General features: G+C 35.9%; 2 protein-coding genes across 2 annotated transcripts; both read left to right on the top strand.

Annotated features, from left to right (window-relative positions):
* Positions 1-46,511: 46,511 nt before the first annotated feature.
* Positions 46,512-58,659, top strand: ufm1 (ubiquitin-fold modifier 1). Its single transcript, NM_212627.1, is given in 6 exon segments — positions 46,512-46,544; positions 46,633-46,689; positions 50,627-50,684; positions 52,710-52,749; positions 54,061-54,093; positions 56,991-58,659. Coding segments are annotated over 6 exon segments (273 nt in total). The 5' UTR covers positions 46,512-46,542; the 3' UTR covers positions 57,074-58,659.
* On the top strand, positions 47,385-48,010 carry LOC798685 (large ribosomal subunit protein uL6-like). Its single transcript, XM_073914792.1, is given in 3 exon segments — positions 47,385-47,548; positions 47,550-47,659; positions 47,661-48,010. Coding segments are annotated over 3 exon segments (576 nt in total). The 5' UTR covers positions 47,385-47,395; the 3' UTR covers positions 47,974-48,010.
* Positions 58,660-72,089: the final 13,430 nt, after the last annotated feature.

Raw genomic sequence — 72,089 nt, forward strand, 5'->3', positions numbered from 1 at the left:
TCTCGAATACAAACGGAGTGTCCTTCGTGAGTTTCCTTCGAAGGGTGGCAGGGTGCACTCTTATGGATAGGGTGAGGAGCTCTGAAGTCTCTCCTAAGACTGCTGCCCCTGTGACCCTGCTCCAGAAAAGCAGCAGAAAATGAATAAATGTTTATATTCATAATGACAAGCCATGTTTTGATGTACAAGCATAAAAATACACTCATTAAAAGGTGAATTATTAGATAAAAGATAAATATTCCTTTTATTAATTTATTTATAAATATTTGTATTGATTTAGGCGACGCGGTGGCGCAGTAGGTAGTACTGTCGCCTCACAGCAAGAAGGTCGCTGGTTCGAGCCTTGGCTGAGTCAGTTGGCATTTCTGTGTGGAGTTTGCATGTTCTGCCGGTGCTCAGTTTTCCCCCACAGTCCAAAGACATGCAGTTCAGGCGAATTGGGTAGGCTAAATTGTCCATAGTGTATGAGTGTGTATGGATGCTTCCCAGAGATGGGTTGCAGCTAGAAGGGCATCCACAGCTTAAAACATATGCTGGATAAGTTGGCGGTCCATTCTGCTGTGGTGACCAGATTAATAAAGAAACCAAGCAGAAAAGAAAATGAATGAATGAATGAATGAAAGAATGAATGAATGAATGAATTGGTTTATTTTTTGCAGACTCATTTTTTTAGTATTCTTTCCTTCAAATGTTTGAATGAAATGTTTAATCAGGAAATCACTGAGCCCCATAAATTCCTGACAAAACATTAATCAGCTGAAAAGGTCATGCTATTATGAATTATTAGTGTTGTGATAACTCAGAGTGACTTTCCATATTAAACCAGAGCAGCTATACAATATTTACAAAATCTGCTATTTAACAGTATACCATATTTATTTATGCTTTCTAATGGCATTATTAGATCTTGATCTCTACTCTGACAATATTTGATGTTTAAACAAAGTGACTTTATTGCCATTTCTAACAGTCTACTCTAAAACAATACTTTGCACGCACAAAGGCATGATTTTTGATTATTATTAATGCTAATGCTGTTTAGACATGTCTGTGTGTCCTGAAATTCGCTAAAGTGGCACATCTGTGATTTTGTTTTGATTTTGTGATCGCTGAAACGCATTTTAATCATAATGACTCACAGCATGTCATCTTTCAGGTGTACAGACATTTATTTGCCATCCTTGGCTGCTTATGATTACTGATTTGCATATTGATCGAACATGCAAGAAAATAGGGCAAAATCTCTCTCTAAAAGCTGCTTATCTTACCCAGTTGCAGCCAATCAACATATCCGTTCCAAATCCAGTTTTTTTTAAATACATTTTAAGAAGAACGAAAACATCAAACAGAAAATAGTTCACATTTTTCACCTGTATGGAAAAGTTGGTTTTGCTGCCATGTCCTTGTGCATGTTATGTTTGACGTGAAGATTACAGACTGAACAGGCTTATGGGAACAGACGTGCAGATGGTTGAATTCACATGTTTAAATCAATTAAACCACGAAGGGTGAAAGATGTAGACGTATATGTTTGTAGATGTGTTCATGTTTGCAAGAGTTTCAGCTGAAATAAGCACTAGAGGCATTGAAACGCCAACAACTTTTATTCCTTAAAGAGATAGTTCACCCAGAAATGAAAGTGTACTCACTATTTTCTCACTCTCAAGTGTTTCCAAACCTTTTTTTCCTCTCTGTTCAGCAAAAATACGCTTTTTTGAAGAAAACTGAAACCTGTAGCCATTGACTTTTATAGTAAGAAATAAAAATACTGTGGTTCACAAAATATATTCTTTTGCATTTAACCGAAGAAAAAAAAAAAACTCAAAAAGGTTTAAAAGTAAAGGGTTAATAAATGATGATAGAATGAGAATTTTTGGTTGGAATATCATTTTAAGACCCAAAATATGGTTGCAATGCAAATTATCCTCAGGGCTTAGTTGTTATCTCCTCCAAACACTTTTATTTTAGAGCATGACTTTGTAAAATAATTTATATTCTATGACAACATCTCTGATTTTTCTGACCAATTCAACTTGTTTGTTAGCTAATAAGATGAGCTCCATGTTGTTTTTTAAAGGGGTTGAGTTATTCCCCACATGTAAAGAACCTATATGAGGATATATTTGCTTATTTAAAACCTATATGCAGTATATGATACATATGCAATATATATCCATGCAATATATGATACATACAGTTGAAGTCAAAATTATTAGCCCCCTTTGAATTTTTTTTTTCTTTTTAAAATATTTTCCAAATTATGATTAACAGGGCAATAACATTTTCACAGTCTGTCTTTTTAAACACCATTTTAAGGACAAAATTATTAGCCCCTTTTTTAAGCAAATTTATTTATTTTTTGTCTACAGAACAAACCGTCGTTACACAATAGCTTGCCAAATTACTCTAATCTGCCTAGTTAGCCTAATTAACCTAGTTAAGCCTTTAAGTGTTACTTTAAGCTGTATAGAAGTGTCTTGAAAAAATATCTAGTCAAATATTGTTTACTGGCATCATGGCAAAGATAAAATAAATCAGTAGACTAGAAATGAGTTAATAAAACTATTATGTTTAGAAATGTGCTGAAAAAAAATCCTCTCTCCGTTAAACAGAATTGGAGAAAAAAATAAACAGGGGGTCTAATAATTCTGACTTCAACTGTATATGCACATATATACACTCATATATGCATATATATGCCACATATGGGCAAAATTGAGGTGCATATACGGGCCAGGTCTCCTGTATTGCTTCTTTATATACACATACAGTATAAGTCCTACATACAATTGCAAACATATACATACATAATGTGGCTCATGAATGTGCAACTGAAAATGAGAAAAAAGACATTGCAATGTTTGGTTTTCATGTCATTTTTATTAGAATTAGCTGACTATCTGTTATGAAGGGATTTGTTTTATGGACTACAACGAGATGTGATGAGGCTTTAAATTAAATAGTATAACTGATTAATAATACTTGACACAATTTTAAAACTTACGCAAAATATGAAAGATGCGACATAATAAACTGTTTTGCATTTTTAAAATGACTTTTTAATGTGGAGTTTTTGAAAGAAAAACACATTAAAAAGTCATCTTATTATATATAATTATTTATTGTTATATATTAGTATTTAAATAGATCAGATAACATCATTTGCTGAATCATTACTATAAATTTCACAGTGTTTTATAAAATGTTTCATAATTTGATCACCAGCATACCTCTGTAGTTTACATCTCCACTTTGAAGTTTAGTTTAATCAGCAAAATTTGAGCTGAGCCATTACACATTTTAAATGCACGAAGGTGAGTCAACGATGACAGAATTTGTATGTTCTGAGAAATCTCTAAAAGCACTGAATACATCATGGTCCGTCAGCAGAATGTGTGTATGGATTTTTTCTAGAAGACAAACAGGCTGAAGGAAATCACTGCTTCCCTGGCTGGAAGCCCTGATGAGCATGAGTGTGTCTTTCTCTCTTAGATTAGCACAGTTCACTTCATGTTAACAAATCTGCTGTAGCTCTACATGGGTAAAGTCTGGGAGACACAAATAATTGGCTTTGATCGCCATTGTCTTCGCTGAGCCAAATGGCTTATTTGTTCCCTGTTGTTTCAGGTCACTGCAGCCAATAGAACCAATCAAGGGTACACAAATGATTGTGTAATCCAATTGTAAATACATTTAATCAATTAAATCCTACATATTGGCACCATCTCTGTTTGTCCAGATAAGGCTGGTTTGTGCCCTGCATTGTCGAATTGATGGACCAAAACCGAGATAATCAGATAAAATGGTGATTAATTGTCACCTGGACAGCTTTTTCCCCCCATTGTGCATAATAAAAAAAAAAAAAACAGATGTGGAATATTGCACAAAAAATGTTGCATTCATTTGTATTTCTGTGGTACTGTGTCATTTATTCTTTAAAAGAAAAACAGCATGATCGTTTATTATAATTAACCACGCATATGAGCAAAATAAATGAAAGTTATTTGAGGTGTTTTTAAAAATGAGCCATACTGGAGCACCATTCAGATGCTCTTCACGTTCTGCCTTTTATCTGTTCTGAACAATCAGCACAGCAGATCCACACAGTTTATCAGGGTCAACTTTACCTCAGTGATTATAAGTAGAATAAATATTCATTCTTTTATATTTAAAATGTTATTTTTGACAATAGGAATTTTGCTACTTTTCACCTTCAATGAGTAGAAGGTTTTCTCTCTCTTTTTATCTCTTTAATATATATAAGTACATACTATTTTATATAAACTAGTGTTTTGGTTTTGCTAAATAAATTTGCTAAATATTTCAAATAGTTTTTATAGGTTTTATAGTCAAATAGTTTTTCAAATAGTTTTTATTTACTTTTTACTTTACTTTTTTTATTAAAATAAAATTTGGTAAAATTGTTTTAGCATATTTTCAAGTTTTAAGTTGAAACCCAGCAGGGACACAACGTCATATGATGTAGGTATCTGGTTATATTTTGGATTTGACATCAGAGAGCATAAACCAATGTCAGTTTAACGTCAAATGACATCCTAAATAGACATCCATACAACATAGTTTTAGGTTGTGGAATTAACCAACCAAAGTCCAACGTTTTCTTAACATCATAATGTGACGTCCATAGAACGTTACAGTCTAGCATCAGTAGACATTGATCTTTGGTTGGTTTAAATTTGTGGCATTAACTAACAAAAATCCAACGTCATTTTAAAGTCATAATGTGACATTCATCCAACGTCAAATTCTAACATTAGTAAACATTGAACTTAGGCTGGTTTTAGGTTGTGGAATTAAATAACCAAAGTCCAACGTCATCTAAACGTCATAATATGATGTCCATACAAAGTCAAAGTCTAACATCAGAAGACATTGATCTTTGGTTGATTTAAATTTGTGGCGTTAACTAACCAAAATTTCACATCATATTAAAGTCATAATGTGACGTTCATACATTGTCAAATTCTTACATCAGTAGACATTGATCTTAGGCTGGTTTTAGGTTGTGGAATTAAATAACCAAAGTCCAACGTCATCTAAACGTCATAATGTGACGTCAATACAACGTCAAAATCTAACATCAGTAGACATTGATCTTTGGTTGGTTTAAATTTGTGACATTAACTAACTAAAATCCAACATCATATTCAAGAGTTCACACCTAGCTGTTAATCAATGAAGCTTAATTGGCATGCTGTCCTGGGAGAGGGCCCTGAGCTTGTAGTATCCTTGAACCCGTTGCTTCATCCTGTTAAAAGGGTGAGAGGGGAGTTCGAGCTCATGCAGGTCTTGAGAACTCCCCTGTTTGTCGCCGTGTGAGAAGTGTAAACTAAGGTTGTCTTGGGTGATGATTTGGTATAGTAGATTGGCTATGGTGTAAGTTTTTGGACGGTGAGAGGAAACCGGGGAACCCAGAGGAAACACACGTGAACACGGGGAGAACATGGAAATTCTGCACAGAACCGCCAACCGGCTTGATAGGAGGTTGGACTAGTGGTGTTCTTGCTGTGAGGCAACAGTGCTAGCCACTGGGCCACCATGTCGCCCTATCAGAAAAAAAGTGAGGGAAGTAGGGGTGGAAAGGGGGAAAACTTTAAGACGAACATAACTGTAGTGTAAAAACTCTGGTTATTTATAATGCTTCCGTAATCATTTAATAGGGCAGATTACGGCGCTAATGAGGTGCCAGCCGTGTTGATCATAAGCACGTGATCCTCTCGAAATTAGTTTATAAATAAACCACACTTTAATGTCATAATGCGACATCCATACAATGTCAAAGTCTAACATCAGTAACGTTGAACTATGGTTGGTTTTAGGTTGTGGCATTACCTAACCAAAATCCACTGACGTCTGTCTGATGTTGGGTTCTGACGTCAACCAGATTTTCATTTCCAACCAAAATCTAATGTCCTGATGACGTTGGGGTACAATGTCAATCTGACATCATATTGACGTCCTGAGCCTGCAGGGAAAGCTGTAGCATTATAGTATTTATTCAAATTTTGCAAAATTTGCTGTTGATAGTTCACCCCAAAATACAAAATAACATTTATTTATGATATTTTTATATACAGCGCATTTAAAAAATCAACCAAAGAAGTGCTGTACATAGGTGTAGTAAAAAAAGGAAAAAGTAAACAAGACTATCAGATTAATCAGTAAAAGAAATAATAGAACCAGCAATCAAGGAGGATTAAAAGCAAGAGAAAATAGTTGGGTCTTTTAAGCTGACTTAAACACAGAAATAGAGAGGAGGTAGTCTTTGTATACAAATAATAGGTTTTTAAATCAATTCTATATTTAATGGAAATGAAAATGTATTCACTGTTTGCACATTTTAAAGTGGGTCAGGCCTTTTACGAGTTTTCTCTTATTGCTGAACACAAAAGAAGATACTGTATTATGAAAAAGGCTGGAAATGGGAATCCATTGGCATCCATGGTAGGGAAAAATGGCTACAAGTTTTCAACATTTTTCAAATTATCTTCTTCTGTGTCCACCAGAAAAGAAATTCAAACAAGTTTAGAACAAGCGAAGGGTGAGTAAACTCATATATACAGTATGTTATATAACTTATATTACAAACTTATAGAATTAAATATTAAACTTATTGTAACAGAGGTTCTTTGGGTGGGAAGAAGAAGACAGGGTCGGCGTTGAGGTAAGTAACAGACTTTTTATTTTTGTAAGTAAATGCAACAGACGGTTTCCACTGTGTGGTCGTCGGGCAGCTCTCTCTCCCGACTGTTCCTCCCGTTCTCCTTAAGACGGGTGTCTCTCCGGCCCAATCACTATAAACAGGTGTTGCTTATTATTTCTGATTGGCCTGCTGATTAGCCGCCGGGCTCTGAGCATGCTCTCCCCCTTTATTGGGTGTTTGACTATGCTTACCTCTCCACACTTATATTTCACGTATTTATCGCTAACTTATAGAAAAAGTCTGAAAACAGCTTTTAGTTCAGGATTTTGGAAGATCACTCAGTCTATGGGCCCTATCATACAGCCGGCGCAATGTGGCGCAAGGCGCGACGCAATAGTTGTTTGCTAGTTTCAACTTGGCGCAAGGGTCGTTTTGAGGCGTTTCGCCATGCTGTTTAAATAGCAAATGCATTTGCGCTCATATGTGCGCCCATAGGCGTTCTGGTCTAAAAAGAAAGGCGTTCTGAGGCGCGTTACTATTTTGAGAAACTACAATAGATTTTTCAATAGACCAAAACAAACCCGGTCTAAAGTCCAGCGCAGAGTTGCGCCTCGCTTACACACTTTAATTCACACAAGATGTAGAGCAATACGCAAATATCTTTAAATATGAAAAAAAAAATTTAAATATTAGGATATGTATAGGATATAATAAGAATATATATAGGATATGAATATAAAGGATTAAAATATTACAAAACATATTATTTTCTAGCCTACATAAATATAAAAAACCACTGCCTTCATGTTTTTCAGTTCATTCTTAACAATTTGCTTTTGAATAATGTTATTATTATCAGCAGTATTATTTATTATATCCATATTTATATTTGTTTTATTAAAAACAAGCTTAGATTTGCCCACCTGCAGGTTTTAGACCATATGGGTCACAGCATGTGTTTTAGTTTATAACTCAGGTTTTTGAACACACTTCATTATTATTGTTCATTTATTAGTTTGCTGGAAATTAGAACTGAATTTAGAAATAGTTTTGAAACAAATATTTGCGCTTTACAAACGAAATTAATTATTTATAGGCTAATTGATGTCTGTGCAGGTTTCCCTATCCACGAGAGCGAAAGTGAAAGAAGATCATTTATCTCTCATTCTCGTGCTGTAGATGCTCTGTTTAACTGTTTTCTTGCTAGTGAAATGCTCAGTTTTTTCACTTACACTTACTTCATGTAAATAGCAAATGTGCCATGGCGCGACGCAACTGGCTCTTAAAGGGAATGGGAGATTAGACTCTGATTGGTTTATTCTCAAAACACACCTATAACTCCTTAGGAAAATAAACTCAGCCCAGTTAGACCATGCACCACGGCGCAAAGCGGATTTTCCCATCCTTAAAATAGCAAAAGTGGATACTGACACACCCTTAATGCGTTTGCGCTCTGCGCTTTCTGCTTTGCGCATGGACCGTCAAAATAGAGCCCTATGACTCTTAATCTCCTGCGAAGCAAAATGTAAAATAGCAATGTTTCCTTTTCTAACTCCACCTGTTGTTCTGTAGCACATACTTTATAGTAGAGTGACTTACATACATCTTCAGTGAAGTGAGTGATGTTGTTCAGAGTGCCTGTTTAATTAGAGAGAAAGTACAAGGTATGAATACCTAAATAAGAAACTCCAACCGCTACACTGAACTTCCGATTAAATAATTTTTTTAATTGACCGTTTTAAGTAGACTAATTATCAGCAATTATGGTTCATTTTTTGCCTGATGAAGGTCTAAAGCGGAGCGTGTACTTGTTCAGCAATTTAAATCTGTGGCAGAACACTTACAATAGAAGATTAGTAATAGCAAAATGATTGCGTTAACTCTTTATTTTAGAATAGACGTGATTGAAGTACAACGTGCACCTTTTGTGCTTGCATTTTTTATGTCTTTGAAAGCACAAGCACTTCAGTTGAGATTTGACAGGTACATTTACGTGTTTAGGGCTAAATGGTACACTGTTCTTTTCAAAGGGAATGTGACAGTTGTCAGCATTTTTAAACATCATCAATGGTGAGAATTGCCAGTCCATAAAAGAGACCCATTTTTCCAAATGACTGCCATACGCTCTCGTTTTTCCCCTGTAAACACTGTGAGGTTTTTCATTGTGCTTAACAAAGAGTTTGCAATTTATTCTTTTTAAAATTCTGAGTAGAATTTTCCCATGAGACACAATTATACATAAACAGAAATACAATGTACCAGGTTCAGTTGTTTAATTACCAATGTTTGAAATTTGGACGGTTGATTCATGTTGTACAGTGAGGGGACATGTAGGAAGCTTAAATGAGTTAGTGGATGTGGGGCAAACAGACTGGCTGGCTTAGGAAAACGAGAAGTCAGTGGGAGATGTAGGAGGGCAGGGCAGATGGTGTAGTAACATTAACTGTTCACTGAGACCCTCTCCACATACTGAAAGAAACTAGTTCAAGGACCCTTCATGGGCAGGTGAGTCTGGTTTTGTAGCAGAGGCAATCTGCACTTAAACCATTAAATTATGCAGGGCTATGAACAGGAAAAACAAAGGTCTTACAAACAATCAAAGGATCTAAAAGCACTGCACTTCTGTTACAAACAAATGGCAGAAAAAACAACCAAAACAGAACATACATGTGACAATATTATGCAAGTAATGGAAGTACATCTTCAAATAGACTGTGCAAATGATTCAGTAATTAATTCATTCAGTTGTTTTAAATGAACCAGTGTGTTTAAATTGACTAAGCAAATGAATGATTCTTTTTCTTTGGTTTACTCCTGGTTTACTCCTTCCGTTCTTTGTACGTGGATTACTCATTTGAGACTTGTTGTCATAGCAACAGTTCTGGTAGCTCAAGCCTGCGTAAGAGCAGGTTCATTTCAAATAAACAGGATTAGATTGGATCAGTTCAAGCAAAGATAATACTGAAAGTATGTACCAAATGCTGATAATTTCTTACAGTAGTTATTTATACTTGGGAAAATAGTAAATAAATAAATATATATATATATATATATATATATATATATATATATATATATATATATATATATATATATATATATATATATATATATATAAAAATACATATTGATAAAAAATTATGCAATCTGTACTCCGAAATAAAAGTAAAGGACCGCCACCAAGTGGTTTAAAGAGAAAATGTTTAGATGCAAAAAAGCATAATAATTTGTGCAGTCAAGCACGTGTTTTGACCGGTAATATGCCGGTGATTGACACCTTTACCGATATCAAAATGTTTTTTTTGATGCAAAATTAATTTATACAGTTATTCTTTACCGAGGCTACTATAATAAAGAAAGTTTTCTCTAAATGTAGAACTAAATTCATTGATATGCATTGAAATACATGATGTATATTCTTGACATTTGAAAATGTAAAGCCTGCAGCTCACAACAAATATGGAAAGATATTGCGTGTCATATTTAACAAACTGTTTACTGCTAATTTGATGTAATTTTGCTCACATGGATCATTGAATAATAATCAGATGATGTCATTGCGCTAGATGAGCCAGCTCATCAAGTTCTTTCTAGGTATACTAGAAACTTCTGTTGAAGTAAGCTGGAGCTATACTGCGTAGGACACCAGGGTTCCGTTCTTCGTACCTCGCTTAAATTATCTAAGATTATTTGGCAGATCCCGGATCTTTTAATCTTGATAACTGATCTCTCGCTAATTTGGTTCTTCAAACGAGTTCGCGAATCAGATTAGAATGTCTGGATGAACTGATCTGAGATCTCTACGTGTGTTGTGAAGGACAGATCTATCGATCCTCGAAATCATGATCAGCAATGCAACGATTGGCTGACGGCACAGCAGCGTAATGACATCATCTGATTAATATTCAATTATCCATGTGAGCATAATTACATCAAATTAGCAGTAAACGGCTTGACATGCAATAACCTTCCACATTTGTTGTGAGCTGCAGGCTTTCCACGTTCATGTGTCAAGTGTATTCATCATGTATTTAAATGCAAATCAGTGTATTTAGTTCTACATTTAGAAAATATTTTCTTTATTATAGTAACCGTTTTTTAATCGGTGTAAAGAATAACTGGTTGTTTACAAAAGCATTTTCATATTGGTAAAGGCGTCTGCAACTTTTGTGAAGCATCAAATCACCGGCATATTAACTATCAAAACATGTTTATGACTGCATAAATGTATTATTGCTTTAAAAAAAAGTCACATATTCTGCATTTCTATTATACACAATTTGTACTAAAGCGATCTAAAAAGTTCATATCAATAAGTTTTCTCTTTGCACCACCAGGTGGCAGTCTTTGTACTTTCATTTCGAGGGTGCAGATTGCATACGTTTTATTAATATGTATAACTTAATTTATTTTATTAATGACTATAACTTTATATATATATATATATATATATATATATATATATATATATATATATATATATATATATATATATATAGTTTAAAAGTGTATATAACAACTACTGTAAGAAAATATCAGAATTCAGAACATACTTTCTGCATTATCTTTGCTTGAACTAAGCCGATCTAATCCTGTTTATATGACTTGAACCTGCTCCCGATCAGGTTTAAGCTAGCAGAACTGTTGCTATGACAACAACTCTCGGATCAGCTTTGAAGAACGAAACGATCCTAGATAGTGTCAAATCGTCAACATCCAAATCCAGCTAACCGAGTAATCCACGTACGAAGAACAGACCCCAGCCCTCCAGCATTGAATTTGGGCACCCCTGAGATACAAACACAAACACAACAAAAATTGGCGTAACATTATTTCAAGCAAAATCAGACCAAAGCAATTAGCATTTTGATTTAACATTTATCAGTGCCGATTACTTTAAATGGTGAGTGTGCCTCTGAGGCTCCGCCTGCTTTAACTCAGAAATCTCCTGTCACGGTTGGTGTTAGGGAAAAGGAGCGAGGACTTGAGTGCTGAGTAAAGGGGTATTTATTGATAGTAAAAATAAAATAAACAGCAAAATAAACTACCCCAAGGGGAAAACACTAATAAAAGAAATAATCAATCAAAACAAACAAGGCAGGCTGGCAGGGAACAGGGCTGGGGGCTGTTCCAGAAAGCAGGTTATGTGACATACCCGGGTAAGTTTGAGAGTAAGTAGGTGGATAGCCTCAACTTTGGTTCCAAAATCGGAGGTAACTTCTGGGTATGTTAAGTAGCCATAGCAACTTACTCTCTGAAGATAACCTGCTCCGGAGCAGGTTATGTTCAGAGAGTAAGTTGCTATGTTTTAGAGTTTGTCTGTTTTAGAGAGTTTACTGAGCATTGCGTGCTCTTTTGATGAGAATATGTATGGATGTGGACACACAGATACAAGTTTTTTCGTTGTGAGAGGGTTAAGTGCATAGTTTTTTTCTTAACCAAATTCATAATGTTAATGTATTTAACAAACCTTTTTGAAATCAAATTTGACAAACCGCGGGTCTGCGCTTATCATAAAAAACAGTCAGTGCAGCTCTTTGTATTCGCATCAGGGCATTTTAGGCAACTGTACAATGTGGCAGTATGACCACCTGTACAGTATGCCTGGCACTGAACTGTTTTTTACACTTTTGTACAGTTCCTTGGTCATACATTACTGCGTATCATTACACAGATGATACAGAGCACGGGAATAGCGTAGTGGACAGTGCGTCAATAATGAACAACGGAGCGCACAACGGAGTGAGTTCGAATCTCACTTACAGATCTTGTGTTTTTTCTCTCCTTCTGCACCCTCACATTTTTCTGTATAATATTATAAGTGGCTGCTTTGTCTTTTGTAGGAAAATATATCTATAATTTAAGATGTAGGACGTCGTTCTTATATATATACACATTCACGCACACACCTACATTTTTTAATATAATATTTTTTTCAGGGTTTCTAAATGCTATTGTGTGCATTAATTGCAGCCGATTTTAAAGCTCCATCAGTCACTAAAGGACACTGATAATATAAAATTTGTCCAAAGTATAAGTGTGCAGGTACAACATAATTTTCTATCCTTAATCTTTTGGTGTTTCAACTATTAAACTCATTACTGCTTCCACTTACCAGCTCATCACACACCCCACCTCATCACTATGTTGAGGCTAAATGGCTGATTTTCAGGAAGTAATGATTCAAGTGTATAACACAAATATAGTAAAAAAAAAAAACTATAAAGCAAATGTTGCTGAACACAATGTTTATTTTTATTATATTTGTATTATACAATAGAATCATTAGTGGGCACTACATTGTTACTTGCTGGAGGACAAAAGATACCCTTTTCTGCCTTATAAGATGACACGTACCTGCAGCCTGACCCAGAGGAAATCTCAGTGACCCAAGCAGACAAAACAGATGGAAGAGTCAATACACATATTGTGGCCTTAAGAAATCAATGGAAGGAAAATTAAATGCATGAATGGTTACACAACATACTCAAAAAGGATGTTAAAGAGTAGTTTAATTTATCATTACAATAAAATGGAGGATGGCATGTGTAATTTAATGAACTAATAAATTTTCTTATTTATTTTTTCTTTTCTCATCTATTTCTTATTCTATATTTCTTTCCTTCGTTGAAGCAGATGTGTAATCTCTGTGTTTAAAACCTCCAGCTTCGCCTCTGTAAAGTGCGCTGCCCTTTTTTTCTCACCGTGACTTTCTATGGTGACTCGTGAATTCGGCGATCTACTGAAAATGCCTTCAGGTGTGTGCCGTGCACGCGCATTAACCCGCGGTTATCTTCAGGAGGTTGATTAAACTAACTCTTGTCACCTGTTTTGGAACCAACATACTCGCGGTAAGCAGGTTTTGGGTAAATCAACCGAGAGTTTAGGTTTTAGCAGATGGTAAGTTAACCCAGCTTTCTGGAATACCCCCCTGGAGGACAGGACAAGGCAGGAAATGAAAACAAACTGGCACAAGACAGCAGACATGAGGAGAATATAAGCAGAAATAATTAACAAACAGACAGGTGAACATAATAAACTAATAATGGGTTAACAAGGTTGGGACTAGACAATAGACGAAAGAGCACATGACAAACAAACACAAGCCATGTGCTTACATAAAACAAGACAAGAACATGCAGCCAATAGGTGCGTTCGACTTCATGCAGCGCTACGCAGAGCGATCGAAATCTGTAGGTGCGTTCAACATGAAGCACAGCTGCAGCCAGTGATCAACGAGATTAGCCGAGTACAGGCGGGGGCGGAGTTGAAAACTGAGCCGCCGTTTGGATTCATCATCTTCCTGTAGCTCAGTGGTTAAGTGACTCACCTCTCACGCCAGAGACCCAGGTTCTATCCTGTACCCTGACAGGTGTCTATATGTATAAGATGTATCATACATTTTGTGTATTGATTGTATTGTGTATTTTTCCCTTGCCCAACTTCGTCTCTTATTGCCTTTTTTTTTTGGTGAGATTCCTCAATTTCCAGAAGCTCAGTCATTACGTGATTCACCTATCATCCAATAGACCCAGGTTCTATCTCAGATCCTGACAGGAGTGTATTGTGTGTATATGTATAGAGGGTATCATGAGTTTTTGTTTATAGTGTGTATCTTGTTTTTTTTGCCTTGCCTGGCTTTGTCTCTTATAGCCTTTTGGTGCATGGGTAATCAACATCCAGTAGCTCAGTGGTTAAGTGACTCACCTCTTACGCCAGAGACCCAGGTTCTAGCCTCGGCTCTGACAAGTGTCTATAGGTATATAGTGTATCATGAATTTTTGTGTATAGATTGTATTGTGTATCATGCGTGTATAACAGTATATCTAAAAAGTGTATCATGTGTGTTTTATACTAGACCACTGACAGTGGTGTATCGTATGTAAATGTCTGGAGCTCAGTGGTTACATAACTCACCTCTCACACCAGAGACCCAGGTTTTTTACCAGACACTGACTGGACTGTATCGTGTGTTTATATTTGGATGATGTATCATGTGCGTGTATGTATAAAGTGTTTCTCGTGAGTCTATGTACAGGTTGTATCATGTGTGCTTATGTTTGGAGTGTATATGTATAGAGTGTATCATGAGTTCATATGTATAGAGCATATCATGTGTGTATACGTATGGAGTGTGTCTATATGCAGGGCCGGAGTGGGACACCTTTTCAGCCCTGGAGATTCAAGCCTCAGACCGGCCCACCTCAGTTCACGACTGACTATATTAAAATAAGGTCATTTCCAAATCAGTTTCTAATGACACTATCACGTCTTTTTTTACAAAAAAAAACTGCTTTAGAACTTCAAATGTTCAACAACCCTAACAGTATTATATGTCTTATCAATAAAAATGAAAACAATAAGTTACTATAACGAGGATCGAACCCGGTTCTGAAGCATCTTAACCTAACCGCTGGACCACATTAGTTATGTTTAGAAAGGAGACACAATTGCGTTTTATAATCATTAAAACAGATGAAAAGAGAAGAGTTGAGGTAAAATAATGAATAAAAAGGCTGTGGTCAAGTAAATAAATTAATTTAAAAAGTGTGACTGCTGAGAGCAATAGATTCAGGAGCTAGGGACACCGGCCCTCGCGTCCAAAAAACGGACCGGCCCACCGGGAATTCTCCCGGTCCTCCCGATTAGCCAATCCTGGCCTGTCTATATATGTAGAATGAGTATGTGTATCATGTGAGTCTACATATGGAGTGATTCGATATTCGATACACCCAGGTTTTATCCTAGATCCTGTATTTGTATAGTGTATCATGAGATTTTGTGTATAGAGAGTATTGTTTAATTTGTTGTCTTGCCTAACAATGTCTCTCATTGCCTTTAGTTGTTGGTTGCTTCAACTACCAGTAGCTCAGAAGTTCTGTGACTCGCCTCTCATGCAATAGACTTAGGTTCTATTCCTGAACCTGAAAGGAGTGTGTATGTCTAGAGTGTATCCTGAGATTTTATGTTTAGAGTGTATCATGTATTTTTTTGCCTTGCCTAACTTTGTCTCTTATTACCTTTTGTTGGTCAGGAAATTCAACTTCCTATAGCTTAGTGGTTATGTGAATTACCTTTCCTGCCAGAGACCCAGCTTCTATCCCAGATCGTGACAGGTGTGTATAAGTATAGAGTGAATCTTGAGTTTTTATGTATAGAGTGCATATTGTTTTTATTTGTATTTTTTATTTTTTGCCCTGCCTAACTTTGTCTCTTATTGCCTTTTGTTGTTTGGATTCTTTAATTCCAGTAGCTTAGTGGTTATATGGCTCATCTCTTACCCCAGAGACCCAGGTTCTGTCCCCCTTCCTGGTAGAGTGTATCATGGGTTTTATCTATAAAGGGTAGTGTGTATTTTTTTGCTTGGCCTAACTTTGTCTCAGATTGCCTTTTGTTGTTGGATGCTTCAACTTCCATTAGCTCAGTAGTTACGTGACTCACCTTTCATGCAATAGACTTAGGTTCTATCTCAGAACCAAACTGTAGTGTATTGTATATACAGAGGCTATTATGAGTTTCTATGTTAAGAGTTTATCGTGTAGTTTTTGCTGTGCCTAACTTTGTCTCTTATTGCCTTTTGTTGGCTGAATGTTTCGGCTGTGTGTAGCTCAGTGATAGGGTGATTCACCTCTTGTGCTGGAGACCCAGGTTCTATCCCAGATCCTGACAGATGCGTATATTTATGGAGTGTATCATGAGTTTTATCTATAAAGTGTGTTGTGTATTTTTTATTTTTTTTTTGCCTTGCCTAACTTTGTCTTTTATTGCCTTTTGTTGCTTGGCCATTTCAACTTCTGGTAGTTTAGTGGTAAGTGTCTCACCTCCCATGCCAGAGACAGACGTTCTAATCCAGATCCTGACAGGAGTGTATAGATTGTATCATGAGTTTTTCTGAATAGAGTCCATAGTGAATTTTTTTGCCTGGCCTAACTTTGTCTCTTATTGCCTTTTGTTCAAGGGACATTTCAGCTTCCGGTAGCTCAGTGGTTAAGTGTCTCACCTTTCATGCAGGAGACCCAGGTTCTATCCCAGATCCTGGCAGGAGTATGTCATGTGTATAAGTATGGAGTGCAGCATGTGTTTGTATGTATTGTATATGGATATGTGTATCATGTGTGCGTATACAGAGTGTATGTATAAAATGTATCTTGTGTGTATATGTAAAAAGGGTATCTTGTGATATAGTGTGAATGTATAAAATGTATCATCTGTACATGTATATATATGATGTAGAATGTGTCATGTCAATCCATGTGATTTGCTGATTGGAGTGTATAAAATGTATCATGTGTGTTCTATACTAGACCCTGAGAGTAGTGTATTGTATGTAAATGTCTGGAGCTCAGTGGTTACATGACACACTGACTGTATTGTGTGTTTATATTTGGATGATGTATCATCTGCGTGTATGTATAAAGTGGTAGACACACTCTGCCTGTAATTATCACGAGGTGTTCAGGTCCTAATTAATTGGTTCAGGTGTGTTTAATATGGGTAGCAACTGAAATCTGCAGGAAGCTGGCTCTCCAGGAACAAGGTTGGCCACCCCTGCTCTATACATAAAATCTCAGGATACACTTTAGACATACACACTCCTTTCAGGATCAGGAATAGAACCTAAGTCTATTGCATGAGAGGCGAGTCACATAACTACTGAGCTACTGGTAGTTGAAGCAACCAACAACTAAAAGCAATGAGAGACATTGTTAGGCAAGACAAAAAATTAAACAATACTCTCTATACACAAAATCTCATGATACACTATACAAATACAGGATCTAGGATAAAACCTGGGTGTATCGAATATTGAATTACTCCATACGTAGACTCACATGATACACATACTCATTCTACACATATAGACACACTCCATTAGTATGCACACATGATATGTTCTATACATATGAACTCATGATACACTCTATACATATACACTCCAAACATAAGCACACATGATACAACCTATACATGGACTCACGAGAAACACTTTATACATACACATGATACATCATCCAAATATAAACACACAATACAGTCCAGTCAGTCATGTAACCACTAAGCTCCAGATACACCACTCTCAGGGTTTAGTATAGAACACACATGATACATTTTATACACACATGATACACTCCAATCAGCAAATCACATGGATAGACATGACACACTCTACAGATGATACATTTTATACACAGTATACATTATAACCTGTACACAGTATAACCTGGGTCTCCAGCATGAGAGGTGAAACACTTATCCACTGAGCTACGGGAAGTTGAAGCACTCAGACAACAAAAGCTAATAAGACACAAAGTTAGGCATAGCAAAAAAATACACTATAAACTCTATACATAAAACCTCAAGGTACATTTTAGGGACATAAACACCTGTCAGGATCTGGGATAGAACCTAAGTCTATCACATAAATACCCTTCCTGGTAGGTGTGTAGAGTGTATCATGGGTTTTATCAATAAAGGGTAGTGTGTATTTTTTTGCCTGGCCTAACTTTGTGTCTTATTGCCTTTTGTTCAAGGAATATTTCAGCTTCCGGTAGGTCAGTGGTTAAGTGTCTCATCTTTCATGCAGGAGAACCAGGTTCTATCCCAGATCCTGAAAGGAGTATGTCATGTGTATAAGTATGGAGTGCAGCATGTGGATATGTGTATCATGTGTGCATATATGGAGTGTATGTATAATGTATGAAATGTATCTTGTGTGTATACTGTGTATAAAATGTATAAGCTGTATATGTGTGTCATGTCAATTTATGTGATTTGTTGATTGGAGTGTATAAAATGTATCATATGTGTTCTATACTAGACCCTTAAAGTGGTGTATCGTATGTAAATGTCTGGAGCTCAGTGGTTACATAACTCACCTCTCACACCAGAGACCCAGGTTTTTTACCAGACACTGACTGGACTGTATCGTGTGTTTATATTTGGATGATGTATCATGTGCGTGTATGTATAAAGTGTTTCTCGTGAGTCCATGTATAGGTTGTATCATGTGTGCTTATGTTTGGAGTGTATATGTATAGAGTGTATCATGAGTTCATATGTATAGAGCATATCATGTCTGCATACGTATGGAGTGTGTCTATATGTGTAGAATGAGTATGTGTATCATGTGAGTCTACGTATGGAGTGATTCAATATTCGATACACCCTGGTTTTATCCTAGATCCTGTATTTGTATAGTGTATCATGAGATTTTGTGTATAGAGAGTATTGTTTAATTTTTTGTCTTGCCTAACAATGTCTCTCATTGCCTTTTGTTGTTGGTTGCTTCAACTACCAGTAGCTCAGTAGTTATGTGACTCACCTCTCATGCAATAGACTTAGGTTCTATTCCTGATCCTGAAAGGAGTGTTTATGTCTAGAGTGTATCCTGAGATTGTATGTATAGAGCAGAGGTGGCCAACCTTGTTCCTGGAGAGCCAGCTTCCTGCAGATTTCAGTTGCTACCCATATTAAACACACCTGAACCAATTAATTAGGACCTGAACACCTCGTGATAATTACAGGCAGAGTGTGTCTACCACTTTATACATACACGCAGATGATACATCATCCAAATATAAACACACAATACAGTGCAGTCAGTGTGTCATGTAACCACTGAGCTCCAGACATTTACATACTATACACCACTCTCAGGGTCTAGTATAGAACACACATGATACATTTTATACACTCCAATCAGCAAATCACATGGATTGACATGACACATTCTACACATATACATCATATATATACATGTACAGATGATACATTCACACTATATCACAAGATTCCCTTTTTACATATACACACAAAATACATTTTATAAATTATACACATACTCCATATATGCACACATGATACACATATCCATATATCCATATATAATACATACAAACACATGCTGCACTCCATACTTATACACATCACGTACTACTGCCAGGATCTGGGATAGAACCTGGGTCTCCTGCATGAAAGGTGAGACACTTAACCACTGAGCTACCGGAAGCTGTAATGTCCCTTGAAGAAAAGGCAATAAGAGACAAAGTTACGCCAGGCAAAAAAATTCAATATGGACTCTATTCAGAAAAACTCATGATGTATCTATACACTTCTGTCAGGATCTGGATTAGAACGTCGGTCTCTGGCATGGGAGGTGAGACACTTACCACTAAGCTACCAGAAGTTGAAATGGCCAAGCAACAAAAGGCAATAAAAGACAAAGTTAGGCAAGGCAAAAAATAAATAAAAAATACACAACACACTTTATAGATAAAACTCATGATACACTCCATAAATATACGCATCTGTCAGGATCTGGGATAGAACCTGGGTCTCCAGCACAAGAGGTGACTCACCCTATCACTGAGCTACACACAGCCGAAACATTCAGCCAACAAAAGGCAATAAGAGACAAAGTTAGGCACAGCAAAAATTACACGATAAACTCTTAACATAGAAACTCATAATAGCCTCTGTATATACAATACACTACAGTTTGGTTCTGAGATAGAACCTAAGTCTATTGCATGAAAGGTGAGTCACGTAATTACTGAGCTAATGGAAGTTGAAGCATCCAACAACAAAAGGCAATAAGAGACAAAGTTAGGCCAGACAAAAAATACACACTACCCTTTATTGATAAAACCCATGATACACTCTACACACCTACCAGGAAGGGGGAGAGAACCTGGGTCTCTGGGGTAAGAGGTGAGCCATATAACCCCTAAGCTGCTGGAATTAAAGAATCCAAACAACAAAAGGCAATAAGAGACAAAGTTGGGCAGGGCAAAAAAATATATGATAAATAAAAACAATATGCACTCTATACATAAAAACTCAAGATACTCTCTATACTTATACACACCTATCAGGATCTGGGATAGAACCTGGGTCTCTGGAAGGAAAGGTAAGTCAATTAACCACTAAGTTATTGGAAGTTGAAATATCTGAAGAACAAAAGGTAATAAGAGACAAAGTTAGGCAAGGCAAAAAAATACATGATACACTCTATACATAAAATCTGAGCATACACTCTGTAAATATACACAGCTGACAGGATATGGAATTGAACCTGGGTCTCCAGCATGAGAGGTGTAACACTTATCCACTGAGCTACGGGAAGTTGAAGCACTCAGACAACAAAAGCTAATAAGACACAAAGTTAGGCATAGCTAAAAAATACACGATAAACTCTATACATAAAATCTCAAGGTACATTTTAGGGACATAAACACCTGTCAGGATCTGGGATAGAACCTAAGTCTATTGCATGAAAGGCGAGTCACGTAATTACTGAGCTAATGGAAGTTGAAGCATCCAACAACAAAAGGCAATAAGAGACAAAGTTAGGCCAGGCAAAAAAATACACACTACCCTTTATAGAAAAAACCCATGATACACTCTACACACCTACCAGGAAGGGGGACAGAACCTGGGTCTCTGGGGTAAGAGGTGAGCCATATAACCACCAAGCTTCTGGAATTAAAGAATCCAAACAACAAAAGGCAATAAGAGACAAAGTTAGGCAGGGCAAAAAAATATATAATAAATAAAAACAATATGCACTCTATACATAAAAACTCAAGATACTCTCTATACTTATACACACCTATCAGGATCTGGGATAGAACTTGGATCTCTGGAAGGAAAGGTAAGTCACTTAACCATTAGGCTATTGGAAGTTGAATTTCCTGACCAACAAAAGGTAATAAGAGACAAAGTTAGGCAAGGCAAAAAAAATACTTGATACACTCTATACCAGGGGTGGCCAACGCTGTTCCTGGAGAGCCACCTTCCTGCAGATTTCAGTTGCAACCCATGTCAAACACACCTGCCTGTAATTATCACGAGGTGTTCAGGTCCTAATTAATTGGTTCAGGTGTGTTTACTATGGGTAGCAACTGAAATCTGCAGGAAGCTGGCTCTCCAGGAACAAGGTTGGCCACCCCTGCTCTATACATAAAATCTCAGGATACACTCTAGACATACACACTCCTTTCAGGATCAGGAATAGAACCTAAGTCTATTGCATGAGAGGCGAGTCACATAACTACTGAGCTACTGGTAGTTGAAGCAACCAACAACTAAAGGCAATGAGAGACATTGTTAGGCAAGACAAACAATTAAACAATACTCTCTATACACAAAATCTCATGATACACTATACAAATACAGGATCTAGGATAAAACCTGGGTGTATCGAATATTGAATCACTCCATACGTAGACTCACATGATACACATACTCATTCTACACATATAGACACACTCCATTAGTATGCACACATGATATGCTCTATACATATGAACTTGTGATACACTCTATACATATACACTCCAAACATAAGCACACATGATACAACCTATACATGGACTCACGAAAAACACTTTATACATACACGCACATGATACATCATCCAAATATAAACACACGATACAGTCCAGTCAGTGTCTGGTAAAAAACCTGGGTCTCTGGTGTGAGAGGTGAGTTATGTAACCACTGAGCTCCAGACATTTACATACGATATACCACTTTAAGGGTCTAGTATAGAACACACATGATACATTTTATACACACATGATACACTCCAAACAACAAATCACATGAATTGACATGACACACATATACAGATTATACATTTTATACACAGTATACATTTGTATACACACAAGATACATTTCATACATTAAACATACGCTCCATATATGCACACATGATACACATATCCACATGCTGAACTCCATACTTATACACATGACATACTCCTGTCAGGACCTGGGATAGAACCTGGGGCTCCTGCATGAAAGGTGAGACACTTAACCACTGACCTACCGGAAGCTGAAATATTCCTTGAACAAAAGGCAATAAGAGACAAAGTTAGGCCAGACAAAAAATACACACTACCCTTTATTGATAAAACCCATGATACACTCTACACACCTACCAGGAAGGGTATTTATGTGATAGACTTAGGTTCTATGCCAGATCCTGACAGGTATTTATGTCCCTAAAATGTACCTTGAGATTTTATGTATAGAGTTTATAGTGTATTTTTTTGCTATGCCTAACTTTGTGTCTTATTAGCTTTTGTTGTCTGAGTGCTTCACTTTCCCGTAGCTCAGTGGATAAGTGTTTCACCTCTCATGCTGGAGACCCAGGTTCAATTCCATATTGCCTGGCCTAACTTTGTCTCTTATTGCCTTTTGTTCAAGGGACATTTCAGCTACCGTTAGCTCAGTGGTTAAGTTTCTCACCTTTCATGCAGGAGACCTAGGTTCTATCCCAGATCTTGGCAGAAGTATGTAATATGTATAAGTATGGAGTGCAGCATGTGGATATGTGTATCATGTGTGCATATATGGAGTGTATGTATAATGTATGAAATGTATCTTGTGTGTATATGTTAAAAGGGTATCATGTGATATTGTGTAAAAGTAAAAAATGTATACTATGTATAAAATGTATCATCTGTACATGCATATATGATGTGTGTGTAGAGTGTGTCATGTCAATCCATGTGATATGTTGATTGGAGTGTATTGTGTTTGTATAAAATGTATCATTTGTGTTCTATACTAGACCCTGAGAGTGGTGTATCGTATGTAAATGTCTGGAGCTCAGTGGTTACATGACTGACTGGACTGTATTGTGTGTTTATATTTGGATGATGTATCATGTGCGTGTATGTATAAAGTGTTTCTCGTGAGTCCATGTATAGGTTGTATACATGTAAAGTGTTTCTCGTGAGTCCATGTATAGGTTGTATCATGTGTGCTTATGTTTGGAGTGTATATGTATAGAGTGTATCATGAGTTCATATGTATAGAGCATATCATGTGTGCATACTAATGGAGTGTGTCTATATGTGTAGAATGAGTATGTGTATCATGTGAGTCTACGTATGGAGTGATTCAATATTCGATACACCCAGGTTTTATCCTAGATCCTGTATTTGTATAGTGTATCATGAGAATTTGTGTATAGAGAGTATTGTTTAATTTTTTGTCTTGCCTAACAATGTCTCTCATTGCCTTTAGTTGTTGGTTGCTTCAACTACCAGTAGCTCAGTAGTTATGTGACTCGCCTCTCATGCAATAGACTTAGGTTCTATTCCTGATCCTGAAAGGAGTGTGTATGTCTAAAGTGTATCCTGAGATTTTATGTATAGAGCAGGGGTGGCCAACCTTGTTCCTGGAGAGCCAGCTTCCTGCAGATTTCAGTTGCTACCCATAGTAAACACACCTGAACCAATTAATTAGGACCTAAACACCTCGTGATAATTACAAGCATGTGTGTTTGACATGGGTTGCAACTGAAATCTGCAGGAAGGTGGCTCTCCAGGAACAGGGTTGGCCACCCCTGGTATAGAGTGTATCAAGTATTTTTTTGCCTTGCCTAACTTTGTCTCTTATTACCTTTTGTTGGTCAGGAAATTCAACTTCCAATAGCCTAATGGTTAAGTGACTTACCTTTCCTTCCAGAGACCCAGGTTCTATCCCAGATCCTGATAGGTGTGTATAAGTATAGAGAGTATCTTGAGTTTTTATGTATAGAGTGCATATTGTTTTTATTTATTATATATTTTTTTTGCCCTGCCTAACTTTGTCTCTTATTGCCTTTTGTTGTTTGGATTCTTTAATTCCAGAAGCTTGGTGGTTATATGGCTCACCTCTTACCCCAGAGACCCAGGTTCTGTCCCCCTTCCTGGTAGGTGTGTAGAGTGTATCATGGGTTTTTTCTATAAAGGGTAGTGTGTATTTTTTTGCCTGGCCTAACTTTGTCTCTTATTGCCTTTTGTTGTTGGATGCTTCAACTTCCATTAGCTCAGTAATTACGTGACTCGCCTTTCATGCAATAGACTTAGGTTCTATCCCAGATCCTGACAGGTGTTTATGTCCCTAAAATGTACCTTGAGATTTTATGTATAGAGTTTATCGTGTATTTTTTAGCTATGCCTAACTTTGTCTCTTATTAGCTTTTGTTGTCTGAGTGCTTCAACTTCCCGTAGCTCAGTGGATATGTGTTACACCTCTCATGCTGGAGACCCAGGTTCAATTCCATATCCTGTCAGCTGTGTATATTTACAGAGTCTATCCTCAGATTTTATGTATAGAGTGTATCATGTATTTTTTTGCCTTGCCTAACTTTGTCTCTTATTACCTTTTGTTCTTCAGATATTTCAACTTCCAATAACTTAGTGGTTAATTGACTTACCTTTCCTTCCAGAGACCCAGGTTCTATCCCAGATCCTGATAGGTGTGTATAAGTATAGAGAGTATCTTGAGTTTTTATGTATAGAGTGCATATTGTTTTTATTTATTATATATATTTTTTGCCCTGCCCAACTTTGTCTCTTATTGCCTTTTGTTGTTTGGATTCTTTAATTTCAGAAGCTTAGTGGTTATATGGCTCACCTCTTACCCCAGAGACCCAGGTTCTGTCCCACTTCCTGGTAGGTGTGTAGAGTGTATCATGGGTTTTTTCTATAAAGGGTAGTGTGTATTTTTTTGCCTGGCCTAACTTTGTCTCTTATTGCCTTTTGTTGTTGGATGCTTCAACTTCCATTAGCTCAGTATTTATGTGACTCGCCTTTCATGCAATAGACTTAGGTTCTATCCCAGATCCTGACAGGTGTTTATGTCCCTAAAATGTACCTTGAGATTTAATGTATAGAGTTTATCGTGTATTTTTTAGCTATGCCTAACTTTGTGTCTTATTAGCTTTTGTTGTCTGAGTGCTTCAACTTCCCCTAGCTCAGCGGATAAGTGTTCACCTCTCATGCTGGAGACCCAGGTTCAATTCCATATCCTGTCAGCTGTGTATATTTACAGAGTGTATCCTCAGATTTTATGTATAGAGTGTATCATGTATTTTTTTGCCTTGCCTAACTTTGTCTCTTATTACCTTTTGTTCTTCAGATATTTCAACTTCCAATAACTTAGTGGTTAATTGACTTACCTTTCCTTCCAGAGACCCAGGTTCTATCCCAGATCCTGATAGGTGTGTATAAGTATAGAGAGTATCTTGAGTTTTTATGTATAGAGTGCATATTGTTTTTATTTATCATATTTTTTTTTGCCCTGCCCAACTTTGTCTCTTATTGCCTTTTGTTGTTTGGATTCTTTAATTCCAGCAGCTTAGGGGTTATATGGCTCACCTCTTACCCCAGAGACCCAGGTTCTCTCCCCCTTCCTGGTAGGTGTGTAGAGTGTATCATGGGTTTTATCAATAAAGGGTAGTGTGTATTTTTTGTCTGGCCTAACTTTGTCTCTTATTGCCTTTTGTTGTTGGATGCTTCAACTTCCATTAGCTCAGTAGTTACGTGACTCACCTTTCATGCAATAGACTTAGGTTCTATCTCAGAACCAAACTGTAGTGTATTGTATATACAGAGGCTATTATGAGTTTCTATGTTAAGAGTTTATCGTGTAATTTTTGCTGTGCCTAACTTTGTCTCTTATTGCCTTTTGTTGGCTGAATGTTTCGGCTGTGTGTAGCTCAGTGATAGGGTGATTTACCTCTTGTGCTGGAGACCCAGGTTCCATCCCAGATCCTGACAGATGCATATATTTATGGAGTGTATCATGAGTTTTATCTATAAAGTGTGTTGTGTATTTTTTATTTATTTTTTGCCTTGCCTAACTTTGTCTTTTATTGCCTTTTGTTGCTTGGCCATTTCAACTTCTGGTAGCTTAGTGGTAAGTGTCTCACCTCCCATGCCAGAGACCGACGTTCTAATCCAGATCCTGACAGGAGTGTATAGATTGTATCATGAGTTTTTCTGAAAAGAGTCCATAGTGTATTTTTTGCCTGGCCTAACTTTGTCTCTTATTGCCTTATTGCTCTTATTTTCTGAATAGAGTCCATATTGAATTTTTTTGCCTGGCCTAACTTTGTCTCTTATTGCCTTTTCTTCAAGGGACATTTCAGCTTCCGGTAGCTCAGTGGTTAAGTGTCTCACCTTTCATGCAGGAGACCCAGGTTCTATCCCAGATCCTGGCAGCAGTATGTCATGTGTATAAGTATGGAGTGCAGCATGTGTTTGTATGTATTATATATGGATATATGGATATGTGTATCATGTGTGCATATATGGAGTATGTGTATAATGTATAAAATGTATCTTGTGTGTATATGTAAAAAGGGTATCTTGTGATTTAGTGTGAATGTATAAAATGTATCATCTGTACATGTATGTATATGTGTAGAATGTGTCATGTCAATCCATGTGATTTGCTGATTGGAGTGTATAAAATGTATCATGTATGTTCTATACTAGACCCTGAGAGTGGTGTATAGTATGTAAATGTCTGGAGCTCAGTGGTTACATGACACACTGACTGCACTGTATTGTGTGTTTATATTTGGATGATGTATCATCTGCGTGTATGTATAAAGTGGTAGACACACTCTGCCTGTAATTATCACGAGGTGTTCAGGTCCTAATTAATTGGTTCAGGTGTGTTTAATATGGGTAGCAACTGAAATCTGCAGGAAGCTGGCTCTCCAGGAACAAGGTTGGCCACCTCTGCTCTATACATACAATCTCAGGATACACTCTAGACATAAACACTCCTTTCAGGATCAGGAATAGAACCTAAGTCTATTGCATGAGAGGCGAGTCACATAACTACTGAGCTACTGGTAGTTGAAGCAACCAACAACAAAAGGCAATGAGAGACATTGTTAGGCAAGACAAAAAATTAAACAATACTCTCTATACACAAAATCTCATGATACACTATACAAATACAGGATCTAGGATAAAACCAGGGTGTATCGAATATTGAATCACTCCATACGTAGACTCACATGATACACATACTCATTCTACACATATAGACACACTCCATTAGTATGCACACATGATATGCTCTATACATATGAACTCATGATACACTCTATACATATACACTCCAAACATAAGCACACATGATACAACCTATACATGGACTCACGAGAAACACTTTATACATACACATGATACATCATCCAAATATAAACACACAATACAGTCCAGTCAGTCATGTAACCACTGAGCTCCAGATACACCACTCTCAGGGTTTAGTATAGAACACACATAATACATTTTATACACACATGATACACTCCAATCAGCAAATCACATGGATAGACATGACACACTCTACAGATGATACATTTTATACACAGTATACATTTTTTACTTTTACACAACACACTGTATCACTTGATACCCTTTTTAAATATACACACATGATATATTTCTTACATTAGACATACACTCCATATATGCACACATAATACACATATCCACATGCTGCACTCCATACATATACACCTGACATACTTCTGCCAGGATCTGGGATAGAACCTGGGTCTCCTGCATGAAAGGTGAGAGACTTAACCACTGAGCTAACGGAAGCTGAAATGACCATTGAACAAAAGGCAGGTGTGTTTGACATGGGTTGCAACTGAAATCCGTTTCTAATGACACTATCACGTCTTTTTTTAAGCGTACAGCTGCTGTAGAACTTCAAATGTTCAACAACACTTACAGTATTGTATGTCGTAACAATAAAAATGATTACATGGTATACATGTAACACACTCTGCCTGTAATTATCACGAGGTGTTCAGGTCCCAATTAATTGGTTCAGGTGTGTTTAATATGGGTAGCAACTGAAATCTGCAGGAAGCTGGCTCTCCAGGAACAAGGTTGGCCACCTCTGCTCTATACATACAATCTCAGGATACACTCTAGACATAAACACTCCTTTCAGGATCAGGAATAGAACCTAAGTCTATTGCATGAGAGGTGAGTCACATAACTACTGAGCTACTGGTAGTTGAAGCAACCAACAACAAAAGGCAATGAGAGACATTGTTAGGCAAGACAAAAAATTAAACAATACTCTCTATACACAAAATCTCATGATACACTATACAAATACAGGATCTAGGATAAAACCAGGGTGTATCGAATATTGAATCACTCCATACGTAGACTCACATGATACACATACTCATTCTACACATATAGACACACTCCATACGTATGCAGACATGATATGCTCTATACATATGAACTCATGATACACTCTATACATATACACTCCAAACATAAGCACACATGATACAACCTTTATATAGACTCACGAGAAACACTTTATACATACACGCACATGATACATCATCCAAATATAAACACACGATACAGTCCAGTCAGTGTCTGGTAAAAAACCTGGGTCTCTGGTGTGAGAGGTGAGTTATGTAACCACTGAGCTCCAGACATTTACATACGATACACCACTTTAAGGGTCTAGTATAGAACACATATGATACATTTTATACACTCCAATCAACAAATCACATGAATTGACATGACACACATATACAGATTATACATTTTATACACAGTATACACACAAGATACATTTCATACATTATACATACACTCCATATATGCACACATGATACACATATCCACATGCTGCACTCCATACTTATACACATGACATACTCCTGTCAGGATCTGGGATAGAACCTGGTTCTCCTGCATGAAAGATGAGACACTTAACCACTGACCTACCGGAAGCTGAAATATTCCTTGAACAAAAGGCAATAAGACACACTACCCTTTATTGATAAAACCCATGATACACTCTACACACCTACCAGGAAGGGTATTTATGTGATAGACTTAGGTTTACATTTACATTTAGTCATTTAGCAGACGCTTTTATCCAAAGCGACTTACAAATGAGGACAAGGAAGCAATTAACACCACTAAGAGCAACAATGAATAAGTACTAAAGGCAAGTTTCAGGTCTGTAAAGTCTAAGAAGGGAAGTGTTAGTAATATTTTTTTTTTTTTTTTTTTGTACAGTTAGTGTGATATTCAAATAGGCAATTGCAGATTAGGAAGTGAAGTGGAGACTAAATAGTTGAGTTTTTAGTCGTTTCTTGAAAATAGCGAGTGACTCTGCTGTTCTGATGCAGTTAGGGAGTTCATTCCACCAACTGGGCAGATTGAGCGTGAGCGTTCGCGAAAGTGATTTTTTCCCTCTTTGGGATGGAACCACGAGGCGACGTTCATTCACAGAACGCAAGTTTCTGGAGGGCACATAGATCTGCAGAAGTGAGTGCAGATAAGAAGGTGCTAGGCCAGAAGTCACTTTGTAGGCAAACATCAGAGTTTTGAATTTGATGCGAGCAGCAACTGGCAGCCAGTGCAAACGGACTAGCAGCGGAGTGACATGTGCTCGTTTAGGTTCATTGAAGACAACTCGTGCTGCTGCATTCTGGAGCAGTTGAAGAGGCTTGATAGAGTTAGCTGGAAGCCCAGCTAGTAGAGAGTTGCAGTAATCCAGTTTGGAGAGAACAAGAGCTTGAACAAGGAGTTGAGCTGCATGTTCAGATAAGAAGGGTCGGATCTTTCTGATGTTATAGAGTGCAAATCTGCACGATCGAGCAGTTCTAGAAATGTGGTCAGAGAAGTTTAGTTGGTCATCAATCGTTACTCCAAGGCTTTTCACCATTTTGGATGCAGTAATGGTTGCCCCATCCATCTGGATTGAAAAGTTATGGTGTAGAGTCGGGTTGGCAGAAACTACAAGCATTTCCGTTTTTGCGAGGTTCAGCTGAAGATGATGATCTTTCATCCAGTGTGAAATATCCAACAGGCAGGCTGCGATACGAGCTGGAACCGAGGGATCATCAGGATGAAAAGAGAGGTATAGCTGGGTATCATCAGCATAGCAGTGGTAGGAGAATCCATGTCTCTGGATGACTGGTCCTAGAGATGATGTGTAGATGGAGAAGAGAAGTGGCCCAAGAACAGAGCCTTGAGGTACCCCAGTGTTTAGATGCTGTAGGTTGGACACCTCTCCCCTTCAAGACACCCTGAATGACCTGTCAGAGAGGTAAGATCTGAACCATTGTATAACAGTGCCCGCAACGCCCAGTGACTCAAGCGTAGATAGCAGGATCTGGTGGTTGACAGTGTCAAAAGCAGCTGACAAGTCCAGCAAAATGAGGACTGATGATTTAGAGTCTGCTTTAGCCAGTCTGAGATCCTCCACGACCGAGAGCAGGGCAGTCTCAGTTGAGTGGCCTTTCTTAAAGCCGAATTGCTTGTTGTCCATGAGATTGTTTTGAGTAAGAAAGTCCAGGACTTGATTGAACACTACTTTCTCCAGAATCTTGGCCATGAATGGAAGCAGGGATACTGGTCTGTAGTTTTCAAGTAGCGTATGGTCCAGGTTGGGTTTCTTTAGCAGTGGGGTTACCCTAGCCTGCTTAAATGTAGTGGGGAATAAACCAGAGTCAAGAGATGTGTTAATTATGTGAGTCAGTGTTGGTATGACTGCAGGAGAGATGGCTTGCAAGAGATGAGAGGGAATGGGATCGAGTGGACAGGTGGTTGCATGGCTAGATAGCACAAGTTTGGACACCTCAGACTCAGAGAGCTGAGAAAAAGAGGTGAGTGTGTGTGGTGTTGGTGTTGTATCTTGCGTGTTTGTTGTAGGTGCAGCAAATTGAGCACTGATTTTTGCAGTTTTGGTGCAGAAGAATGTAGCAAAGTCATCAGTAGTAAGTGTGGAGGATGCGGGTGGAGGAGGAGGATAGAGGAGGGAGGAAAATGTTTTAAAAAGTAGGCGAGGATTAGTGGCATTGTTGATTTTCAGACGGTAATACGTCTGCTTTGCAGAAGTAACCTCAGCTGAGAAAGAGGACAGAAGAGTTTGGTATGTTAAGAGATGTGCAGGATTTTTAGTTTTCCGCCAAATTCTCTCCGCAGCCCGAAGTTTTGAGCGATGCTCACGGAGAGCATCCGAGAGCCAGGGTGCAGGAGGACTGGCACGGGCTGGCCTGGATGCAAGAGGACATAATCGGTCTAGACATGATGCTAGTGTGGAGCAGAGTGTATTAGTGGCACTGTTCGAATCAAGTGCAGTGAGTTTGCGAGATGGAGGAAGAGAGTCTGAAACAATGGTGGATAGTCTATTGGGTGAGAGAGATCGTAGGTTTCTGCGAAAGGTAACCAGTGTAGGAGTGTGTGGCGGCTCAGGAGTAATGTGGATGTTGAGAGACAGAAGGAAATGATCAGATATTTGTAGTGGAGTTACTATTGTTTGATCAGTGAAGCAGTGTCGTGTGTAAATAAGGTCTAGCTGATTACCTGATTTGTGGGTAGCAGAAGTAGGTGCTCTTTTTAGGTCAAAAGAGGCAAGCAAAGTCTGAAAGTCTGCAGCTTGCGGTTTGTCAACGTAAATGTTGAAGTCACCTAGCACCAATAAGGGAGTGGCAAAATTAGAAAAAGATGAGAGAAGAACATCCAGTTCATCTAGGAAGTGACCTAATTTACCTGGTGGGCGGTAGATGACAACCACATTTATGTAGAAGGGGTGGATAATGGTGACTGCATGGAATTCAAAGGAGCTGATTGTTGGCAGGGACGGTATCAGAGTAAATTTCCATTCTTTGGAAATTAGTAGTCCAGTCCCACCCCCTCTCCCTGTCTGACGAGGAGTGTGGGAAAAAGAGAAATTAGCAGAAAGAGTAGCATGTGTAGCAGTGTCCTCCGGCCTCAACCAGGTCTCAGTTAGAGCCATGAGATTATAGTCAGAATATGTAGCTATGGAGGTAATAAAATCAGCCTTGTTAACAGCTGATTGACAATTCCAGAGGCCCACGGAGAGAGAGAGTTGTGAAATAGTAGATACATGTATTGAACGAAGGTTCTGAGGATTACGCCTGCAGCGCACCTCCCGTGTTTTGCGAGTGTTAGTAACAACAGGAATTAGAAAACACATAATAAAAGTGCACTGACAACAAAAAATAAGTGTAAAGTAAAAACAATACAGTAAAGTACTCAAGTGCTTTGTCGGTGTCTTTGCTCGGTGGAGTCGCGCAGGTAGAGTCGATGGTCTTTACCCTCGTCGGTCTTCACACGAGGCTGTCTTCACACGAGGCTGCCGCGACCGCTGCCGCGGTGAACTAGTTGTTTATATAACCCCAAAGCACTAGCTGATTGAATTCAGCTGGACACGCCTCCCGAGTCAAAACAAGGGCCGAAACTGAGGCGGACGACGCGAAACCGCGTTTGCGTTCGCTACACAAGCTCTTATAGTAACCAAGGAAACAGTGGCTAAACAACTTCTAGTATTATACACAACTGAAAGCAAGTTTAAATGTCCTACAACTTTACACAAACAGCTGGAAACAAGTCCTCAAACCATACACAACAACTGAAACAAATCTTAAATGTACTTACAGGCTGCTGGTCTAGATGCTGATAAAGTGCTTCTCCTGCCGACTAATGCTAGCGTGCTCGCTATATAGTGGTTACCTGGCGTTTGGACACGCCTCCCGAGTCAAAACAAGGGCCGAAACTGAGGCGGACGACGCGAAACCGCGTTTGCGTTCGCTACACAAGCTCTTATAGTAACCAAGGAAACAGTGGCTAAACAACTTCTAGTATTATACACAACTGAAAGCAAGTTTAAATGTCCTACAACTTTACACAAACAGCTGGAAACAAGTCCTCAAACCATACACAACAACTGAAACAAATCTTAAATGTACTTACAGGCTGCTGGTCTAGATGCTGATAAAGTGCTTCTCCTGCCGACTAATGCTAGCGTGCTCGCTATATAGTGGTTACCTGGCGTTTGGACACGCCTCCCGAGTCAAAACAAGGGCCGAAACTGAGGCGGACGACGCGAAACCGCGTTTGCGTTCGCTACACAAGCTCTTATAGTAACCAAGGAAACAGTGGCTAAACAACTTCTAGTATTATACACAACTGAAAGCAAGTTTAAATGTCCTACAACTTTACACAAACAGCTGGAAACAAGTCCTCAAACCATACACAACAACTGAAACAAATCTTAAATGTACTTACAGGCTGCTGGTCTAGATGCTGATAAAGTGCTTCTCCTGCCGACTAATGCTAGCGTGCTCGCTATATAGTGGTTACCTGGCGTTTGGACACGCCTCCCGAGTCAAAACAAGGGCCGAAACTGAGGCGGACGACGCGAAACCGCGTTTGCGTTCGCTACACAAGCTCTTATAGTAACCAAGGAAACAGTGGCTAAACAACTTCTAGTATTATACACAACTGAAAGCAAGTTTAAATGTCCTACAACTTTACACAAACAGCTGGAAACAAGTCCTCAAACCATACACAACAACTGAAACAAATCTTAAATGTACTTACAGGCTGCTGGTCTAGATGCTGATAAAGTGCTTCTCCTCTATCCCAGATCCTGACAGGTGTTTATGTCCCTAAAATGTACCTTGAGATTTTATGTATAGAGTTTATAGTGTATTTTTTTGCTATGCCTAACTTTGTGTCTTATTAGCTTTTGTTGTCTGAGTGCTTCAACTTCCCGTAGCTCAGTGGATAAGTGTTTCACCTCTCATGCTGGAGACCCAGGTTATACTGTGTACAGGTTATAATGTATACTGTGTATAAAATGTATCATCTGTAGAGTGTGTCATGTCTATCCATGTGATTTGCTGATTGGAGTGTATCATGTGTGTATAAAATGTATCATGTGTGTTCTATACTAAACCCTGAGAGTGGTTAGAGTGGTGAGAGTTGCTTGGCTATTTTTAACTTACCGCAGCTCAGTGGTTAAGTGTCTCACCTTTCATGCAGGAGACCCAGGTTCTATCCCAGATCCTGACAGGCAGGGCTGGAGTGGGACTCCTTTTCAGCCCTGGAGTTTCAAGCCTCGGACCGGCCCACCTCAGTTCACGACTGACAATATTAAAATAAGGTCATTTTCAATTCCGTTTCTAATGACACTATCACGTCTTTTTTTAAGCGTACAGCTGCTGTAGAACTTCAAATGTTCAACAACACTTACAGTATTGTATGTCGTAACAATAAAAATGATTACATACTCAGACAAGGATTAAACCCGGATCGGCAGCATCGTAATCTAACGTGCTAACCACTGGGCCACAACAGTTGTTTATTGAGATGTGACTCATCTGAGTTATATCATCATTAACCTGCAGGCTGGTTATATATAAAAAGAGCAGAGCTGCAGTAAAATAATGAATAAGAAGACTGTGGTCAAGTAAATAAATTAATTAATTTAAAAAGTGTGACTGCTGAGAACAACAGATTCTGGAGCTAGGGACACCGGCCCTTGCGGCAAAAAAACGTACCGGCCCACCGGGATTTCTCCCTGTTCTCCCGATTAGCCAATCCGGGCCTGCTGACAGGAGTATGTCATGTGTATAAGTATGGAGTGCAGCATGTGTATGTATTATATGTGGATATGTGTATCATGTGTGCATAATGTATAATGTATGAAATGTATCTTGTGTGTATATGTATAAAGGGTATCATGTGGCCATATGTAGTGTATTGTGTAAATGTAAAAAATATATACTGTGTATAAAATGTATCATCTGTACATGTATATATGATGTGTATGTATATGATGTATATGTGTAGAATGTGTCATGTCAATCCATGTGATTTGCTGATTGGAGTGTATAAAATGTATCATGTGTGTTCTATACTAGACCCTGACAGTGGTGTATCGTATGTAAATGTCTGGAGTATTCTTTAATTCCAGTAGCTTAGTGGTTACATAACTCACCTCTCACACCAGAGAACCAGGTTTTTTACCAGACACTGACTGGACTGTATCGTGTGTTTATATTTGCCGTGCCTGACTTTGTCTCTTATTACATTTTGTTGTTCAGACATTTCAACTTTCAATAGCTTAGTGGTTAAGTGATTTAGCTTTCCTGCCAGAGACCAAGGTTCTATCCTAGAAGTGTTTCATGAGTTTTTATGTATAGAGTGCATGTTGTATATATATATGGATGGATGTTGCATCATATGTGTATATGTATACAGTGTAACATGTGTGATTATATATGTAGTGTACTGTGTATTAGAGTGCATGTATGGAAAATATTATGTGTGCATATGTATACAGTGTGTCTATATGTGTAGAATATGACGTGTGTGTATGTATAGAGTGTATCATGAGTTTATATGTAAAGAGTGTATCATGTGAGTCTATGTATAAAGTGATTTGTTGTCCGGAGTGTATCATGTGTGCATACGTAGAGTGTATTACATATGTATAGACTGTATATGTGTAGAGTCATGAGTGTATATGTATAAAGTGTATTATGTTTGCATGCGTGTTCTATCCCAGACCCTGACAGGAGTGTATCATGTGTAAATGTATGGAGCTCAGTGGTTACGTGACTCATCTCCCACACCAGAGACAGGTTCTATCCCAGATCCTGACAGGAGTATATTGTGTGTATAAGTATAGAGTGTATCATGTGTTCATATGTATGGATATGTATTATTTGTGTAATTGTTTACAGTGTATCATGTGAGTTAATGTATAGGATGTATCATGTGTGTATATGTATATACTCCGTAGGCCTACTTTTTTTCCATGAGCTGTTTGGGTATTACTTCCGAGGATCAGTAATCGCGTATACCCTCGGTATACTCACTTGTTTTGCTGATTAAACTTCCTTAATGTATGTGTATTTGTGTCTCCTTTAACTGTACACCAGTTTTGTTTTGTTTTTAAAATCGCATCTTAATTTGTTACAATTGGTGTATTTTTGTTACTTTTTTTGTACAGTACATTTTATACATTTTTTGTAAAGTATTAAAATAAAAATATATTTTTAAATAGGTTTATTTTATTGCAATGCAGGAAACACTGGGAGCAGACTTGCAGATCCAAATGCAGGTTTTAATAGAAAGTTCAGCAAAGCAATGGTCAATACAGGGCACACAGGTATGTAGAGGTAATCAAGAGTCATAGTCAGTAATACAGGCAGAGGAACAAAATACAGGCGGCAGACAAGGATGAACAAACTACAAAGCAAGGATCAAAACACAGGAAGACAACCAGGAAAACGCTTTGTAATGTTCATGGATAAAACAAGACTCAGCCCTGAATGACTGAATAAGAGGTGTATATATAGTCCATGTAATCAGTGTAAATGAGCAGCAGCTGTGTCTGTGTGCAGAGTATTATCAGCTGTTATCAGGGTTGATGAGCGCAGGGGTTTCTGGGAGTTGGAGTCCGCTCAGCGTTAGTCTCCTATATAGGAAACTCAACCCCACTGGCAATCGAAACATTTTTAAGTTCCTGTAGAGTTAAGCTGCGGTTACACTGGGCTTTTCCCATAGACTTCCATTCATACACACGCGAATGCGTCAGACCGGAAATGCGGGGTCATGCGTCAAGTTTCGCAGGTTGCTGCGGTGCAAAGTTCAAGCTTGGTGAACTCTGACCTGCGAAATCGCATCACTTGACTGCGTGAGACCAATCGAGGATAAAAACATGACATCTCTGGGCAGAAATTTAAAACATGGAGCAATCGCTCGCTTTTAAAAATGTCTAATAAGCTTGTTTAATCCCACCCCTTTTCGCAGCGCCGCACGACAGAATTTTGCATGCTCAAACTCTAATGTGATTGCAGCTTGAAACAGTTGGGTTTTACCACAACCTAATATACCCAGCCAATCTCTGGGTCTGCTGGGGCACTATTAGCTAAGCATAAATCAATAAATAGGATGAAACTATTAGCATCTTGCTTTAAAGCAGGGGTGTCCAAAGTCGGTCCTGGAGGGCCGGTGTCCTGGAGAGTTTAGCTCCAACCCTAATCAAACACACCTAAACCAGCTGATCAAGCCCTTAATAGATATACTAGAAACTTCCATGCAGGTGTGTTGAAGCAAGCTGGTGCTAAGATCAGCAGGACACTGGCCCTCCAGGACTGACTTTGGACACCCCTGCTTTAAAATGAACAAATTTGTTGAAATATCTTATTTTGTGTTTAACAGAAGAATGGATCACACTTTATTTTGACGGTCTGTTTGTTGAATTTAAGTTACATTGCATCTACATACGAACTAATTCTTATTAGATTATAAGTAGACTGTTAGGCTAGGGTTAGGTTAAGTGTAAGTTGACATGTACTTGCAAAGTTTCTTATAGTCAGTTAAATTTCTGTTGGATATTTGTATTCAGATATTAAGCAGACAGTCTACTAATACTCAAATGGACCATCAAAAGAAAGTGTTAACGAATAAAAAAAACTCTAAAGGTTTAACACCACATGAAGGAGAGTAAATGATGAGGGCTGCGTTTCCCGATAACGATTGATCTTAGCACTTAAGAGCGTTTTCTACGAGTCATTTTGCGAACGTTCGTTATTGTTTCACGTGCGTTTCCCAAAAATGCACTTAACACAATTGCACGTAGCCCAGCTTTAAGTGCAACTTAGGAGTCGCTATCCGTTTGTTAAGTGCTGAAATGTCACGCTATAGAATGGCTCGTTATTGTTGCACATGTTATAGCAATCCATATAATTCTTCTTCTACTTGTGTGAATGTATATTCAACTCGAATAACATAAAAAAAAATATTTTTGAGCCAGTTTAAAAACATAAATTAACTGGAAATGTCGTACTGTAAAAACACTGTCTTGCTCCAATCTCGCATAAAACTAATTCTAACAGTCCTTGCCGGAAATGACATCAGCATCATTTTCGATATTTATATGAAACCTTAATTAAGTAGAATTATTTATCAATTTCTTTATCAAAAATTGCTTATCTCACATCAAAATAAATAAATAAATAAATAAATAAATAAATAAATAAATAAATAAATAAGCTCTTACATTTATTTTTGAAAAGTTTAGCCTAATTATCCCCACCTGATGTGCATTTGCTAATAGGACAAAAATATAGCCTACTACCCTCGAAATGTCCATATACAACAGTGTAATTTTTTTTTTCATTCTAACATTTATTATGTAATTTTTATTTTTTTCTTTATTCATTATTATTTGTATATTGAATTGTGTAATGTGTAGAAAATATAAATGAATAGAGATATACGTACAAATAAAATGAATAATGACTTTGAAGAGAAGTAAATTGTAGGTGCAATTTGCCGGTTGTCCAGCAGGTGCCCTCATAACTCTGTCTCCTTACGATGCACTTAAGGCTTTACGATTACTCCAGAGCACTCGTAGATCCACTAAGATTTTCAAGTGCTACTTAAGTTACGATGCTTTTGGGAAACAGACCGTAATATTAAGATCAGTCGTACGATCATTTCTACGAACTTCTTAGGCTTACGATGCTTTTGGGAAACGCAGCCCAGGTCATTTTCATTTTTGTGTGAGCTATCCCTTTAAGCAAAAACAAAACAAACAGAGCTTCACCATGAGTATACTGGCGGCTTCACAGTTAAAGTGATCGAATTCTCCTGAAGACATTTTATTTTTTGTATCAAGAACAGACATAAAACTGTGCGAAAGAGCAAGTGGAGATATTTAGGTGCTCATATCCCTCAAGGCAGCCCCGGGCCTGCTTAATGCTCATCTGTTCCACTGCACTGAGGATACAGCTCTCCTTTGCCCTTATCAAGAGCCCGCAGATGTTCTAAGCCTGTCCAAATCCTCCTTCTTCCAGCCTGATTCTGCCTGAAATAGCCATCCAGATTCTGCTGTAAAGCCCAGAGGAACCACAAATTGACTCTGTTTGTTATTTATAGCACAGGTGAGGTGTCACACTCAAGACAATAGAAAAGGAAATGGATTTGGTTCGATGTCGCTTGCCTGTAAAAATCTTGTAGAGAATGCAGACAATGGCTGAGAAATAACAGTGCAGCAGGACCAAACATGTAGGTGTGAGCGGTTTATTTTTAGGAGCGAAGCAAACAAAGATTCCTCATCCTCCAAAATTATGACTCATTTAAAATCAGAAATTGCAAATTCCAGTGCTTGGATCGCACACGTTTTCTTCACTCGCTGAAATCCGTTGAATATTGTGCAGAAAAAAAAGCAAGCCATTATTTTAAAGACATTGAAACTTGGAACTGCCACTGCTTGAGTCACACTGCCTTCTCTATAATTGTCCTGTACAATGCTGTTGCTTTTGTGATATCAAGTCAGGCTGTTTCAAGTCTTCTGCTTAAGATTGTAATGAATTTCAGCACCATGGACAGTGGCACATTTAGAAATGGCTGTTTCAGTTTTTCAAAGCACATCCTACTTAAATCAGTGCTGAATCTTTAACAAGTTTACATGGACAGAAGCAGGTCTTAAACAAAAGCCTGTCCAAAGAAAGTAAGAGTGAAAAGAAAAAAAAAAGATATATAATTGTCATTTTGTGCAACCCCGTTTAGATGGACTGCTCAATTTGAGAAGCTCTCCTTTACTTGTTTTTAAATCCTCATCCTGAATAAATCATAAACAAATCACTTAAATGAATCAGTCAATACCTTTATGTTATTTTCAATTTCAAGATAAGAGTCCAATATACATAAGAAAGTGTATAATAGTAACATAATAGTGTATAATAAGCTGTGGTAAACTGAAAAAATACGGAATATGTATAAATATAATAGTTGTAATACATTGCAACCAATGCAATGCTGCTGGGGTTGTGCATAATAATGATCCTGTGAGTAATGCCAGAGTCTGTGACTTGTTCTGATTGGCCTGTTTTTCACCATTCACAATTATGGAATTTATGTGAGAATCAGGAAACGGTGACGGTATGCCATTACCATGTACCAAACACTTATTGCTCAGCTATGCTTAGGTAGAGTTGAAGACGAAATAAAAATTATTTTAAACTTTTACATTTTTAAATTCTGTCTTTGTTTTTTTATATCTGAAGAGCTGTTTAACAGAGGTAAGTGTTTCTCAACACATTTTATACACAATATAGGTATAATAATAATTTATCTTGTCTTTGACATGATTACTGCACATGATATGTTACTAATTCAAGTTTAAGTCTACTAAACATTCAGTATATATGGGGGTGTGCAAGAGATCAGCCAGTGGATGGCAACATCAAGAGTCTGACATTTTTGCTGCCCATTATATTACAAACCACAGAAGATGGCAAATTCCTCAGCAGTACAACGCTCCTTCCAATACTTCAGCCTCCACATCAAAGTTACTGAAATCAAAGAACGTCAAGGTGCTCCAGGACTGGCCAGCCCAGTCACCAGGCATGGACATTATTAAGCATGTCTGAGGTTAGATGGAGGAGGCATTTAGGATGAATCCAAAGAATCTTGATGAACTCTGGGAGTTCTGTAAGAAGACTTTCTTTGCTATTCATAAACAATATTAATTCTTGTTCCACTGCACCATGACTTTATATTCTATACTGTACATTGTTTCTGTGAAGTGACAAGACGTTTGTCTAAGCAAAGTCAAACTTTACTGTCCTAATTAAATAATAAAAAAAATCAAGGCCTGATTATATTTTATGTTAGTAAAATAAGCGTAATCTAGAGGCCTTTGCCTTTCATAAAAAGCCCCTTCTGATACCAAATGATCAACTAAAAGTTATGTTATTTTTAGTTGTTACTAAAGCTTGGATAGGCTACAAAACTTTTGTCAGGTAGCGTAATAATATACTATAAGTACTTATACTATACTCATAACCTTAGACAGACTATACAAGTATAATTATACTAAGAATATTGTGCAAACAAAGTATTTAAAGTTGATAAAAACAAGTAGAGCAATATGATTTGTGGCACATGCATAAGTAAACATTGTTTTTCTTTTTGAGTCCTTGAAAGGTGGAGTTTAAGTTAAGTGTCAGGTGCATATGGGGAGAAGAGTGTTTCTACACTTAGAAATACACTATGGCTGTGTCTGAAACCGCCTACTACTCAGTAGGTACTACATTTGAATTTAAACATACTACTCGGCCGTAGGAAAAGTACGTTCTATACAGTTTGAATGTGAAAAGTATGAATGGAATTCGGAGGTACTACATCCGCCATTTTGGTCACGTGCCCTACCTGCATCAGTTGCGTCGCTTCACTCCCATTTATGAATTCTCTCGCGGGGCATCATGGGATAGCGCAGCGTGCATGGGATGCGTACTTCAGAATCTTGCCGGAAATAGTATGTCATTCGGTAACTTCTCGCATACTGATTTTCGCATACATACTACTCGGCTCACATACTGATTTTAACGTTCTGTATAGTAGGGGAGTATGCGGCTTTGTACGCAGCCGACGTTTTTGTAGTTTCATAGCGTTTCATTTACTTAATTAAACTTAGTTTATTTAGGTTGACTAGGCAAGTTGGCTTAATTAACCAAGTCATTAGACAACAGGGGTTTGTTTTGTAGCCACTTTAAAAAAGGCTCTAATAATGCTGACCATAGCAGTTTATATAGTGTACATAGCAGTTAATATAGTGTATATATAATGTTTTTAGTCAAACTTACAGAAAAAAAATCTCTAGAAAAAAGGAAACACGTTGAAACAATTCCCTTGATCGGTTTCACAGGAGTGCTTACAACTGTTAAAACAATAAAGCTGTGTTAAAACAACAGCTTGTATCCACTGCATATCCACTATGTAAACCCCCAAAAGACAGCCCTTACCCACGTGTAAATGATCAAATAGATAAATATTAGGGTTCAATAGTGAATCTGTTTCAACTTCATTTAACAGACGTGAACACGACTTCTGGCATACAAAGAATTTTAATTTGCATTGTTTACAGTGTTCACCGCATCTGCCTTCAGTTGTCACAGCTGAATTATTTGTTAGATTGTCTATATGGAAAAGTTCATCTGACAGCATGAGCAATGTTTTCGCTATCTCGTCCCCCTCAACACAGGAACCACACAGCTGCTAGTCGCCATAAATGACTCACTGTGGGCTTCATGATTAGGAGAAATTTAGACGCCAGACTCTGGAAATTCCTGGAGGAGATGTTTGTCAGGAAGCAGCTTTTGTTCAAAGGCCTTTCTATGTCTGTAAGATTAATAACTACACATAACAGAAGAATTGTTCTGATGCTGTCATACTGCTGTCATGTTGTTTTTAGACTTGATATTAAAGATTTGATAGATTCATAGGGGTCCTTAATAGTTCACATTTTATGCTAAATAACTTTTTTCAGTGCCAATATCAACACAAAGCAGCTTTCTGGTTGGTATTCAGCAGAATAACTTTTCAAGTGCTTTCAATAAGCCTGTGACAAAAGCATAATGGACTCCTGCGAACTGTCAGCATCTAGTGAATTTGGGTTTTGAGTCACACTGAGAAGTCTGTTTTCTTCAACACCCACATGTCCCTCTAGGGAAGCTGCTGGCAGTGTGCCCTACGGTGCCAGAAATCAGGCTTGGCTTTATGAGAATGACTCATGAGACTCAAGTTAGCTTACAGCCCTCCATAAATCCATCCTTCGTGTGGGTTTCCTCTGGGTGCTCCATTTTCCCCCCACAGTCCAAAGACATGTGGAACAGGTAAACTGGGTAGGCTAAATTGTCCGTAGTGAATGTGTGTGTGAATGTTTCCCAGAGATGGGTTGCGGCTGGAAGGGCATCCGCTCGTAAAAACTTGCTGGATAAGTTGGCGGTTCATTCTGCTGTGGCGACCCTGGATTAATAAAGGGACTAAGTCGACAAGAAAATTAATGTTTAACAGAGCAAGGAAATTTTCACAGTATGTCCGATAATATTTTTTCTTCTGGAGAAAGTCATATTTGTTTTATTTCGGCTAGAATAAAAGCAGTTTTTAATTTATTTAACCATTTTAGGGACAAAATTATTAGCCCCTTTAAGCTATATTTTTCTCGATAATCTACAGAACAAACCACTGTTATACAATAACTTGCCTAATTCCCCTGACCTGCCTAGTTAACCTAATTAACCTTGTTAAGCCTTTAAATGTCACTTTAAGCTGTATAGAAGTGTCTTGAAAAATATCTAGTCAAATATTATTTACAGTCATCATGGCAAAAATAATAAATCAGTTATTAGACATGAGTACTTAAAATTATTAAAGTATGTTTAGAAATGTGCTGAAAAAAGTCTTCTCTCCATTAAACAGAAATTGTGGAAAAAATAAACAAGCGGTCTAATAATTTAAGGGGGCTAATAATTCTGATTTCAACTGTATAAATATATATATATATATATATATATATATATACATATATTCTTTCATTCATTTTCTTGTCGGCTTAGTCCCTTTATTAATCCGGGGTCGCCACAGCAGAATGAACCGCCAACTTATCCAGCAAGTTTTTTTTTACGCAGCGGATGCCCTTCCAGCCGCAACCCATCTCTGGGAAACATCCACATTCACACACACACACACACACTCATACACTACGGACAATTTAGCCTACCCAATTCACCTGTACCACATGTCTTTGGACTGTGGGGGAAACCGGAGCACCCGGAGGAAACCCACGCGAAGGCAGGGAGAACATGCAAACTCTACACAGAAACGCCAACTGAGCCGAGATTCGAACCGGCGACCCAGCGACCTTCTTGCTGTGAGGCGACAGCACTACCTACACTGCCTCGCCCTCTATATATATAAATAAATGAATATATATATGTATGTATATATAAATATATATATATATATATATATATATATATATATATATATATATATATATATATATATATATATATATATATTATTATTATTATTATTAAAATGACCTTTATTATTAATAATCATGGGGGACCCCTGATAAATAAGGGACTTAGGGACCGAATGAAAACGAATGAATAAAAATTAATATCAATATTAAAATTGTTGTTGTTATTAAAGAAAAAAATCAAAGGGGTCTAATAATTCAACTGTATTTGTCTGTATCTAATATTATTATTAAATTGATAGTATCTCATATTTTGAAATTTAGACTAAATAAGATTTCTTATATACCTTTTTAGACACATTTAACTCTCAATTTTCTCTAACATTTCAAGTCATTCTAATTTAAAAGCCTACCTGAACAATTTGATTTAATATTTCATTTATTCAATTAAATTCATCTTTATTTCTATAGCACTTTTACAATGTAGATTGCGTCGAAGCCGCTTAACATAGAAGTTCTAGTAAAGTCCAGATTTAGAGTTGAAGTTCAGTTTAGTTTAGTTCAGTGTGGTATAAACTTTACTGTTGAAAGTGTTAACACTAAAGCGAGCAAATTCGTGCATGCACAGCTCCACAACTCCCAAACCAAGCAAGCCAGTGGAGAGAGTGGTAAGGGAAAAAACTTCACCAATTGATGAAGTAAAGGAAAAAAACCTAGAGAGAAACTAGGCTTTGTTGGGCATGACCATCATTCCTCTAGCCAAACTTCCTGTGTGGAGCTGCAGTCTGAGCGTGGGAGGCTGGAGAATGCTGAACGTCTATCGTGGAGAACTGCAGGTGTGAGTAGGTCACCAGCGGGTAATCGGGCTGGCCCACTGGATCTTGCGAAGACTTGTCTGTCACTTTTATCTTTCAGGAATCAGTCTTCATAGTGTGTATTAACGAGCTGCAAAAATGGAGTGTTATAAATGAGAATAGTAGTTATATAAACAAACATGAAAACAAACATGTTAAGCATACAGTATGGGTGCTTATAACAAGATGTCTAGTGCATGGCGAAGCAGTGGTACAGTAGGTATTGCTGTCGCCTCACAGCAAGAAGGTCGCTGGTTCAATCCTCGGCTCAGTTGGCGTTTCTGTGAAAAGTTTGCATGTTCTCTCTGCGTTCGTGTGGGTTTCCTATATGTGCTCTGGTTTCCTCCACAGTCCAAAGACATGTGGTACAGGTGATTTGGTGAATTGTTAAGCTAAATTGTCTGTAGTGTATGAGTGTTTGTGGATGTTTCCCAGAGATGGGTTGTGGCTTGAAGGACATCTGCTGCGTAAAAACGTGCTAGATAAGTTGGTGGTTCATTCTGCTGTGGCGACCCCAGATAAATAAAGGGACTAAGCTGACAAGAAAATGAATGTGTAGAGCATTAAAACAAGAGGAGTGTGTCCTACAGGTGGTTGTCACACACTCATGCATCATACCATTATGCGATGCATTGTGTGTATGCTTTACTAAACAGATAGGTCTTTAATCTAGTTTTGAACTAAGAGAGTGTGTCTGAGCCTCGGACATCATCAGGAAGGCTATTTCAGAGTTTAGTAGCCAAATGAGAAGGCTCAATCTCCTCCAGAAGCTTTGAGCTCTTATAGAATGGGTTGGATTGTAGCGAGATTGCTTAGATAAACAGGAGCTAGATTATTAAAAGCTTTATCGGTTAGAAGCAATATTTTATAATCAATGCTGAACTGATAAGGAACAGACAGCCAGTGTAATGGACAATAAAATTGGGGTGATATAATATTTTCTAGGCCTGGTAAGAACTTTGGCAGCTGCATTTTGCAGTAACTGAAGTTGCATTTAATACAAATTTAAGTTTCCAGTATTTCTAATCTATGTAATGGTTCATTATTTGGACTTATTTAAGCTTTGGTTCCCTCTAATAATTCTAACGCATGTAATGAAATATCTAATCTATTCAATATAATGTTTTGGCTATTTTTATCTTTCTAAAGTTCACTTGTAAACGTTTATATGTAATACAAGCGCACTTTCACCTTAAAACATTTTACTTATGTTCTCTCTACCCCTTTAAAAAAAATTAATAATAATTTTAAAGAATGTCTATGGTGTGCAAATACTTCTTGCTGTGTTTGCAATTCTGCTTTTCTTTATTTTCCAGCTCTCATTGCTTACACTCATTCCCCGGTGCATTAACAACATGTTTTACGGTATGTCCATCTTGGGGACGCTTGAAATATGCCTGAGTGAAATGCGCATAACGCATTATATTATTTTTTATTATCTCATATTTTTACACTTTGCTAAAATACATTAATATAATCCAAGTCGTTAAATATAGCTTTAGCCCATTAATAAAGGATAAATTAAGAAAAACGGAAAAGAGAGGTCCATCAAACGGATGACGTGTTACAGCGGGTCCCTGGGTCTTCCGGGTCAGTGTAAACAGTGTGCGGATCTCTCATACAAACCTGTAAAATGTAAGTAAAGACGTTTATCTTGTAACAGCACATTATTTTTTGTTATGTAATGTCTATAATCTGTTAATAAACTCTCTGTATGCATCAGGTCGAAAGTAACGTTTAAAATCACGCTGACGTCGGACCCGCGGTTACCATATAAAGTGTGAGTGACACATCATTCAACATGTTACACACCATCAATATTAACATTCCCCATTTATTTGTTTCATTCGCCTTGATTTGCTAAATGCTGTTGGTTTTACTAGGAACGTTTGTGATCATGTGGCAAGACTGTATTGTTTGGGGAGCTGACTTTTTCCTTACTTTCTTAATTCGTATATTAATTTATTCATAAATCTTTTTAATAAACGCGTGATCTATTAAATAACAATGACCCAACTGATTAATTAAATATACATGAACGGTATTAATGTTTTTAGCACAGTGTAAGCTCAGGAATGAGTCACTCCATGGTAAAATATGTCATGTTTTTATGTATAGAACCATATATTTCCCCATGTTAACTTATCACAGTGCATCAAGAGAACTGTTTTGTGTTACAGGTTAGTTAGGTGTGCAGACATTTTAATATAACTTCATAAAACTCAGATCAATATTCTTGTTTCATTTTGTTAATGCATTTAAGGCTGTATTGTATATATATTCTTTACTGACATTTGCATTACAGTATAATTCAGAACATGCATTCAGCAAGTAAATATGTCGCCATATGTTGGAGAATAAAATGTTATATTATTAAATGTTAAAGGAACAAACCCCTCTTTGTAAATAACACCTTGAAAAAAATAGTGTGCATAAAAGTATTTAGCATTTACTAAGCAGCGAGATTTCCCCCTCAATCTGCGAGAATGAAGACCATTCTCAGTAAGCAGACAGTGGACACCCCAGACAATGTCATGCTGTCCCTCAAGGGCCGCACAGTTACCATTTAGGGACCCAGTACTGTTCTCTACCAGTAGTTCAACCACATTAACCTGGAACTCAGTCTGTTGGGCAAGAAACAGAAAAAAGCTGCGTGTGGATAAGTGGTGGGTTAAAAGAAAAGAGTTGGCCACAGTCCGCAGCATCTGCAGTCATGTCCAGAACATGATCAAGGGGGTCAACCTGGGCTTTCAAAATACTATCTGTATATGACCATTTTCCCATTAATGTGGTCATCCAAGAGTCTGGCTCACTGATGGAGATCAGAAACTTCTTGGGAGAGAAGTGCATCCACCATGTCCGCATGAGGCAAGGAGTTGTGTGTGCAGTGTCTGCCACTCAAAAAGATGAGTTGGTTTTGGAGGATAATTACATGTAGCTGGTATCAAACTCAACTGCTCTGATCTAGCAGGCCACCACTGTGAGAAAGAAAGACATCTGAAAGTTCCTGGATGGGATTTATGTCAGCGAGAAGGGCACAGTGGTGGAACAGCAAGAGGACTAAATTAGTCTCTGTAAAATCTGTCAATAAAGACAATTCCATTTTTTTAGTAAAATAAAAAAAATTACTCTGTAGTGAAATTAACCGTTATAATGTAACAAGGAATTGGAAGTAATTCATTTTTAAAAAGGGATGTTTTTTCTCCTCTTTAATTCATACTTGGACATAATATAATATAATATAATATAATATGAAAATCAATCTTTTGTTTACAGCAATGTTTAAATTTTCTGCTTTATGAATGAACATAAATTTTAAAAAGAAAGCTTTTTCTTTATCATAAATATAATGTGATTCTTATTTGGCATAAAATTAAAGTTAGCAGTCAAACAGCGCATTTCAAACATTACAATTATACATCCCTGATGAACATTTCCAAAATTTCTCATATTTGAAGTGAATGCTGCAAAATAATGTCTTAAATAATGGTTCTCTTAAATAATTTAATCAAATAAAACATACAATATATGGTCAGTGAGGCAGTTCGTCAATAATTATGTGGAATTTTCATGTTTGTGCTGCTGAACTGAATTTCTGCCTAAAAAATAAAAATTATATTTCCATTTTGAGAACAGGGTTCCTGCGGGGTCTTAAATTTCAAAAACAAGCTTTTAGGCCCTAAAAAGTCTTAAATTCACTGACATATTGTGCTGTAGATCTTAAATCATTTTAAAAAGGTCTTAATTTTCATCTGTCCAAGTAAAGCTACCCAATCGAAATGACATCCATCAACAATTCATCTCAATGAAACTTTTATTTTTTATATATATATATATATATATATATATATATATATATATATATATATATATATATATATATATATATATATTTTTTTTTTTTTTTTTTTTATTTATTTATTTTTTTTTATTTTTGCAAAAAGATCCAATTTACAAGCTGTTTGACTTTTTTTTTTTACAGCAATTTCTCTTCATTAAATTCTCAATTTGGACCAAAATTCAACAAATGCATATTTTGGATTATTTATGTCACTGTCTAAACAAATTAACTTTTAACAATGTAAAACTTATAGTTTAAAAAAGTGTATACAACAAAAGTTTTCTTGTTTTGACACTAAATATTGCACTAAGAAATAATAACATTATTCATTTATCTATTTATTTATTTTTGTGGCAACCAACCGGGCCATTATTAAAAAAAAATTACTAATGTTTAGCCCTGTAAAAGTCTAAAATTTATGTTGTAATGGGCTTAAAAGGGTCTTAAAAAGTCTTACATTTGAATTTAAGAAACCTGCAGAAACTCTGGAGAAAACAACCTTTATAAAGATGTGCGCTGTGACTCAAATCTACAGATGCAAATAGATCAAATATAATAAAAGAATCGCTTAAATGTTTGTTCTTTCCACTAATCCTAAAAGATGACATTTTATGGAAGCAAAGCAGTGAGAAATCTTCAAATTGGTCAGTGCATGAAGCAGAAGGTCATGTCTTCCCTTGTGACAGTTGCTCTTAGTCTGTTTACAGTATTGATCGCAATCACTGCTGTGGTCTGTAATAATCTATAGATGTCATACTGTGTCTGACGGGTCGGCAGATGCACATGCTAAGTGGGTGAGATTGCTCTGTCAAGGGCCATTCAAACAGACTGATTTACCAACTTGGCTCTAAACACCCGCATTGTTGATATACAGTTGAGGTCAGAATTATTAGCTCCCCTTTTAATTTTTTATTTTTTTTTAAATATTTCCCAAATTATGTTTAACAGAGCAAGGGAATTTTCACAGTATGTCTGAAAATATTTTTTCTTCTTGGGAAAGTCCTATTTGTTTTATTTCGACTAGAATAAAAGCAGTTTTACTTTTTTTTTTTTTTTTATTAACCATTTAAGGTAAAAATTACTAGCCCCTTTAAGCAATTTTTTTTACTGTCTACAGAACAAACCACCGTTGCACAATAACTTGCCTAATTACCCTAACCTGCCTAGTTAACTTAATTAACCTAGTTAAGCCTATTAATGTTACTTTAAGCTGTATAGAAGTGTCTTGAAAAATATCTAGTCAAATATTATTTACTGTCATCATGGCAAAGATAAAATAAGAAATAAGTCAGTTATTAGAAATGAGTTACTAAAACTATTATGTTTAGAAATGTGTTGAAAAAATTAGCTCTTTGTTAAACAGAAATTGGGGAAAAAATAAACAGCGGGGCTAATCATTCAGGGGGGGCTAATAATTCTGATTTCAATACACACCAGGCAATTTGGATGGTTTTTACAGTTCAGGTGACTAATTATATAAATGTAATTTATTAGACCATTTAAGAGATCAACGGGTTAAATATAGCAGAAGATCATTTAAAAAAGCATCAAATTTATTTTTAATGCTCGGATTTGGAAGTGAGCTAGTATTTAGGGCGGCACTTGATTAACATGGCATTGTGCACTTCTGAAATAGTCACATCGCAGGATATTCAAAGTCAAGAAGAGATTATTCAAAATCAAAATGACTATCATAGGTGACCAAGCTCCATACTTTGAGATCAGTGTAATTTTACATTAATTGCAAAGTTTTTCCATTGTTAACATTACAGTTTAAAATTTGCAAGTGTTTAAAGGGATAGTTCAACCAAATAATAGAATTTACTTTAAGGTTTTGTTTTAGGTTTTGTAACATGTTGATCTTATTGTGTTTCAGATTAAGTGTTCCTGAGAGCACACCATTCACAGCGGTTTTGAAATTTGCAGCAGAAGAGGTGAGTTGATGGCATAAACATGTTATTAGCTGATATTTTGTTACTTATTTAAACCGTAATAAAAATTTCTGCATGATGGTAATCTTCAAGGATGATTGTCTTATTACTCTTCACTTCTTGAAAGTCATTGATTAAAAATGTTTATATTACGTGCATGGATCATAAACTTTTGCTCAGTTTTATCCTATTGATTAAATAAGGCTTTTCTGGTAATGATTTATCCTCTTTCTAGCATAAATCAGACTTATCTTGGTGTCCACAGCCTTTCTTGTTAAAATCAGAACAGGATCAATGCAGAATCTAATATTTCATGCTAGTGGAAAAGTCATTAGAATTAGAGATAATGTAATTCCAATAACCAATATCGGAGCTGGTACCTGTACTATAAAATTTTAATAAAAAAGAAAGGAAGGAAAAATGCAGTTCACAGTAGATGTTCAATATTAAATTGTATCAAATACAGAATTCATTATTATGTTAAGTGATATAAAGAGTTATTTATGATTACATTTAATTATAATTGTTAATAGCAGTAGTATTTAAATTATTAAAAAGAAACTATCATGAGAATTATCAGCATTTTAATATTATAAAATGCTGATAATTCTATAAATAAGAATATAAATATTCTATAAGAATATAAATATTCTTTTATATATATATATATATATATATATATATATATATATATATATATATATATATATATATATAAAAGAATATTTATATTTTACCAAGGAAAATTCCACAGTATTTCCTATATTATTTGTTTCTTCTGGGGAAAGTCTTCTTTTTTTTGGTTGTGAGGCTGGAATAAAAGCAGTTTCTAAAAAAAAAAAAAAAAACGTAACAATTTTAAGTTGAATATATTAGCCCTCTTAAGAAATATACCCATGTTTGATTGTCTACAGAACAAACCGCTGTTATTCAATAACTTGCCTAGTTAACCTAACTAACCTAGTTAAGCATTTATATTGCACTTTAAGCTAAAAACTAGTATTTTGCAAAATAGGTTAAAAAAAATATTACATACTGTCATCATGGCGAAGTCAAAAGGAATTAGTTATTAGAGATTTGTTCTTTTAAAAGTATTATGATTAAAATGTGTTGACAAAAAAAAATCTTCTTTCTGTTAAGAAATACTTGAGAAATATAAAAATTTCACAGGAGGGCTAATAATTTTGTCTTTAGCTGTATATTACCCTATAGCTATAATTGAAAATATTAGGCATAAGTCTATCAGAAATGGCTTCAAGTCTGACAGAAGCTTCTTAATTTACTGTGGACTGTCTGGTCTGAATTAACGGCTGTATTCAAGGCACGCAGACCCAATGGCGGGATGACGTTGCAGATTATCTTGGGTCGTCGCTCCTTTTTTGACATAATGAAATGCCAACTCTGACAACCTCATAATAGGAAGATGTGATGCATCAAGTGGAAGCCAGAACAAATGATGAAGTGCCTTTTTAAAAAGGCACAGGCTTATTTTCACCCTCTTTTTTTTTGGCCTCTCAAAAATCCTTTTTTGTATTCCTGCTTCAGATGATTATAGTTATGTGATCATTCACAGATTTTTTCCTCTTGACAAGAACAGATAGAAAAAGTAGCCTACGGAGAATTAGAAACACAAAATCATCCACTTGTTTTTTTTCTGCCCAGTAATTCTGCATTTTTCTTCACGTCAGTTTTATGCTCTTCAATAGTGTAATAGAAGTGCCTTCAGGAAACCCAGAGAGTTTCAAAGCCCATTCTGAATGTATTTGGCCATTTTTTTATATAAACTTTTCTGTAGCTCTTTGTGACAGTTTCTTCTAAAGCTCAGCCCAGGGATGTCTTTTCTCAAACGTTTGAAGGTTTCTGTTCGACTCTTTAAATCACCTAACACAAACACAGAGTCGAGCTGAGGTTTTTCTTATCCCTACCTGACAGAACAACTGTGCGGTGCTGTTTATGGCTTGTGTCTGGCTGTCAGCATATGTTGTTGATTGATGAATAATAAAACTTTTCTTTTTTCTTTGATTTAAGTTTAAAGTGCCTGCAGCTACCAGTGCCATCATTACAAATGGTAAGTTGTTTTTATATGATGATGATGATAATGGTTATTATTATCATTGTCATTAGTATTAAGAGAAGTAGTAGTAGTAGTAGTAGTAGGCAGTGGCAGCCTGTATTTGATTAAACCTTTTAAACCTTTAAGCGTGGTTCTCAAACACTTGTCCCCACTTGTCCCCAAAGTAACAGTACCTAATTTCAGTGCATATAATATTTTATATATATATATATATATATATATATATATATATATATATATATATATATATATATATATATATATATATATATATATATATATATTTTTTTTTTTTTTTTTTTTTTTTTTTGGCAATAATTTTTGTAAAATTTGCGATTCTTGGCATTTTCTTTTAAACATTAACACTAAAGAATAACGTTTTAACCATTGCATTGTGTTGAACAAAATAGATGATATTTTGAAAAAGCTTCCACTGTTGAAAAAACAAGTACTATAGAAGTCAATAGTTATATTTAAAAAAAAACTCCATTTTTTGTTTAACTAAAGAAACTCGTAAAGGTTTGAAACAAGTGCAGGGTGGGTAATTAGTTAAAGCATTTTCATTATGTTCATTAACTGTCCCTTTAAATAATAAAGTGTGCTGTTACATTTAGTGGCCAGACTTACAAAAATACAGGGAACAAAAAACTAAATGAAAGACCCAAAACCACTGGACATCCTAATTTTTTTTTGTGGCTGTATTAAAAATAGTGCAACTACACTAGGCAATGTAACAAAACCACTAACTCCCACACGGTAATTTTTCTTTTTGCTGCCTTAAATCTTTTAGTTCAATCCAATAAACTTCGCTAGTCATATTCCCTTATTGTACACTTTGTATAACTAATGAAAATTAGTTGAAATGTCATAAATTATTTTAAAAACAAAGTAAAAGTAACAAAAACATTTGTCATCATTACTTTTTATCATATAATTTCTTACAGTGCATGATCTGGCCAATTTAATGAACTCCGTTAAATCTGTACCCACATCAACCATTTAGTGTAATTATACATATTTAATAGGAGACTTTAAAGCACTTTAATACTTCATGTTGAGTAATTATTGAAGAAATGATAACCACTACGAACGCATTACTCATATCTCACAACACAGGACAGTTATTGTAAATGAGTTGTCCTGTATTGTGGTTGTTCAGCATTTCAGCACGCCAGAGTGTTTCTGTGCTCTTGCCCATCTGTCTTATTCATTGATTGTCTTTAAGAATGATTGCTTTATGTGTGTATTCATATTTCTATGATGATGATGATGATGATGATGCTGATGTGATCATTATTTTTGTAGATGGCATTGGAATCAATCCGGCGCAGACAGCAGGTTGGTGTCACTACTTTACTCAACAGCATCTGGCTGTGATAAATGTCTTTTTTCCAGCTATAAAGTTTTTGGATATATCAGAATATCACACGAGAGTGGAAAAAGTGATGTCGTTTTTTTTTTTTTTTCATGTTCAGATGAATGCCTGTTTGTTTGAATCCACCTTTAATGCATTATCTGTGCATTGTGAAATATGATCCCTCATCTCGCACTGTTTACTTGCACGCTTCAGATTTTCCAGGCTATCCTTAGTTCATAATCATCTGCATGCAAATGAAAGGATCCTTCTGTTTACCGCCTCATATTGTTCATGATTATCTGCCTAGGGACCTTTTGTGAGATCGAATGATTTCCTGAGACTCCTTCAATAGGCTGCGCATGTAAATCTCACATATTGCCTAATGAATATTGATGATGCGCTTCAATTATACGATTCCCCATTGTTGTGAGTGTATTCCCCTGACTAAATGTTTCTTTACCGATGTTTTCCATCCTGCTTTACTTGTCATTTAAGACTGTAATCCATTACACGCTGTCTTAATAAGCAGTCCCAGTAGTGTTATGTATGTGTTTTCTTGCCTGAGTGCTGTGCTGTATGTAATCACAGAAAAAAATGACCTGTAATTTTTCAGACATGTCAGAGGTTGAGCACTAAATGTCAAATTTGCTGTAATTCATTAGTTTTACAGTAGCAACATGTCTATCCTGACCCAAGTACACTCTCAGAAAAAAAAAGCTACAAAAACCCATCACTGGGGTGCTACATTTTCAGATAGTACACTTGCTGATACACTACTCTCAGTTAGTACCTTACAAATGCATACTGTTGCCTTAAAAGTACATTTGTATACTATTAGGGTACACACAGTGGTGGAAAGAGTACTGAAAAATTATACTTGAGTAAAAGTACCATTACTTGCCTAAAAATTTAGTGCAAGTAGAGTAAAAGTATCTGTTGTAAATATTACTCAAAATATGAGTAAAAAGTAGCCCTTTCAAGAGTAGTGAGTAGTATGCTGTAAAAAAGGGACACATTTACATGTAATTTGTCCAATAACATTGTCAAATGGCTTTGATATTTGGTTGATTTTAGGTTGTGTTGGAAAGTGACCCAAAATACAACGTTGAACCAACGTCATTTAGACGTCAAATACTGATATTTATTCGTCGTTTGTGGCAACCGAAATCCAACATCCGATAGACGTCATAGTGGTAACATCCACACAACGTCAAGCTGTAACATTATTAGACGTTGATATTTGGTTGCTTTTAGGTTGGACGTTGTACATTGGCGTCGACATGACGTTAGGTTCTGATGTCAACCCGATTTCCATTTCCTTACAAATTGCATCTTGTGCCTGCTGAGTGTTTAAGGCCATTTCTGTCATCACACAGTAAACATCCGTCATGTTCTCATCAGTAAAATGCATCTAAACAGTCTCTGGCTCAATGCGTTAAAAGATTTTGGACATCTTCTTTGGACACTTTTAATGCTTCCAAAAAATTATAAATCGCCCGTGTCTTGAGGTAGTTCAGTATGATGTGATTTACCTTCTATGTGCGATTTGATTGAACAGAAATCACAGTACTGATTTTTCTAATCCCCATAGACAAAAAAAAATAAGTATAAGGGATTGTGCATTATGGTTGAAGAAAAGTAGTGCATGAAATGTACCGATACTGCATTAAAAAATATACTCAAGGGAAAGTAAAAGTACACATTTTTAAAACTACTTGGTAAATTACAATTTCTAAGAAAAGCTACTTAATAACAGTAGTTTGAGTATTTGTAGTTTGTTACTTTACACCACTGGGTACACAATTGTACATTTAAGAAATATGAGGTATACATTTTTGCTATTTAGGTATAAATATATACTTTTAAGGTACAAATGTGAACCTGGTAGCAGTGGTAGGTACAAAAGTGTATGTTTTAAAAAGGTACCACCCAAATAACCCTAGATATTTCTGAGAGTGTATGTAGCCAGTTTGGGTTATGTATTGCCTGAAGACATGTACCTTGTGAAGATGTACCTTATATAAGCACAGACTAAATATAGACTATGCTCAGACATCTAAATGGATTTCTTTTCTTATACTTTTCATGTTATTGCAGAGTTGCTGTTTAAATGCAATCCATAAGTCTTTACCTTGGAATATAAATGGTTCATGCCATATGTCAAAATTGAGCTGTAGAACCTTATTTATGTACTTTGGGAGGGTTTATTTTTACTAATAGTCAATCTACAATATCAAACTTACTTTGCTCCGTAAAGGTTTTGTTTATGAGCAAATCAACACTATGAATGCACACTAAAGGACAGACCAAAATCATGTCAGAGGCAAAGAGGAGTAATTTTAAGTCCATATTTAAACTCATGCCACAAGCAGAGAGTAATATAGTAGTGTTTAAAAAATGAAAAGAATAAAAATGAGAGATCTGAAAGATGCAGCACTTATGAACACATCTCTATGGAAATGAAGTGTATTTTTAAATGCAGAGCTCATAAACATCTCACCCTTTTGAAAAAAAGAGACTGTCAACGCAAAGATTTATATGTAATAAATGATATTAAGTGAGAAAATGTTACATTTTCTTGAGGCATTGCGTAATATATATCCAAAACATTTATTTTTCAGTGTTGATTTAACTGTGAAACAACTGATAACATTTTATATGAATGATTACAGTGATTTGATTTTATGCACATTTGTATTTAGGAGTAATAGGTGTCTTAATAATTTAGAATAAACTATTTAAATTAACATTCATGTATCTTGTTATTGTTCAGACATTTAGTAGTTTATTTTTCAGTGTGTATTAAACTGTGAAATAACTGCTAACATTTTATATGAAGGATTCCACCAGTAATTTGATTAATTGTCTGATTTTGCAGGAAATGTGTTTTTGAAACACGGCTCAGAACTACGAATCATTCCCAGAGATCGGGTTGGAGGAGGTCACCAGCCCAGGATGTGACTATCCAGTGGTTTTCTGTCACAGACGATGAACATACTTATGTATTTATTGTCCGGCCTTGAGGTCTCAGCTCTTAGCTGCTCTAAACAAGCAGTGCTGCAGCTCCAGATCAGTCAGAGGACCTCATAAATCTCACCAAGCTGCCACCACAAACACCCTTCCTGAAGACACACACTGGCAGAATATTGTTGATGTTTTGAGCACCAGAATTACTAGGTATTATGAGCTGTCAAAGAATGTTTAACAGGAATACATACATAATGCATTGCTTGTAAAAATGTGCATTATGACCTTTACCAGATAACAACAACATAATTGTCAAATGTCTTCTGCATGAATACAATAAATTGGATGTGCATTAAAGCCACTGCAACAATCTAATCAAAAAATAAGAATAATTCAGATAAAAAAATAGAATCAAATCCTAACATAAAAACTAAGAGAAAATGAAAACATACTTGATGTGGTCTTAATGCACATTTTATAAATTCAGTTCAATGTCTTAAATAAAATGTCTGTTTTAATGTTTAAAAAAATACAATTCCCATTGTCCATTTTGAGATGTGACAATTTAATAGAAAGCAACGTATTTTGGCTTGAAGTTTTTGCATTCTTTGTTTTATGGTCTAGCAATTTAGCTTTAAGCTCCTGTAGTAATTCTGCAGTTATTGAATGATTCATTGGATTTACTATTTTTTTAAAGGTGAATGGTTGCAAACAATTGATATGAGCTGAATTAAAACAAACTAATCAAATTTAACAATGTTCAACTTCATTTGTTTAAATTCAGCCCGTATCAATTGTTTGCTACCACTTACCTTACAAAAATTTAGTAAATCCAATGAATATTGTTTTTTAGTGCATTAACATCGATTCCTATACAAAGTATGGTTACTTAATCTCTAAAAACATAACAAATTAAACATTTTATAATGTACATACTTGATAAAATATGTACACACAAGAACCATTTCCATAGTTGTTAAAAATAGTGTTACATAAACCAATCTGACATCCAATTTCTCAAAAGTTGCTTTCTGCCCACTCAAGTCAGCGGTTGTGCCTTTTCATTAAGGCTTAAAATCATGACTTACTGCAAGACCTGAATAGTGCATCAGGCTAATGAATAGCGGGCCTCTACCTTTGCTTTTTGCACCCTCCACTTTCCCTCCTTCCCTTACATTACAGAGAGGCAGAGGCGAGGGAGGAGGAGGAGTGTCTGACTATTCAGTGTCATAATGGATCTTTCATTTGTTTTAATAAAAGAGCAGGCATGCTGTGCCCTTTCCGTGCCACTCATTACTGAGGAAAGGGGAGAAGTGCATTATAAATACAGCAAGGCCTACATTATTCAAACGCAGACATGTTACTCTGGATCACATTTGAAAAGGCATCACTTGCCTCCAGCCTCATTTAGCAGGAAGTGATGCGGTTTGTTCATTAGCCGGGAAAGAGCTGTGCTTTTATAGAAACTAACAATTTCATTTATGTGAGGAATGTCAAATTGACTAGTCAAAAAAAGTTACAAATATACTTACAGTACGAGTGTTCATGTCAAAAACATTAAAAAAGCATTGAATATCAAACTACATGCCTGCATGTAAATTTTGCTGCGTGTTTTCGTTTTTTTCACTTAATTTAATGTATGTAAACATAATCCATGTTTCAAAGCTTTAAATGGAGAAGAAAAGCTTCAGAAGTCTCCTTTATAGCACAAAGACGTAGCAATTTGCATAAATTAAATTGTGTCCCATTTGTTAGAGGACTACCTAAGCAAGCGAATGACAGAACTCTTAAATATTTATGTTTTAGTTTGATGTTGATTGTGTTATTTGCAGAGGTTTAAACAGACCATTTCATATGGCAGTAGGATATTTGAAAAAATTAATATTGCTATATTTTTCTATCTTTTTTGCTGTAAAAATACACTTTCACCAAGGGTCTGATTTGTGCATAGAAACCTTCCTAAAATGTGAGCGTACACTAGAAAGATTTATTAAATTTTTAATAGTTATGGCTCATATGATGATTCAAAGTGGTTCAATTAAGGTGACGCTATAATAACTGCACACTTTATATATTTAAGCATTAGCAAATAGTTATTTCATCATTTGTTAAGCATTTACACTACGTTATAAGACATTAGTAAATAGTTCACAACTACAGCTACAAATGCTGTATTCTTGACTTAAGCACATGTAGAATTTTATTTTTTATTTATTTATTTGGAACAGAAAAATCTTAGACAAAACAATTCTGTTAACAAAATACATTTTAACATGCATGGTTGACATGAAGCAGGATGAAGCACATGCCTTTTATTTTCCCCACCTCATTATCACACACATCATTTGTTTATTACTTTAACTTATTTCTTCTTTTACTTATCTTTTTTACATGAGATATATTTGATCCTTTTGGCATCTTTGACATATTATATGTTTAACTCCATTTGTACATTTACGTATTATAACACATACCCAAAAAATACATAATATTGCAAACAGCCATTAATTGAAGTTTAATCATACCTTTCTCATTTGTTCTTTTTAATCACTTCTATTAATCATTATATTTATTTAATGATATATATATGTCTGCAACTTTTTAAATTGATTAATATCCTGCCATAAAGAATCTGTTCACACCACATATAGACATACACACATTTTTTAAAGTTGTCCTTGTTTTCAACCTCCTAAGGTTTAGTTCTTCTCTCAGATTATATCCCCCTGGTCTTTCTTCAATAACCTTTGTATGCATTTCAGAAGTAATTTATTCCTATGCTTTTAACATAAATTGTGCTGTTTTAAATTTAACCAAATTGTTGAACTTAACTATCTTCAATTTAAAAAGTAAAGGATTTCTATGCTCCAAATACCCCTCATTTAATCTAATATAATGTGCTTAATGATTGTATTATCATATTTTGTTAACGACTAATTTTTCATGAATTAAGCATTGCATTATTTACAAACCATTTGTATTTAAGAGTAATCGGTGGGTTTTTAAAATAATTTAGTAACTATTCAAATTAATATTTAAGTATTTTATTATTCAGGCATATAGTTATTTCGTTGTATGTTATTAAATGCTTTAATAACAAAACTTCATGCAGTCTTTTAAACTAATCTAAAGCAAGGACTATTTATGCTTTTTATATCCTTTATTGCAATTAAGACTGTATCAAATGAACAATAAATCCTTGCAATTGTACCTAAAAATAAAATTGCTGTACAGTTTAAACATTTCTAAATAACAGTCCCTAAATGCAATATAATTTGATACAAGCAACAATATAATAATTGAACAATATGGCAATATTCATTTTAGCGTTATTCAATGTTTTTTAAAACTACAGTCATTTTATATTTAGATAAGATTTTTAATTTGTTGCAGTTTCATTTTTCATTTATTTTGAAAGTTATATTTTTATTTGTTATGAATCACTCTGTGTTTCTTTTCCTTCTAGAATATAACTGAGCCTTTAATTGCCATTTTTACGGGTTTCGAAAGCATAGTCCCTACTTCAGATTAGGTCGAACTGCATACATTTGTGTTAGGCATTGCTTTCCATAGAAATTAACTATTACTATATGCCTGATAAATAAGGTGTATACACATATTAATATTTGTAATAATGCAATACATTTAGTAATGAATACTTAATCATTAAAGTTTGAAAACAAAATCATTAAGCAGATCATCATTGCCGGCAGCTATAGCTCTCTGCAGCTCTCACATGGGCTCCCTCTGAAGCTAGGCAGGGCTGTGCCCGGTCAGTACCTGGATGGGAGACCACATGGGAAAGCTAGGTTGCTGCCGTAAGTGGTGTTAGTGAGGGTCCTAATGCCCCAATATAGTGACGGGGACTCTATACTGCTCTGTGAGCACCGTCTTTCGGATGAGACGTTAAACCGAGGTCCTGACTTTTAGTGGTCATTAAAAATCCCAGGATGTCCTTTAAAATAAGAGTAGGGGTTTCACCAAATTCTGGCCAGTCCTAACCTTCCCCATATCATAATTGGCTTCATCACTCTGTCTTTTCTCCACCAATCTGCTGGTGTGTGGTGTGCGGTCTGGTGCAAAATGGCTGCCATCGCATCATTCAGGTGGATGCTGCACACTGGTAGTGGATGAGGAGATTCCCCACTATGTGTAACACTCTTTGAGTGCCCAGAAAAGCGCTATATAAATGTAAGGAGTTAATGTTATTATTATTATTATTTTTATTATTATCATGGTTGTACTTATAAATCAATAACACACCGTATTTGTATTTTTAAACTGCTTACTAATTTGTCAATGTAGAGTTAATGCTAAACAAATGATGAATTAATTAGTTGCTATAATGCTTAATAAATAGTTTATAATGTGCAGTTTTTATAAAGTGTTAACCACATGCTAAACTATTTATAAGCATAGATACAAATAAAATAAATCTTATCTGAGAGTTTCACAATATTCAGATAGAACCTGAGAATATTATCATATCATATTTTACATAGTCATATACATTATAGTTTTAATTGTATAACTGATCTTTGTATAAACTACAAGCATAATTTCTTTTACTTTTAATCTCTTCAAATGCTTGCTGTTTATGGGTCTGATAAATGATGAACTTTCACTACATTATGGATAAACTTTGCAATGATGAACTGTTGTACCTGATTAACTAATCTCCACTATTACATGAATATTGCTGATTTGTACATTGCCATATCAATGCTGAAACGGTATACTGTTTAGCCCTATTTCATAGTAGGCTTCCTATTTTAGAGCTTAAAGTCTTGTGATGAACAGATATGGCTCAGCTAAGCCTAAGGAATGGTTGTATAGTACTGGCGTCTTGTGTTTGTCTTGGCATTTTATGTGTCGGCAAAAACATGTTTCCTCTCCTGTTTCTATAGAAGCTCTTAATTCAGACCTTTCTGAGAGGTCGCAGAGAGATTGAACGCTCACAAAAAGACCATCCTTCTGAATTGCTGTTGACAAAATAAGTCATTTTTTCCCCCTCCGTGGCTAAACGTTGTCCACATGTATTACAGATAAGCTACTGCCGCCTGTCAGTTCGGCTTCTCACTCAATGTATCTTTCAGATGAAATGATATGTGGCGTGCATTTAGATTTGGCTTGTGCGTTCAAGCAGCAGATTCGTTTTCTTGAGTTCACAGAGGTAATTAATTTGCTATATTTCTTTCAGGCAAAGGAAGAAGTAGCTTTCAGGTGTACAGCAGCAAATTGGTTTGGCTTTTTGAAAAGATGGTTTAGTGCTGTTCGTTTTTTCAGTCACAAAAATGTATTATCTACAGCTCTCTTTTTTGTAATAACAAGGTTCAGGGAATATCAAAGATTATCAGAGTTTTCTGTCACTGGATGACACGTTTTAGACTTGATAAGAGTTTAACATCATAATTGACAGGTATTTCTTCTACATAAATTGTAGACTACAATAAAGACAGCACAAAACTCAAAACAAAGCCAAAAACAAAGCATAAAAAGGAAACCGTCTCATAGCCAAAAACTATAACAAAACATATTCATTTATTTACCTTCGGCTTAGTATTTTATTTATCAGGGGTTGCCACAGCAGAATGAAACGCCAACTTATCCAGCATATGTTTCATGCAGCGGATGCCCTTACAGCTGTGTCCCAGCACTAGGAAGCCAATTTAGTTTATTCAATTCACCTGTACAGCATGTCTTTGGACTTGTGAGGGGAAACGCTACTCGAACCCACACAAACACAGGGAGAAGAACATGGCAACTTCACACACAAATGCCAACTGACCCAGCCGGGACTTGAACCAGTGGCCTACTTGCTGCGAGTGCGAAACACTGAACCATCATAACAAAACAAAATAAATTATAAAAGCAGTCACAAAAGATAGATTATCTGCATCCAAAGGTCGCTGGTTCAAGTCGCAGCGTTTCTGTGTGGAGTTTGCATTTTCTCCCTGTTTGTGTGGGTTTCCTCACGTGCCCAGGTTTTCCCCACAGTCCAAAGACATGCTATATGTGAATTGAACAAACTAAAGTGTCCGAAGTATATATGAGTGTGTGTGTGTGTATGGGTGTTTCCCAGTAATGGGATGCAGCTGGAAAGGCATCTGCTGCATAAAACATATGCTGGAATAGTTGGTGGTTCAGTCCGCTGTTGTGACCTCTGAAATAGAGACTAAGCTAAAGGAAAATGAATGAATGTTTACATAAAGCATTGAAATAGTCAATGAAGTCATAGAACTGAAGGTACACTAAAATCAGCCACAGCTGAATCAAAGCAAAGTAAAACAAAACATAATTAAGCTCACAGCAAAACATGGTTTGAAGCAAAGTAAGAAAAAGATCAAAGCCAAAATAAAAACAAAATGTAAAAATAGAAACAAAATGTAAAAAAAAATAATAATAAACCAATCCAAAAACAGAACACAAAACAAACAAAAGCAAATGAACATTTGTTTGTTTTTTCTTTTGGTCACACTTTATTTAAAGGTATTCTCACTGTTAACAAACCATTAGCTATGTCTTCTAGCTCAATAACCTCCTTATTACCTTTTTTTAAATGAGTTGAAACAACACTATTCTTAATTAGTTTTGGGACTACTTATTTGTTTTATGTTCAATCCACTTAAATTTGTAAAAACGATTACGTTAACTTTTTACAGCATTTTTTACAGTGTTTTGCTGCTTATTAATAATCATTGAAGTTGTATGGGTTTGATTATAGGGATGTAGAAAAAGATCATGCATAATATGCACATTATACATACTAATAAGCAGTCAATATCTAGTAATAAGCCACTAGTGAGAATTAGTAATTAATATTAGTAATGAATATAATTAATTTTCCCTATAAAGTGTTTTTTATTGGTTGATTTTTTTTCAAATCCAAAACTTTGTTCAAATTAGCATGGTCTAGCCCTACACACACCACTACCACTCCATTACCATTTAGAGCTAAAAATAAATAATTAAATAAAACATTTTCCGTGCAATTTCCTTCACCCAGCTGTTTTTATTATTATTGGAGAGGTCATCCTTCAATATGAGATCAGTCCCTCACCCTTGCACCTCTCTTAATTTTTGCGTCAGTATTCTAGGCATGTCTTGCCCTGCTTTAAATTCTATTAGATGAAATGTCATGCCGGCGCGAGGTTACACCATCTTAATGCCCAGCTTCAGTGTCATTTTACAGTTGATGTGACAGGAATGACTGAATATAACTTTAGCAGTGGAGCATGAAAACACAAACAATACCAACATGCAAAAAGATATTGATTCCCTCACTGTAATGTTTTTTTTCACAATGGCATATTATTTGGTATAAAAAATTCCATTTCCTTCCATCAATACTTGTAATCTGGATTCCTTTGAAATGGTTTGCATGACATTTGCCACTCATTTTTCAGCAAACCATCCTAATGCCTGACTATCAGCGGTTGTAAAATGGCCCAGCCAATGTTTGCACATAAACAACAATCCCAGACAAATAGACTAGGGAATGGAAAAGCATCAGGCTATTAACATAACATGGAAACACCTTTAGAGGGTCGGTCATAGATCAGCGGGAAAAGCACATGCAGCTCGAGGCAAATGTCACACACTGAGTGTCTCAGTGTTCTTGAGGAAAATGAAAAGCCTCAGACAGTTCAAGTGATGATAAAGCTCTCGGGTAGCGAAATGCTCCTGAAGGGATAGAAATGTTAGACATGCAGAGATGATAAGTTATCTTTCTTTTCATGGTGATGACTTGGGTTTCTTTACATGGCTAATATTCTAGAAAGGTTTTCTAAATGCTATCTCGTCTTTAATGATTTTCTCTAAATGTTATCACAGAAACTTTTTAATGTTTTTAAATGACAGTAATCTACTTAACATTACTTAAGACAATGTTATGAATGTTTAGAAAAGATTTAAAAATAAATCGCATTTAATAACGTTCATTAACATTAATAGCATTTCTTTAATTTAGCAAAGTTTTACTTCGTTTTAGAACATTCAAACATTTTCAGTGTTTGCAATATATTATAGATGTTTTATGATTTATCTCTACAAATTTAAATATTTCAAAAAACTGTTTTTGAACATTTGTTTATTATATATTATAATTTAATGAGAATAATGGCATGTTATATGATCAAACTGAATGTTAATTTTTTAAAAATGTTTGCTCATCTTTTGTTTTTTTGTTCAAAATCTTTTTTTTTTGTTTGTTTTTGTCTTCTGTTGAACAAAAACTGTTCTGATTGTAGAATGTTGAAAATGACTTTTTTAGTATAGATGGTTTCCAACTGTCATTCCTAAAGTTATGTTTTTTATAACAATGGAAACAATAACAAAACATATTTAGAACATCTTAACACCACCAATATTTGTCTCAATGTTTTAAAAATGTTCAAAATGTTAAAAAGGAGTTTCTTAACATTCTAAAAACATTTATCAATTAATAATGTTTTAATAAAAGAAACATTAGTAAAAAAAAAAAAAAGATAAACATTTTTTAATAAATGTTTTTGCTGGGATAAAAAATCCATTATAAATCCTCGTTTTAAATCCCCTAAGCGTAATATGTTATAATCAGTGTTGGTAAAAGTTACTTCTATAACCAATGTGTATTAACAATCTTAAGCTTAAAAAATGCTAAATTAACATAACACAATACTTTCAATTTACTTACCTTAAAAAGTAAACAACACATTTAGTTATTTAGTATTTAGTATAATACAGTATATTACTTTTACCCAGCACTGATTACAATTACAATTATCAATTGTAATTATATATTTAACATTTTTAGAATATTAAAGAATTCCTAAAACATTATTCCATAAATATAATGTAATCATAAATATTAATATAATTATATCATAAAACATTCCTATCATGTTTGCACAGTAATAGGACATAATCCCTCAATATTTCCAAAATCAAGCAAAAATATATTTTATATATAACACTTGCTGTTTTTATGTATTTTTATTGCTAAAAAACAAACACTTTTACAATACAAATTGTTACATGTTGTTATCTTTGTTGTTGTTGTTGTTTTTACAAATGAGAAGAAAAATGATTAAAAGAATAAGGAAAAAAATAACAAAAAAATAATAAAGGGAAAAGAAAAAGGAACGATAAAATAATGAAAGTGTACAAAAACTGAATTCAGTCTTTCAACAATCACAATCAAATGTTCAGATACGTTGTCAATGTTTACAATTAAACAGTAAAAGACAATAATAGTAAAAAAACGAACAAATATTAAATTACTACAAAATAAATTAACTGAAAGGAAGGAGAGTAGGAGAGTACATCTGTTAAATGGAAGGCAAGATTTTAGGAGAGTAAAAGTAAGTTATAAAACTTTTTACAGAGCATCTAACCCAGGGGTGGGAAAACTCGGTCCTGGAGGGCCGGTGTCCTGCACAGTTTAGCTACAACCCTAATCAAACACACCTGCTTATAGATTTCTTGTGATCTTGAAGACACTGATTAGCATGTTCAGGTGTGTTTGACTAGTGTTGGAACAAAACTCTGCAGGGACACCGGCCCTCGAGGATCAAGTTTGCCTATCCCTGATCTAACCTGATCTTAATCTAACCTAAAACACATGGTATCCACAAGCCATTAGGATGTAGTTGAAGGCTTATTTGATTTTCAGTGAAGTAGAATACAGTGCCTATATAATAATGAGGCCAAAATATCAAGTGGTTTAGAATTAACCTGGCACCAAATCTTTGGAACCCCAAAAATGGCTACATCAGGGGCTGGGTCTACCTGCAACACCGTAGACAATTGTAAGATAATTAATTCAGTAGTTCTGTAACATGATAGCCATATGACTTAAATTACACTGAAGGTGCATGACATCTGTCTTCAGTATTGGAAAAAATTTTCTAGATGCCCTGGTTTTTGAGAAATGAATTCTATGAAATACTTTAAATTGTATCAGGCTAAGGCGAGCACAAATTGTACTAGGACGTATTCTCTGCAGAGCACTAAGCCACCATTCACTTTCTGTTTTTAATGTAAGTTTTTCTAGCTGCTAATAAGATTTTCATAACAAAATATTCACATTACCAAAACCTTCGTAGAACATTCAGATACCAAAATTGCACCCTCTTCAAACCTGAAAACATCACAGAAACCCTTCATGAATGTAATTTAGTCTATAATTCAATCATCAAACGTAATTAACCTGGAATCAGATACATCTCGAATAATGAGTTCCCTGTAAGCTACCATCCTCAAAACTCATCAAACCCAGTTTAAGTTTCGCCTTACCACTGTTTACCAAACGTTACAAGCATTTGAACCTCATCAGCCCCATATAAACGTGTTATTTGATATGTCAGACTTGAAGCAGCATGCAAACCCTTACGAAAACGCCATTATGTCACTCGCCAGCATCGATCAGACCCTCCATCTGCAGCTTGTGGCCTACAATTAACCTCCATCTCTCTGTCTTTCTCTCTCTTTCTTTCTAACACCACTCCCCTTTCCTTTGCTTTCTTCCCATTACTTTAGACAGGAAAAGTATGATGTGGCGGCACCAATTATAACAGCCTATTTTCTTTAGAGAGCAAAGGCTTGAGGTTGCTAGTTGGCTGCAGTAAAAAGGGCAGGAGAGAGTGGGATCAGGCTCGTTAATGAGCGTCTCGTTGATGTATTACTGTCCATAAAAGCATTTGGGGAAAGCACAGATCAAACCGCAGTCCAGTCCAGAGTGCTTCTTCTGCGATTCGATTATGTATCCGTGTTGTGATTTGCGAGGATGTTTGATCCTCTCTATGCTCAGAGTCAAGAATTCATTTTGGAGTTTAGCTGTTTGTTAATATTGCATCTTTGATTAGAAAGAGAAAAGGGCTCATTATGAATCTGACTGAGGCTTGTTGCTGGCGGTGTGCAGTTGGAATGTTTGGAATTGCACACCTGGTTCAAAACATGCAAGCTCAGGTTGCCAGATTGACAACACCAACAGTAGTTAGGCTTGACTTTCAAGCCTATAAAGGCTGATTTAAAACATGTTCCAAATAAAAGCTATGGCTAGCGATAGAAGGAATATTTTCGGTAAAAGGAGTTTTTGTTCTAACCAACACCAGAAAATTTATATTTTAGAAGCCGCTTCTATTTCTTGCAGCCGAACAGCAGAAAAACCTCATGATCACCTCAGCTTTATTCAGTGTTAAACACTAGTAATGTGAGTTTGAATGCCATGAATAAACCATTTAAAATGAAACTTTAGAACTGTGACTCAGTGCAAGACAACACATATCAGTGATTCATTTCATTGGAGTGCAGTAAGTGCACATATTCTGTGCTTCTGATTGGCTGCATTTAAATGTCTGTGTTGGGTCTGGTTCAAACAGACAAATTGCTTATCACTGCAAATCGTGTCATGTATCGTGTTGTTAGGAGACAGGGAACAATTTAACCTGCTCATCAAATGCTTACATTTGTAAAATTTATATTAATTGCTAAATAATAACCACATGTGGAAGTCTGAATCTGCGTCTCGTATCCGAGTTTGCTACTGTTCACCAGAGTTCACATTTACAGTTACAGATGCACACTTTGAAAGCCTTCCAGACTGAATGAATGAAATACGCTGTTATCCACCAAGGTAACCTGGGGTGCTGAAATTTAATTGGCTAAACTGGCCTTGGGTGGGTTAAAGGTCCGTGTATCATCCGTTCATTTGATTATTCCTTTTATTACGGAAAACGAAACATCAGAAAAACGATGAATATTTCGTTTTTCTGTTTATTCTGTAGGCAGAAAAAACGGAAACTCATCTGTTATTCTGCTTATTAACTTAAAACGAAATATTAAAACAAACACAAAACCAAAACGAAATAATGAGTCAAAAAAATGGTCCGTGTACGGTCCGTGTACGTTTTGTTCATTTGTTTTCCATTTTCAAACGGAATAAAGGAAATGGAGAAAACGGCCGTTTTTCCGTTTTTCTTTTGCTCACGAGAAAACGAAAAAACGAGATTTTGGCTGGATTTTCGTTTTTTTGGTTTAGGGTAGGAAAACGGATAAACGACTTTAAAATTCATTTACACATGTAGGCGGTGCTGAAACGCCCACTTTCCTCTAATTGGTTAACCAAATCTGCGCTCGTGACGTCACCCTCAAAATAAAAGCCTTACACGCAGGCTTTTAATTATTATTATTTAATTATATATATAAACAAAGTTTACATATTCTATCATTTGAACCACACACAGTTAGCAGGCTTACATTCATTGCGTATGTATAAATTAAATTAAAACGTAAAGCAGTATTCTTAGACATTTGTCATTAAAATAAGGTCATAGTTCACTGCCAAGCTTCTTGCTGCTGTGCACCTGATGCAGAGCAAAGATAGCCATTTCCGAGCAGCACCTGGTTTGCATGATTGTTTCAGAGCAAGGGCTTTATAATAATAATAATAATTATTATTATTATTATTATTATTATTATTATTATTATCAGTTACTAGTGTTTTTATTGTTTGGTGTGTTTTTTTTCTTTTTAATAGTTGTTACCAGAACCAGAATAAGAACACTTTGGGCCCTGCTATAAAAACAAAGGGTACCATTTGTTTTCATTTATTTCTTCCTATTTTAATTATATATTGTAATTATTTATTTGATAATTAATACTATTTTATTGCAACGCCAAAGTAGGCCTGTCTTATTATTTTTTTTTATTATTAAATTTGCTGTTATTGTAGGCTAGATGGCAGGCTTTAAATATTTTAAATAACATTTACTCATAACCTTACTAATTCGAGAGCCGAACCTAAAAAAGTTTAAGTGCAATAAGCCTGTACAATAAAGGGAGCCGCAATGCATATTTCTAGCGCATTCTTTCACTCAACAATTATTGCTGGAATAATGAAATAAATTTCAAATTAACTAATTAAACACATTATAGTTGATAAAAAAATTGTGTCTAGTAGTTCCGACAAACAGATGAGCTCGCTACATGTGCGTTGCGCTAATAATTTGACATTTGCTCTTCTTGAGAAAGTGCTACAGCGGGCCCTGCTATTTCACATATAAGGTTAGTGATACATATTTTAAATTAGTATTGCACATTATTCATTCATTTTCTTGTCGGCTTAGTCCCTTTATTAATCTGGGGTCGCCACAGCGGAATGAACCGCCAACTTATTTAGCAAGTTTTTATGCAGCGGATGCCCTTCCAGCCACAACCCATCTCTGGGAAACATCCACAAATACACACACACTTATACAGTACGGACAATTTAGCCTACCCAATTCACCTGTACCGCATGTCTTTTTACTGTGGGGAAAACCGGAGCACCCGGAGGAAACCCACGCGAACGCACTACACTACTGAATTAGACACACAATCTCAAAAAAAAACTTGATGCTTATTTACATTATCTAAAGTCATTTCTTACGAGGTATAGGATCTGTTGTTGTATTATATATTTTCGTTTTAATATGCAAATAATTTTCTTTAATTTGTAATAGGTCCCTCATTGCATAAAATAACCAGCCTTTGTATTCAATATGTTTGTAAATTGTCCATCCAGTTTGACGCAAGCTAAACAACATTTTGGCCTGTTTTGCTTATTAAATGAGTGATTTTCACAGAGAACCAAATCATCCATCCACACAGTTTTGTATAGGACCTGTGTGAACAAAAATATACACTTCATCATAGCCTATAGGAAAATGTATCTTTAGAACCAATTTTGTGTTGTATAATTAAAAATATTAAAAATACAATAATAAAAAAAGGAATAACATTTGAAGTGCAATGCTTCAAAGATCCAATACGTTGCATGCAGAGCCAAAACAAAAACTGGTTTGTTTGTTTAATAAAATAATAATATGAAATTAAAGTGAAATAGTTCCATAACCTGTATTATAACTGTAGTCACTCTAGATGACAAATCATCCGTTGCGCCGGTCAGTTTCACCTTTAATCAAGAATGTGCCAGAACCAAATGAGAATATTTACAGATTACCTCGGAATGAGACCTCGGTCTGTGAAGGATGCAGAACACAGAAACTCGTTGAGAATGGAGATGCATGTTAGATGTTTTATATCCCTTTAGATATTGTAAATAAACAACTAGTTTTTATAGAGATTGTGTCATGTCTTTTCTTTGACGCACGCGATGAACAGCCCCGAAAAGGCGCCTCTATTTAGCCTGTAGCCTAAATAATAGTTTAGATTTTATAACATATAATGTTCCATTACTTTAAATGTATAATGTTTTTTAATATTTATGGATTATATAAAATATATAGTTTATATAAATGCGCTCTGATCATTCAAGGATCATAATGCGTTGCATATTCTTCTTATTCTTCATTAGGCTTGATCCGTAAATTGTGTATTTTATAAACTGATCGTTTATAAGGACTAAGCTATTAATAACTGTAATTCCTCGAATGGAAAAGTCTTGATTAAAGAAAAAGAGAACTTAATTCGACATATTCATATATATTTTTTTTATGCACTATAAATGCATCTGGCAGCACCGAAAAGAGCAAATGCCAAGTTATTAGCGCAGCGCACAGACAGCTAGCTCGTCTAGTCTGAACCAGGGGTTTTCAAACTATTCATTGCACACCGATCCCATTGCATTTTATTTAGGATAAACCACTTATTTAAAATTAATTAATTAAAAGGTGCGTACTCTCCAATACACCACTGAATTATAGTGTCATAATATTTAATAATTATAATTAAGATAGACACCTGACCTCCATTTAATAAACAATTTATTTGCCATACTCTGTTAATTTGAAGTTTAAAGTTTAAATCATTTATGTTAAACTTAAATTATTTAAAAACTTAAAAAGACTTAAATTTAGTCATTTAAGACATTTTAGGTCATAAGTTTACATACATTGACCGTTGCATTTAGTAGGCCTATTCTGGTCTAAATAAGCTTTTTGCATCTTAGGTGTTTACACACACAATTAAGCAGTTTATACGTACATTTAATGTTACTTTGAAATTACTTTTGATGCAATAAATAATCCTA

The sequence above is a fragment of the Danio rerio genome, chromosome 10 (genome assembly GCF_049306965.1).
Source record: "Danio rerio strain Tuebingen ecotype United States chromosome 10, GRCz12tu, whole genome shotgun sequence".
In the NCBI taxonomy this organism is placed as follows: Eukaryota; Metazoa; Chordata; class Actinopteri; order Cypriniformes; family Danionidae; genus Danio; species Danio rerio.